Source organism: Arachis ipaensis, chromosome B10, assembly GCF_059453495.1.
Source record: "Arachis ipaensis isolate K30076 ecotype BB chromosome B10, ASM5945349v1, whole genome shotgun sequence".
Taxonomy (NCBI): Eukaryota; Viridiplantae; Streptophyta; class Magnoliopsida; order Fabales; family Fabaceae; genus Arachis; species Arachis ipaensis.
The window spans coordinates 5,276,345-5,339,302 of NC_142435.1; the positions used below are offsets into that span (position 1 = coordinate 5,276,345).

Below are 62,958 nucleotides of genomic sequence, written 5' to 3' on the forward strand. Positions count from 1 at the left end.
TCAGCTGTCGTGGTGTTGGCACCGTGTTGCCATCTTTTTTTTTTTTTTTGGTCATGAGGTGTTGCCATCCTTAGATATTAATGCATATACTCCACAGTGCAGGCCAAGGCTTACATGTTGGGCACTGTTAAAAACTTCTATAGTTGGGTTAAAGCCCAAAACCAATTTGCATATTCTATGAAAGCTTACAAAAAACTAGGTACAAAATGTTGTTTACATTGTTTTTAGGTTGGGTATTAGGCCATAGCAACCCGGTCCAAGCCGAATAATCTAAAGAAGGGTGCGTTAATTAACTAAGGGTGCATTTACTTTGTATTTTCATTTTTAATATTTTCCGTTCTCAAAATTTTATAAAAAAAAAAAAAAACAAGGTTATATTTTCTGTGTTCACTTCTTATTTTTTTTTCCTCACAAAATTCTAAAAAAAAAAACAAAACTAAAACTAAATATAAAAAATAATAAAAAACCTAACGCACCTTAATATTTTGAAGTGGCAACTACATTTTCGTCACCTGGATAAGTTTCGTTCATTGAATATGAAAAGCATTTAGAGCAGTGCCGAATATTATAAAGATTTTGTCCTTCTCGTGTTCTCTTATTATTGGCTTATTTTGTAATTAATGATAAGATTATAATGATGTTTTGTACCCTTATTTTTTGGATTGTATTCTACAACACTTTCTGTAGTGCCTTACATTAATAAATTCTGCTATTTGCTCTAAGATCGAAGTCATATCATAGTTAATTATAATTAATGGTCATAGCTATATATATCATCCGGTGAAGGCTCCTCCTCTTGATGAATATGTTTCACCTACTAACTATTTTGTTTTCATTAATATACTTGTCAATCACTTGAATTTAATCCAAAACGTTTTGCTAAAAAAGAACGTTGAATTCCACACTAAAATTATTAAAATTAAATTTATTTTTATTATATAATAACTTAAATATTGGTTGAAAAATGCATATATCTTTACTTACTTCTCTACCATATCCACTACACTTTTTAATTTTAGATGTGGGAGAAGAAATGGTATAGAATGTAGATATAGAATGTATAAATACTTTACACAACTGTGATGTCAGGAATAAAAATTGGATCGTCCGATTTTTTAAACACAAATCGGAGGGTCCGATATTTTCTCTTCCACACTAATCGAATTGTCCGATTAGCAAGCTTAATTTTTTTATAAAGAAATCGAATGGTCCGATTTCTTCATTCCCGTTTTAGAAAAAACTGTTTCTACATTTATGTCTAACACTCATATTTTCCACAATAATACACAATATACATACTTCTCATATCCAAAAAAATGAGCCTATCCACTGCTTAGTTTCTTATCAAGATTAATATTATAAAAGTATTGATCCCAATCTATAATTGAGGAGAAAGGCAAGTAAAAGGATTCTCATTCATGAGGGAAAAAAGTACTATTGCTTCTTTTTTTAGAGTTTTCCAAATCTCTGTGGCATGCATCATAATAAGCTCCATCACATGATGAGTGTGAGAGCCTTTTTCTCTGAATCATGTACATTAACTTAACTCCGTGTGAAATGTGACAAAGATTTTATATATATGGTATGAGGGGTCAATTTAATTTTCCCAAGATATTAATAATATCTCTGAAAAGTTCATTTAAAGTTTGAATTCTCTAACCACAGAGGCACAGATCTTGAATAAAAAAAGTAAAATATATGTATAAATAGAGAGAAAATTAAGAAAGAGAGGAAATTAGGTGAGGTTGGTTCTCTACCACAACTTCTTTTCAACAGAATTCTTAATTAGGATAAGCAGATCATTATTGATTCTACCAAATTTCTTATATATTACACAATGACATTGTCTTTTTATAGCATTATTATGATACTTAAAAAGTACTCCAAAAACACAGAAAATAATTTAAAAATGGAAGAAAAAATAGTGTTATCCACACATATTGTATAATGGTGTGTTATGCAAAATTATAGGTATATAAATTTATAGTCCTGCAAAACGCAACCTGTATTTTATTAGAAACAAAAAAAATAATAAAAAAATAAAAAACCAAAATGCAAAGAGTTGGCTAAGTATACTAGTATTATTAATATTATTATATTACTATTATTATTATTATTGTTATTAGCACTACAACAAATTATTATTATTATTATTATTATTAAGTTTATTGTTCTGTTAGTGTTTATATTTCACCAAATTTTTAATCAGGTCTTTATATTTTCTTTTCAATTAGATCCATATATTACTTTAATTTTGTAATTAAGTTCTTCGTAGTGTAGAAAATATTAGAGTTAATTGAATATTTTTTCGTAAATTGAAGGTATTTATAATTAAAAACTTAATTAAATTTTTGACCGCATGTATTTTGATAAAAATATTATGTTAATTTTAACATTTTTAATATGAAAATGACGTAATTACAAAATTAAAAGCAGTATAAAAATTCAATTAAAAAAAAATATAAAAACTTAATTAAAAATTTAATAAAATTATAAGAACCAACAGAATAATTAAACTTTATTATTATTATTAATTATAATTACTATTATTAAATACTACTATTGTTATTATATATTATTGTTGTGTGCATTATTATCATTATTATTATTATTATTATTATTATTATTATTATTTACACGAAACTGTATATTTATTATTGTTATGATTATTCACCGTTTTAGTTATATTATTGTTACTGTTAGTTAATATTAGGAATAATAGTACTATTAATATTATTATATTATTATTAGATTATTAGTATTAGCACTTCTGTTATTGTTATTATTATTACTAGAACCTAAATACTATATAAACATCCACTTTATGGTGTAATATTAATATTTTTTCTGTATATAAAAAAATGAGCCCCAAAAAACAGGCATTATCAACATGTTTTCAAAAAAAAAATTTATTTTTATGTGATAAATCATAGTAGTAACAAATCAAACTCTTAATTGAACTAACTTTGTCTTTACTCAATCTTAGAACTTAGAAGTTATAATGGTCCCTCCCTCCCGAGATTGAGCAAGAGGAAACAATGGTCGTTGAAATGTTGACTCCTGCTGTGTTTTTCTTGAGAAGGGTAAATAAAGTGTTTAGAGAGACATGAACCCTATTGCCATACCTTATACCTAGGTAGGTAGGGTTACAACGTGGCCACACATTACTTTACTTGAGCTTCTCCAATTGCATAGGTATGCACAATCACAATGCACGTGTCTTCATCTTACTCAATATGCCTAGCTTTTTATGTTTAAAAAAATTATATCAATTTAGGTTAACCACCAAAAACGTCCCCGAATTATTCAGACGCTGACAGAAATGCACCTAAATTCTACTATCGATAAAAATATCTTTAAATAATTTAACAATATAATAACAATATCCAACAGTAAATATATATTTTTAAAAAATGTCTTAAAAATTGAATTTTGATGTGATTTTTTATAAGAATAATTAAAAAAATAAGATATTATTATTCTTAAAATTTGATAATTTTTTTCTAAGTATATATATTTTTTGTGATTTTTTAAAAGTATTATTAGTTGTTAACAAAAAAATTACAAAAAAATATATACACAACGAAAAATCACCACATTTTAAGGATATTAATATCTCATTTTCTTAATCATGCTTGCAAAAAATTGTACCAAAATTCAATCTCTAATATATTTTTTGAGAAATATATATTTAATGTTAGATAATCTTGTAAAAAAACTAACATTAAATATGTATTTCTCAAAATATAAATTAGAGATTTAATTTTGATGCAATTTTTTGCAAGTATAATTAAAAAATGAGATATTATTATTCTTAAAAATTGGTGATTTTTTGTTAAGTATATATTATTTTGTAATTTTTTAAAAGTATTATTGATTGTTAACAAAAATAATTATAAAAAAATTATATACTTAACAAAAAATTACTAATTTTTATGTATAATAATATATTATTTTTATAATCATGCTTGCAAAAAATTGCATCAAAATTCAATTTCTAAGGTATTTTTTGAAAATATATATTTACTGTTGGGTATTGTTGTTGTTTTTTTAAATTATTTGAAGGTATTTTTGTCGATAGTAAATTTGGGTGTATTTTTGTCAGCGTTTAAATAATACGGAGGCATTTTTTGGTGGTTAACCCATCAATTTAACTAAAATGTATTTTTAGTGTATGTTAAAATTATAGAAATTATTTTTAATATGGAGGTAAAGATAGTATTTTGGTTAAAGATGGATATTTGAAGTGTACTATAGTATTATAGATGTATAAAAAAGATATTTAACATGCATCTTATGTATTGGCAGATGATGACATGTGTCTAACACGCACCCTATGTGTTGTCAGGATATGGGAGTGGATCTTTTTCAGTAAAAAAAAAACTGGATGGTATCCAGTGTTCAATCTAAGCATTCATTGCTCTCTCTTGTTTATTTCTAATCCCATTCATAAAATCAAAAGTGAGAGATCACACTGTATTTTATCAAGTGTTAAAAAAATTGGAAAGAATCCATTTCTTCATGATATTACAACACACACCCTGCGTATTGACTTTTTATCTGCAAAATCCACCAAACTGAAATTACATCAAATAATCTCATTTTTAACAAAAATACTAATATTTTTTTTATATAAAAAAAATTAACCTTAAAATTATTATTGTTATAATTTGTTCAGTTGATAATTTTAATATACATTTTTTTCAATAAAATCACTTAATTATGGTCCAAATCAAACATGATTTTTGGAAATAACAATAATCACTTGATTTATGGGATATTTATTCTTGTTCTAGTAGTAGCGTGAGAAAAACAAGGGTACTAGAATCCAGGGGAGGAGAGAGGGGAAAAAACAGAAGCAGAAAAAAGTGCGATAGAGTTTAGTTTTGAGTGAGACAGAAGGAGACGGCGACTTGTGTTGGTGTTGGTGTACCCAAATTACAAATCCATCAAAAATTTATTTTTTATTTTTTAATATTAATAGTTTCTGGAGCAGCTGGAACGAACTAACTCATACTTACTTTATTTCTTACTAAATATTTATTTATTTATTTAATAATTATATAAGACATCATCGTCAAGAATGGAACGGCAAATGTCAAACATGGTTTGGTTTTGGATGAAGATGAATTGACACGACTGGAACTACTTTCTGCACCTGTCATCACTTCCTTCTTCCTTCTTTCACCATTCACATGCATTCACCTCCAAAGGTTCCTTCTTTCTTTCTACTTCTCTCTCCGATCCTGGGGTTTCGTCGCTTCACCCCTTCCTATGTGATCTTCAAAGTTTGTTTCTTTTCACTGTTTCACGCTTCCCCTTTTCAATTTTCTCACCTTCTTCGCCTCCATCTCCTCTCCTTTCTAGCTCAGCTGAAGATCCAGGTTTTTCATAAAACGGCGGCGAAATTAAAAATAAATAATTTGATAGTAAATAAAAATAACAACTTTGTTATAGCTGTCAATTATTTTACCTTATTTATTTATTTGAGCTGATGGTGCTATGTTCACTGTTTTGAAGTGAAAGTGAAACTTTACTCTTGTTTAAGTTTGGAGGAGAAGGAACGTATCTGAAGAATGTTGATTTTAGATCTGATTGAAGCGGTCAATTAATTGTTGTTACACTCTTATTTTTTCGGTGCAAGTTATCTTTTTTCGAGTGCGTGTTTTAATTCGCCTCTTTTTTCTATTCCGGAGAAAAAAACAAAACTGGATTTTGATTTAAGGTTTTAGCTCAGTGTTCTTGCCAGCTGCCACCTCTTGAGTTTTCTCATCTTCACTTTTCGTTTTTTTTTTTCCTTCATGCAATCCTTGTTCATGATTGTGCTTCTGTTGTAAGCCATATGATTCCTCTTTCGGGAATTGCTCTCGTTTAGCATCTTTTACTTTATTTTTTAATTGTTATTGTTATTATTTGTTGGAAGCATGGTTGGTGTGAGTGTGATTAAGGGGCGTGTTTAGTAGATTCTGGTATCTGAGGTTTTCTTGCCATGATTGCCATTATTCTAAGCATGTGTTCTCTCATTTAGCTGATTCTTCTCTCTCCAATTCACAAATATTTTGCTTCTTGTCATTTTTCATATTGCACGTGCTTGAGTTTCTTGCATAAAATATATATCCCCTTTTTATTTTATCTGTACCTTAGACTTTGGATTACAAATGTTAGAGAATATTAGGATATTTGAATAAGATTGATATGGATATTAGGCATTTATTATTTGATTGTTTTCTGATTTGTTCATCACCTGTAAAAGCATATGATTATCAAGTTTATTATTCTTGAGTTATTCACATGAATTCTAAAAATAGACATGGTAGCTTGAAAGATATTGTCTTAAACATTGGCTTCAAAGTTCCAACACTTCCTTTTGTCTCTGCTAGCAGTTTCTTATGAAGGAGTGAAGACTGGATAAAAGACTGAATTTCCTATGAAGCCTCAATCATGGAAATGGCTGACGAGAAAAAAGAGTGGCTTGGCTGATGGGGTCTGTCCTCTTTTCTTTTACTATCATAAGGAGAATTTCTAGTCAGCAGTTTTTCATTCTGATTCATAGGCTAGCTCACTAATTTAACGAAACATATTGGTGCAGGGAAAGTCGAGTTTCAAGATGAAACCTTTGCCTTTTATGGCAGTTTTGTGTACAGTAATGCTATTCATTGTGTATAGAACTACAAAATATCAGTATCACCAAGAAGAGGTACGAGATTGAAACCATTCTTTTTAGATGTCATCATATGTTGTTACTAAGAATCAGAATGTTGATTTAATATTTGGCTGATAGATATTTAGCATTGCATAAGGGATCAATTCATGTTAGTACTTTGTATTGTAATCATGTCAGTGTACTCATTTGATCACAAAATGTCCATTGATTCGGGAAAAAAGAGATTTCTAGGTTTTTTCTCCTTCTCATTAGACACCATAAATTGGTATATGGTATTCTTACTGAGTGTGCTAACATAAGTTCTGTTCTGTGTTTATCACATGCCATTACCAGATAGACAAGAGATGGAATTTATGGGGAGAAGGAAAGGTACATACTTGTTCATCTGGTTGCCCAACCAGCCTTATTATTTTTCTTTTTTCCAGATTTGATCATTGATGCATTACGATACAAAGGCTCTGCTGGTTTTATGGCTTTTGTGCTGCTGAACTATGATTCTTTCACCTCAGATATATGTCTATTTGTTTTCCTTATCTATTGGTACTTTTGATGGCATTCCAGGGATATTCTACAACTTCAGGGAAGTTGAGAGCCTTGCCGCAAGGTATAATACATGCTAATTCAGATCTTGAGTTAAGGCCCTTGTGGTCAAGAAGTAGTTCGAGGTCAAAGGTTAGCATCTTTGTGCTGTTTTTCCAGAGTTTTAGTTCTATTGGTAAACCCTAATGGGCATTTTAAAAATTATTTTTCAAAATTTGAATTGCTTCAGTAACTAATTTTGAATATTAAATTTCAGGCTAGTGCTTACACCAACCGTAACTTGCTGGCAGTTCCAGTTGGTATTAAACAAAAGCATAATGTTGATGCCATGGTGCAAAAGGTACTTGCAAGTTACAATGGTTCACTAGAATTTCAACATTGTTTTGAGTCAGCAAAGCTTATCCAATTTCATTGATTGCAGTTTCTTCCCGAAAATTTTACTATTACTTTATTCCATTATGATGGCAATGTGAATGGATGGAGGGACCTTAATTGGAGTAGCAAGGCCATACACATTGTTGCTGTAAATCAAACAAAGTGGTAAGTATGAGACTGGCCACTGGTGGCTGCATTTTTTGGTCTGAAAACTTTATTGTGAGCCCTTTTTTCACTGCTTTTGTTTATTTTGAAGAGATAATAAATGGGGCATGTCATGAAATGGATTTCTTGAAAATTGAAACATCTGACACAGAGTGAGCCAGTTATGTAAAATACTGTGGTAGAAGGAAGATTGTTTTGGCTTCTGTCTTCATACTGAAATCAAAGTCTTAATTTATTACAAAGTATGGGAATCTTCTGGTTACAGTTTATAGATGATGATTGAGCAATGTACCATTGCCTTCTTTGTTGTGGTGGTTTCCTGAGATGTAAACTTGCATTTGTTGCATGGTTTATTTTCTAAACTTACAATATCAATTTGGTTTTTGTCAGGTGGTTTGCTAAAAGATTTCTGCATCCTGATATAGTGTCTATTTATGATTATGTCTTTCTTTGGGATGAGGATTTAGGAGTGGAGCATTTTTCTCCTTCAAGGTATGAGTAACACATTTGTGGCTCTTTCTCTACTGGTGCTATTTGATATTTGAGTGCTGTCTGGCCAGCTTTTCGCATGAAATATTTTGACCGTTTTATATAAGCAGGAATTTATGGTTTGGGGTAAATGTGATACTAAAACGTCCCTCTTTTAAAGAAAAAATGATCAGATAGTTTTATTCCCAAAATTTTTAAAATTTTTAAGTTGGAGGAGGTAGACACTTAATTACCCTCATTAGATTATTAAGCATGCTTGAGATTGCTATTTGGTATGGTGGAAATAGAGGTTATTTAACAGGCTTATACTCTTAATCTTGTTTTAATTTAAAGCATATTCATAACCTTTTTGATATGCTTTTATACTCATCAAATCAAAGAGATGGAATTGAATATGATCTTCTGTTTTTACAGATACCTTAAAATTATTAAGGAAGAAGGTTTAGAGATATCTCAACCTGCCCTTGACCCAAATTCAACAGAGATACATCATAGAATTACAATTAGATCTAGAACCAAGAAATTTCACAGGTGACCTTTTATGAGAGACTATTTAAAAGTTCTTGCTAATCTATGTGTCTTGATACTTACACTATGTTTTGATTGATGCAGAAGAGTTTATGAACGTAGAGGCAGTACGAGGTGTTCAGATGCAAGTGAAGGGCCACCATGCACCGGGTAACTTTTACGTTCCTGATTGATCTTGCTCATGCAAGTCCATTGATTGGAATCTTCTCCATATATTTAAAAAGAGAAATCACGCTATTGATTTTGTTCTGTTTTAGTTGACAGCCTTGTAGAAGGCTATGCCTTAATGATAAAAGCAATCAACTTAAATCTTTGAGTATGAATGACACTAAGCCTTAAACACAACTTTTGTAGGTTTGTCGAAGGTATGGCCCCAGTTTTCTCTCGATCTGCCTGGTATTGTACTTGGCATCTTATACAGGTAATGTTTCCAATGTCCATACAAATCTTTTTGTAGCATGTCCAAATATTGAATCTAAGTTGTGGTAGAAGACGAATCATGAATTTCTTTGAAGACTTTTTCTCCTCTGCAAGTTTTCCATCTTGTTACATATAGTGTGAATTACTGCAAATTTTATCTGAAAATCATCTTTGTCGTTTCAAAATTTCAGTTCTCCAGGATACCAAAAAATGATTGCTAGTTTGCTATAGTTTTAGAAAAGAGGCCATGTATGGGTTTTCTGCCTTCATATAGCCTTTTTTCTTTATGAAAAAATTTTGTAGTTCAATGTTTTCTCCTGGTTACCAATACTATATTTCATGTTTTCGGCTTTCAATATTTGCAACTCATAGTTATTGTTTGTGTTTTCTCCAGAATGATCTTGTCCATGGGTGGGGAATGGATATGAAACTAGGATATTGTGCACAGGTGAGCACTACACAACTTCTTACACATAAGTCAATTCCAAAATCACCATCATAAATCCATTCAATTCATTTGATATATCATCTACATTAGGCTGACATGGACTTAATTTGTATGTTCTTGTTTCATTCTTAATATTTTTTGCAAGACAAGTATAGCTAATGAAGTCAATGTGATTTTTCAGGGAGATCGAACAAAAAACGTTGGAGTAGTTGATAGCGAATACGTTGTTCATAAGGGAATACAAACTTTGGGTGGGAGTGGTCCTGATACACAAAAGGTATTTGCCCCTTAAATACTAGGACATACCTCTTGGAATATAACCTTATTTGTTTTGACCTCATTGTTTCTTGAACTAATATTTTTATTTCCCATTTTGCAGGGTTCAAGACTTAAAAAAACAACAACGGTAAGGTTTTAACTTTTAATTGACATTTGGATAGTTCTTCTCTACAATCTAATTTCATTAACAATCCTAGTGTTTTCTGAAATTCACTTTCTTGATGGCTTTCTTCCTTTGCTTAACAGAGACAAGGTGGAGCAGCAATAGATGTGAGAACTGAGGTGAGACTTCTGAACTACATTAAAAAACAAAGTCTTGTTTTCCATCTTACAAATGATTCTGTTTTTGTTTTATCGCGGACTAATTAGATACGAAGACAGTCGACGTGGGAACTTGAAACCTTTAAAGAGCGCTGGAACAAAGCTACGGCCGAAGACAAAAGCTGGGTCGATCCGTTTCCAAACAAGAGTAACCAACGGCGGGTAAGAAGACGGCGCAGTGGCTCGCAGTCTTAACTCTTTTAACGGTTCATTTAACTAATCCGGTTGGATACTTTAAGCTTCAATTCACAGGCATCAGCCATTTTTATAGGCATATAACTTAGTTTGTGTAGTTGAACACTTGATTCATTCAATTTAAAGGAAAAGAAATCACATCTTTAGTTATATTCTTTTTTGGTGTTGTGGTCCAGATTTTCTTGATACCCTCTTTCTATGTAATTATCATGTATTCAGCTTCATGTGTTATCAATATATAGATCAAAAGAAGGGAAGATAAATGTTTGCCATCTTCTTGTAGTGGTTTGACTTTGGTTCTGGCGATATAATGGTCATTCATTGCCTAATGAAATTAAATTGAAGCATTGAATTTGGTGTTTGCCTTGTTGAAAAGAGAAGGGACACATTTGCAATCGTCTAGAAGGACATGCAATGCATGAAGGGCGTAAAGGGCACGTTTGTGTGGCTGCCACGCAATAATGTTCATTCATTCATATTAAACTTCTGGTTCAACCATTAAACTTCTAAACCAAATCATTATCTAGCTTAATGTTAATGGATATTTAATTGTTTCATTATATAATGTTCAACCATATTTTGTATACTCTGAAGATTAATTATCAAATTAACTATTAGTATATTTTAAATTAACTATTAGTATAAAATATATGTCGAAATACGAAATATATAACGAAAGTATGTGAGACAACACATGTATATATTTCTATATATAATATGGTCATTTTTTGTGTAAACATAGCATTATTTAATACTATATACTAAAATCACTCACATAATACATAAAACTCGTATGTATGCTAATGAGTTATAACTTAAATGATATAGTCTCTTCATATATATTTAAAGGTTGCGGATTCTAGAAAATACATAAAACTCGTATACTTAGGTTGGACCGAAATATTCTGTTCATATTATACCTAACAATCTGCACCATAAAAAATAAAATAAATTATGCATGACAATGTTTTGAATTGAACAGTTGAAAAATTATGCAATTACAAATTAGCTTCCAATCAAATTGTATTTTGTGTATGTTTTAATTCTAACTTCATTGCGGAAAGTCAAATTTGGACTCTTGACCCTTTCTTTTTCTTCAATAAATTCTAGAACATTTGAAATGCTTAATGTCGCTGCCCAAAAATCCTCATATTCAGAAAAGATAAAATGTGCAAATCTCGATTTCAATTTTCTAATATACTAGAAAATTAGACAGTTCACTTTCTTTGTTCATGAATCTGTTATATAATTAATTAAAATCCTTAAAAATGCTGAAACTGAATGAATAACAGAAAAATGTAGTAGTAGTTGACCTGTAACATGGCACAAATGAAGCATGCCTAAGTGGTTCCGGTACCAGATTAAAATCATTTATATATGTATAAAAAATCAAATTAAAGGAATGAATGTGTACGTTTATTTAATTTAATATGACATGTTTATAACCAAAACAATTAAATCATAATAAAAAAAGACTAACCTAAAGTGAATTGATTATATATAAAAGATTTAAATGGTGCTTCAATAAAACCATGCTCTGTTTTTATTATTTACACAAGTCACACAAGATGCCAAATACATATGAACGATGAAATCAACAACTAATCCGTGTAATTAAATATTTTTTAAAAAACATATTTTTCTTTTTTATCTTTTTAATGACAACGAAGTTGAAAACAGAGTCTCTCTCTCTGTTTCTCTTGGAAGCTGCGTACTAAGCTGACCAAAGACCATTCCTTTGTCTAAGTTGCTGCCATTTACTTCTTAGGCCTTTTCAGCCATTCTCTTGCATAAGAAGTTTCAAATTTTCTAACACCACCCCCCCAAAAAAAAAAAAATCCATTTTTTATAGCCCTATTGACTTTCTTCTCTGTTTTAGATCTTTGCATTTCTGTAGTTCCAAATTCCAAAGCTAGTTTCTTGGTAGCACCCTCCTCAACCTCCTCTCACAATGGCTGGTCGCTATGACAGTAACCCTTTCGCCGAAGAAGAAACCGAAGTCAATCCCTTCTCAGTAAGTCCTTCCCACCACTGCTATTTCTGAAATTTAGTTTTTTTGTGAGCTGGGTATGCAATTTTTTTTATTCTATTTTATATTATTTTTGTGAATTTTACCTGTTTCAGTGATGTTTCACACTCAACAATTCATGTATAAACCTTCTGGGTTTTGGGGTTTTGGAAATTATTGTGCTTGGTTGATTTGTCCGTTGACTTGTTTCATACGATTGTTGATCCTGTGTATATGTGTTAGGAAGTTCTAGTTTTTATTTGGTTTCATAATTCATAATTCTGTGAAGGATCTCATGTTAATTGCATATGTTTTGACCTCATGTTAATCCCTTGAGCTCAAATTCTTGCGTGATAAATTCTAGGCAATCCTTAACATAAACAATAAGGTCAAACATTAATGGTATCTGTGAGACTATGGTAGTCAGATATTATCATTGATGATTTTCTAATTTAGCTGTTTGGTGCTTGGGATATCTTATTCCTAGCTGGAGTAGTTTCTTCTTAAGTTTGCTCTTTTTCATGGAAAATTTAAGGACTTATGGCATATATATTTGCTCCATATGCTCCTGCTTGATCCTTCAAATTTGGTATACACTAACAGGATCCGGCTGTAAGGGGTAAAGCATCAAGCCCGTCAAGTTATAGCGGTGGCGCATTTTACACTACAGTATGTTAAAATGCATGATTTTAAAAGTCGTGATTCGTGACCATAGGTGATTGATTATTCATCAGGGAATAATCTTGTTTGTTCAATTTTAGTTGCCTTTTGATGGTAATATTGTTCAAAGAGTAGGAGGATCATGGATTATTTTCTACTTTATTCTTTATGTTATCTGATCTTCAGAGCTGGGTCCATGACCAGCTTTCTTTTTAAGGAAGTATAGTAAATGTTGAATGTTTCCGGGCACACTTATAAGGGAAATTAGCTTAAAGAAAAATAGTTATCTTGACTATTTTTCGGGGTAAACTTCAACTTGTTTCCTATACCTTCATCCTAATGATTTGAAGTTGCAGAATCCTGGAAGTGTCGCCCCTGCCACCAATTCAAGGCTCAAACCACTTAATCCTGAACCTGCTGATTATAATTATTTTGGTGCGACCGTCGATATACCTCTTGATGCATCAACAGTAAGTAATAAAATTGAGATGTTTGAAATCTCCAATCATCTTTTTCCTCATTTATAATTATATCTCATGTATGTTGAAACAAATTTAATGTGGGTTTTCTAATTATGTCTGTTCAATATTAGGACTTGAAAAAGAAGGAAAAGGAACTTCAAGCCAAAGAGGCTGAATTGAGAAGACGAGAACAGGTTTATTTTGAGAATCTCATATCTTTCTGTACATGTTATCCCTGAGAATTCCCTTAATGATTATGTTGATATTCATTTTCAGTTAATTCTGACTATATGAAACATTGTCTATTAAATTAGTGATTTCTTACTAACTATGTGTGCCTTAAAGTTTGCCTGTAATTTAATTTATATTGTTCTGTCAAATGTAGGAAGTCAGACGGAAAGAGGAAGCTGCTGCACGAGGTATTTTGCATTTCTTATGAGGCTTTTTGCATTTTTTTTTTGGGGGGGAGATAAGTTTCCTTGTCCTTGTATCTGATTGTTGCAATGTTGCCACTTCAGAATTCTATGAAGCTTAAACTCATGTTTCTTGCTTGGGGAATAATCTTCCATTACATTTTGTTTTGCAGCTGGAATTGTAATTGAGGAGAAGAATTGGCCACCATTTTTCCCAATCATACATCATGATATTACAAACGAAATTCCAGTTCATCTTCAACGAATGCAATATGTTGCATTTAGCTCATTGTTAGGTATGTTTGCCAATCTTGTGACGGTATTGCTTTAATTTGCATTATCATGTTGTTTTCAGGCTAGCAACTCTTGAGGCTTTTTTCCTTTTCATTTCTTTTATGGCAGCATTGCTTTATTACATTTTGACCTTAAATAAAATGTATCTATAATGTGTATTCTGCATGTTATGTTTTTAGCAAATAATGATGAAAGAACGCGATATGATCTACAGTGAATGACAAATATTGATGCGATACAGGTCTAGTGGCATGCCTTTCTTGGAATATTATAGCTGTCACTGCAGCTTGGATCAAGGGAGAAGGTCAGTTTAGATGGGAGCAATAACCTTTCCAGGTTAACGAATAAGCTTGTGTTACATATCTGACTCTGCAAATTCCATGCGCATGGAACTTGTTCTTGTTTCTTGTAGGTGTAAAAATATGGTTTCTTTCTATTATCTACTTCATAGCAGGCGTTCCTGGAGCATATGTCCTATGGTACCGCCCACTATATCGTGCTTTCAGGTAATTATTTCCTATGCTTACATGCATTAGTTCCACGGTGTTCCCCATTCTGATAGATCCTTCTGTTTTGCTTATGCTCTTGATTTTGAATCTGCCCTGTTTCTACTTTTGCAGGAAAGATAGTGCTTTGAATTTCGGATGGTTCTTCATGTTTTACATAGTAAGTTCACTATTATGCTTAATGGTTAATGCATGTAAAGCTATGCTTCCAACATGGGATGGATTTCAATATTACTATCATCTTTTTTTTTTCTACAGATTCACATTGGATTCTGCATCTTAGCTGCAGTTGCTCCTCCTATAGTATTCAAAGGAAAATCCCTGACGTATGTTTATATGTGTATACACTTCATATAACATCACTATGCCTATATTGCATTTTTTCCATGTTTTCAAGAGCCTGGTGTTACTCTTATTGTTTTGGCCTAATGTTTCGTGCTGTTTACTTATCGATGCAGAGGCATTCTGTCTGCCATAGATGTGATTGGTGATCATACTTTGATTGGAGTAAGTAACCATTTCTTTTTCCTGCATGCTGCTTAATTAATTGTCATCTGTTAAACATTGCCAACATCATGTTTGACACAAACCATGTAACATTGTTAAAGCGCATGCTGCAAAATCCAACCGATCAAAATCGTGTCTGAATATTTGTTTTGATCCATTTGCTTGTAGATTTTCTACTTCATTGGATTCGGATTTTTCTGCCTTGAAACGTTGGTCAGCATCTGGGTTCTTCAGGTTTGTTTATGCTCTTCAAAATTTTGAATCTTTTTCTTTTTTTCTTTTAGGGTGACTATGTTCTTAGCACATGCTCACTATATATACTCCTTTGGTTTGAATACACAGCAAGTGTATATGTACTTCCGCGGCAGCGGCCAAGCCGCCGAGATGAAGCGGGAGGCTGCAAGAGGAGCAGTCAGATCTGCATTCTAAACACACACACACACACGGATGATATAGGCCTTGTTTGCATTTGGATTCATATTGTAAATTACTTAGCTGCAGAAAATGATTTGTGTGTTTTTTTTACACGTTGATGATGATTGTTAATTTGTTAGTGTTGTACTTATATAGTGGAATAGAGCAAACAAACATAAAGCCATGGCTATAATTTATTTCGAGTGAATCCTATATATGTAGTTTTGGTTTACCATCAATGGATTGGTCTGGGTCGTGCATTTTCTCCATTTCACACCAACATTTACTTCTCCAGCTCTGTATTTGAGGTGGAAATTTAGGTGCAAATTAACTTCATGTGAAATTAATAACTAAAAGTCGTTATAACTGCACTCTGTTATATTTGGATTTATATAGATTATGCTACATGTGTACTAAAATTAGTTATTAATATAAAATATATACTAGAATATAAACACATTTTTATTATGGATGAAGTTGTAGTTGTAGATATTTTCTGCCGGAAAAAATTTAAAAAGAAAAATAAAAAGAAACGCGGTCACTCATTTAAAGCCCTTCATGCCTTTGGTTGGAGTAGATATGTATATTCAATTATTCACATCGTTCAATTATTGAAGAAGATAGTACTAGCAGTACTTACCATTAAATTCGCATTATGATATCTCTATTCCCCCAAAATCCATTAACATTGAATTAAAAAAAAGAAGAAAATGAAAATGAACGTATTGATATTTCTATTTCTTAGTATTTAATAATAGTAATATGAGTTTTAATATATTTGACCGGTCGTTAACAAACATGGTCTAGAAAGTTTTATTCCATTAATGGAAAGAAAGAAAATATAAAACCTCAAACAAAACGTGCCGTTTGGGAATGAAGGTTCATATATCACATCTCCGACCCAAAACCTTAGTCTCTCCTCACATGCAATTTACAATTAATTATGTTTTAAACAACCAACAATAATATCAAATGAAAATTAAAAATGACCAAAGTATACATAAAAAGGAAGAGCAAATCTACCTCTAATATATCTGTCATATATATATATAGTAAGCAAAATTACAGTAGTGAACAACCATATATAAAAATAAAATCTCCTCATCCACAATATATTGTTTTTCCAAACCTATATAAAACTAGAAATATCCAAAAGGGCACTCCCAAAACAAATCCACCGGTACCATCATAATTCATACATATATGTTTATTTATCTAAAAAAGGAGTATGCATGCAAGAAACTGAAAAGTTCACAATAACCATATATATGTAATTAAGTTTCACACACATTCATACACGAGAATCATTTTAAGTGTTCTTAATGTTTAAGATATTTTAATAAAAATTACTAAAATACCCAAGACATTGAAACACTTGAAATGTTTCTAACAGTATTCATGTATGATATGACTCACTCAGCAATAAGCTATGCACTTCTTTTTGCAGTCAATGGTGCAACCGCCTCCGCCGCCGCCTCCGCCGTAGCCCTTGCCGGAGCGGCTGTAGGAGGTGAAGCACTTAGCAGGACAAGTGATCTTCTTCTGGAAGCAAGGGCCTTTGTCTTTGCAAACAACGGTGGGCCTGACAACACCACCTCTGGAGTAACCACCACTTGGTCCACCGTATCCACCACCATAACCTCCTCCTATTCCATTCCCAAACCCGTTTCCAAATCCGGGTATGCTGAACCCACCTCCTGGCCCAAAGAAGGGCCCAATACCACCTCCGTAGTTGGGGTCATCGCCACCACTCTTAGCGTGCTTCTTCTGTTGATCATCACCGGAAGGTTTGGATCCGGGTCGGGTTGCCAAAGAGGGTGAAGCTATGAGGAGTATAGAGAGCAAGACCAAGATGACTTTAAGGGTATTCATTTTTAATTTTTGTATTGTTGATTGTGTGAAGGGACTTAAGTATTTAAAGAGAGAAAAAATGATATATTAGTGGAAATGATAATACGTGTACATTAAAATCAGCTATTAAAATTAAGGGAAAAACTCAGGTGCAGTTGATTTTATGTGAAGTTGATAGTTGAGAGTCGTTAGATGAAAATTTAATCAAATCAATCAAATTATCTAACGGTTTTTAATTATCAACTTCACATAAAATTGACTGCACTTGAGTTTCTACTTAAAATTAATTATCACTATATAATACATATTAAAATATAAATAAATATTAAAAATAAATTAAATTATAAATATATTTATATATAAATATATTAATAATTAATTTTAGTAATTTTTTTTAATATTCAAGTAATATTTTTGTAAGTGGGAATGAGAAAACTATGCATTTATTGGGAGGGTGTGGTATGGGTGACAGGTGGGGATATTTATCATCTTTTGGTAGGTTGGTTGCAATTATTATTACTCTTTTTCTTTTCTCTCTCTCTTCCCTCTCTGCCGTTTTTGGTTTAAGGACAATTGAAATTTTAATGTTAATGAATGATGTATAACAAAACATGTGAAACCAATATTTAGTAGTGTGTCATCTTTCTACATATATACATACATCTCTTCATGGCGCTCAAACTAGTATACTAATAATTTACATTACTTGGAAATTAGGCAAATCCTTTTGCTCATTCCGGGTAAAACTTCCTTTATAACACTAACGTGCAAGTTTAATTTGTTGGCTTAACTTTGAAAATTTAGTGCTAATTTATTATCCAAATAACTTATCTCATAGATGTGAATTCAAATTTTGTGAGTAAGATGGGAGAAGCGAAGTCATGGATGAAGCGTTAATTACTTCCCCACCAAGTTGTACTAGTACAGGTTGATGTACAGAATAGTACTAAATGGCCTTGCTAAAAGACATTGTAGATATTAAGGTATTTAATGGGAAAAAATATAATATAATATAGATGTATATGTTGGAAGTTTTAGAAGTCTTTGATGTTAAGAAAATGGTCCAATTAAGTACAAGGTTGCCATAACGTTAGGCATCTGAATTGTGAAGAGGGATGGATAGATATTTGCATGGACCAAGGCCTTGAAGAATTTAATGGAATTAGGTAACAACCCATTATTGATTCATCTTAATTACATTACTAGATCGTGGTCATGATGATGATGATGTGATAGTCATGAGATGCGTTGGATAATTAAGTGCAACCCCACCTTTAGTGGTTGCTAGCTCGCCCAGCTGTGTAGCTGCTTCAATTCCTCATGAACCGCTTAACCGTACATACTTATATATCTATTTGATTATTAATTAATTATAAGAGCATAAAATCTTTGACGAAACACCATATAAAAATCCAAATTTTCTGCCTCATATCTCAAAAGTAATTTGTCCTTAACTATTAAACATGATCTCATCACCTCTTCCATGTTAATCATCGGCTTTCCATGATGTCAACCTTTGAGGCATCCGAAATCTCACCTGCCACCCAACATTTATATATTTTTTATGAAGATTCAGGTAAAGTCGACTTCACGTGAAGTTATACTTGAAAGCTGTTAGATAAAAATTTAGTTAAATCAATCAAATCATTTAATAACTCTCATATATAATTTCAAGTGAAATCCACTGCACTTGAATTTCCACCGTATATTTTACATATAAGAATACATGTTTTATTTCTCGTCCACTGTTCCTGTAGATATAATTTAATGACGCACATGGCTCTGGGAGAAATAATACATGTCTCACATACTTATTTCATGCACAAATTAACGCGTTCCCCAATATACGGTATATATTAAAATATAAAATAATATATTAAAAATATTAAAAAATTATTAAAATTTATTTTTATTATTAGTAATTAATTATTAATATTTAAAAATATAAATTAAAAATAATTATTAAATTAAAAAATTAAATTAATAATTAAAAATAATACATTTTAATAATTTTTGAATATTTTTCATATTATAAATATATTTATATAAATATATAATAATTAATTTTAATGTATAGATAGTAATTTTTGTAGTGATAATATTATAATAGTTTAAACAATGAAGATAGGGATGGTTGGGTTGTAATAATCCTAATCCTAATAGAAAAAGCCGACTTTGATATTCATCCTTAGCTTATTCATTCACACAACACGTATACAATTTTACGATACATACGTAGTTCAATTTGATGGTTTTGACATTGGTGCATCATCATGATTCACAAGTCATGAGTCAGAAAGTCATAAACCATATGTACTATATATTCCATGCATGAATAATATATGTTATCAATTGAGAAAAAGTTATTTTGGATTCAGCCTTAACTAAATACGTACCCTAGCTAACATAATTAGGTTTACAACCTAATGAAGAAAATGACTTTGGTTTGATTTAAGAGTACGATTACAAGCTAGGGTACTTTGACGTAAATGACTTCAAATCAATCAACTAATAACATCTTGTATCTTGTTAACAGCAAATTAAAGGCATTAATGACATAAATGGATCTTGAGGAATTAATAATTGCCTCCCATACTGTGGACAGATACTTACTTTCCATCAACTTCTTATTTTATTGTAACAATTAATTTTCTAAACTTAAAAAATTATAAATTTAATTAAATGATTTTTCTAAAGAGTAAAGTATCGTTTTTATCTCAAACGTATGGGGTAAATCTTATTTGTGTCCCTAACGTTTAAATCGTCCTATTTGTATCCCTAACGTTTGTAAAAGTGATTCAATGTTATCCTACCGTCAATTACACATCATGTGCGCTTTAGTTTGAGTTTTAAACTTTTCTTCTTAAAGTTAGAATACAAATGTCTGAGATAGAATCGATGATCCACTCCGAAAAATAACTCATCAAAAGTTGAAACTAATTCCTACAACATTTATAAAATTCACTTTTCTATGGATATAATTGAATCTAAACACAAATATTGGGTATAATATTAAAATCGAACACATTCAAGTGAGACCTAATTGAGAATGAATACATCCAAGTGAGAATAATTGAAAAATATAATCTGATTTGTTAGTATAATTGATAGTATGATAACATTGAATCACTTTTATAAACGTTAGGATACAAATAGAACGATTTAAACGTTAGGGACACAAATAGGACTTACCTCAAACATTAGGGACAAAAGCAAAAGCGATACTTTACTCTTTTTCTAAACGAATACATATAACTTGAGGATGAAAAAGCAAATTGTTTGTGTTCTTTAATTTTCACATAGGCAGAATCTATAGAGGTGGTTGTCCATGGAGTGCGGTAGTGTGTTCAAAAAGTCAAGAAATTCTCATGTGAGTGAGCTTTCCACCACTTAAAGTTGAAAGCTGTGAATCATTCTTGGTCGATCCTGTGCCAGACACTCCATCATGGGATGGGAATGGCATCCATATAAATATACCTTAAAAAATTGCAAAAATATTTCTAAACTTAAAAGCTAAAATGAATTATTACAATAAAAGTTTTTAGTAGCTAAACCGTTAATTTATTTATTTAATACAACTGGAAAGTGAATAATTAATATCACAGCTTTGCAAAAGCCAGAGTCATGAATGAAGAAGCACATAGTATATATAAGATAAGTTTCATGTGAAATGAGGCTTTGTTTTTGTCAATTAGGCTCTCAAAGTCAAAAGAAGATAGAGTACGTGGTGTAGCAAAATCAACGGGATATTGAATGCATTGAATTGACTTGTGATGATGAAGAAAACAACCAATCTTCAAACACTGTGATGCACTTGCACCCTCTCATTAATACTCTTTAACTCTTCATATCCTTATCTTGCAACAAACATCTCATTTTCAATACTACCTCTTCTCTTTGCTCTGTACCCTATTTTTCTATCAATTATCAATATCACTTTTTTCTGTCTTTTTGGTTGTCTGCGATATCTTCCAACTCGATATGTCAAGGACTAATTTTTCATGGATCTGAGTCTGTCGCTGGTTAATGGGTTGTTGCATGCATAAGGCGAGATTCTAACCCCGACACTTATTTAAACGAACGAGTGAGCTGACCATTTAACCAATCCAAGTTGGTTAGTTATCAATATCACTTTATTGTTATTGGGCCTCCAATCCTGTGACCTTTTCTGGCATAACATGGACCCAATTTTTAGTCTCCATATAAATGGCATCAACATCAGTACACAAAGAAATTATGACAACTTAGCATAATTAAAGGGTGTGGCATCAACACCACACAAGAAGAAGAATAAAGGTGAAGAAAAAGCAGGGAGGGATTCTAAGAGAACAAATGATAAAAGTATTATTCACATTATTATTTGATCTGTATGTATAGTAACAGTGTATGGTGATTGACTGATTGCTCACGTGAAAACTGTTAAATGATTTGACATATAACGAAGTTAGCTCAAAGGCTAGAAGATCCCCAGCTAGCATCAACAGCTTCAATGATCTTTCCATGGAGTGTGGTTCCAGCACAAGCAACTATACCGCGATCAAGCCCTTCTAGATATATACCTTTTGAGAAATCTAGCGGCCGTCCGCCGGCATCAGTCACCATGCCACCCGCCTCCTGTATGATGATAACACCTGCAGCATGGTCCCATATCTTCTCCTTGTAACCACTCCTTGCAAACTTCATGAATACTTCAGCATCTCCACGCGCTATTGCTGCATATTTCACCATGCTGTACACTCTCAATGGCTGTTTCCTGCATATATTTATATGTATGACACTTGAGAGGAATGTATCAATCATGATATTGGAATGAAAAACAGAAAAAGTTAAGAAATGCACCTTAGACCAACACTATGAGCTAGTCCTGCAGTAAAAGAGTGGCTTGAATTGGCCTTCTCAACCGGTTCACAAAATGTAGCCAGTGCTGGATTGTCAATGGAAGACACACAAACTTGTTTTGCATTGTTTGGCCACAAGAACTTATTATTGCCATGAAGCAGAGGTTGCATCCATGCCTTGCCACTTCCTTTTTTTGCATACAGCACACAACCTTTGTTCCAAGTTTCAGAATTTGGAGGAGTCAACTTAGATATGATCCTATGATAACGGTGCTGATAGCTTAACCACTCCTTTCTCATTGGATAGTTTGGACAACCAAGAACTCCAAGAACAACCTCTCCATCTTCTATCAGTGCTAGAGCTACAGCATACTGATCTCCTCTTACAAACCCCAATGTTCCATCAACAGGATCAAGCACCCAAAATCTTCCATTAGCACCGCCTCTCGAGTTGCAGCGACTAATTATTTCCAGAACTTCTGAAGTGCCAAGAGCTGACTTTGGCTTTTGAACTCCAAATTGGGATGCTTTGCTTAGACATTCATTCACAGTTTCAACCACAGCTTCTAACAGCTCTGATGCATTAGCCTTGGACAGAGTTTGAACGTCCTCTTCGGCTACAATTGAGATATTTTCGCTCCCCAAACACTTCGACAATATCCAGCTGACAATTGCTTGCACACTCCAATCTACATAACCAAGACTACAATTTAAATGTCATAGTAAGAATGAATGAGAACTCTTCATCTGCTAGGGATAAACTTATCAGTTATCACCCATTTCCAAAGTGCTGAATTCACAAACCTCAGAAAAATATGCTTCAATCATCATGTGGCTAAAGTTGTAAAGAAGCATAATGAAGTACACAACATAAGTTGATCATGGCTTTTTAGTATAAGTCAGTGTAATACGTTGAAACTTTTACATAGAAATAAGAGGATATGATATATAACCAAAATTTACCACAAAGATTGTAGTTAACTGGTTCTGATTACAGATTTACACCCAATTCAATTCAATGTGTAAATTGGGTATTTATCCCCCCTCAAATTAGCAATCATTCTTTTGTTCTAATAGAATTTCTAGTTTTGTAAAAATTTATTTAGAAGAATAAGTTTTATATATCTTTTTTCCTTCTCTTGGAGGACAAATTAGGAGCAGAGAGTAACATATGAAAAGTCATATTTGTGAACATGAACTGATGCAACCAAAATTATGGCTGTGGTTAAACAATCCAGCTCAGTCAAAGATGGCTAGTCATTGAACAAGTTGAAGTCACCATTAGATATTTGGGAATATAAACCTAAAGTGAATGAGATGCCTTACAACCTAAAATGGAAACAAGTTAACAAGGTCCTATATAGGGAAATTTGTGATTGTAATGGGGAATACCACAGTAGAAAACCTTTAAGTCAACCAGCTGAAGTGAGCAATATATGGACACCAGCAAAATCTCCTCATACTTATTCTAGATCCGTTATCTCTTTAATGGAAAATGGAAAATATGGCATAAAAATTTGTTATGCAAAGGTTTTATCCAGTTTTACACCCTTTTGATAGCAGTAAAGAATAGAAACGTGTACCAAAAGAGTATGAAAGCAGCTTGTTTATTTCCCCTCCATTAGAAACGTGTACTCTTGGAATTCCATGAAGCCTCCAAAATTTAATTGTCACCTTCCATGCTAAGTATGTTATCATTGACTTAATTAAAATGTATTGATTACATTGTGTCCTTGTGTATCAGACAAGGTTTTGCAATTGCATTGCTATCATTTTACTTTTATAATAAAGAAGGAACAAGCCACTTGTCATAATTTGACAGGATATAATGCATCTTAGGGTGAATTTTTGTAATTTCACCAAACCTATTAAAGAGAGTTTTTGTATGTTGGCAAGGTCACAACATTCTCATGCACAAATTGCACAAATCCAAATAAACCCACTAATCTTGAAAAAGATACAGCAGAGAATTCAAACAATTATAAAAAAAACAGAAGCTTTACTGCTAAACAAAACTACCCAATTGAGGAAAAACAATGATTCACTGACCTGCAACAGTAACAGGAGAATTATCATCTTTGGAGTGGACCTGATGGTTGGTTCTAGAAATCAAAGTGTCTTGAACTGTCTGACAGAGTGAACATGCCATCTGCACTGCTCTCACAGCAACATCAAGTTCCTTGGAATATTCCTTCGGTTGTTCTTCTTGTTCATACAACAATCCCAAGTTGTTACTGTGATTCTCCTCCTCCATGACAGGAAAAGAACAAGTATGGTCGAATTTTGAGACACAGGCAATGTAATTATGGGGTTGTGCTTTAGAACTAGAAGCTACTCCTCCAACAACATAGGTGAGTGTGAAGGCAGAAAGAACATCATGGTATCTCTTCCTTGCTTGTCCCAAGATACGTGGGATAATGGTACCCAAGCTTGAACAATATAAAGACATGGCTGGTAGTGCTTATTTATGTTGACATTGAAAGGGGAAGAAGAAAATTCAGAATTGGATTATGGTAACACATAATAATGATAAAGAGTTCATTCATTCAGAGTATCATGTATGATTCATTCATAGAAGAAACAGAAGTAGAGACTTGAGAATCAATTCAATTTGTAGGTCCATTGGGGCTGCTGCTTTTTTAATCTACTATTGTCGTTTTTATCTTCCCGTATCAAATTAAAGTGGATTTGTTTCTATTAATGTGGAACGTAAACTTAAAATATTATTCATAGATTCCTTACTTTATCGATAGATAGAATTGTATGCATATGCTGAATACTTTGTTATTATAATTTAATTAGATATCTTTTAAAAATGGTATAATATTCAGTTTTTTATTATAATAATTAAAAATAAATAAATATATTTAAAAATTATAAATAAATTTAGTATTTTTTTAAAATTGAATACACGTTTAAAATATAAATTAAATAAAATTGAAATTGAAATTTTAAATTTTAAATTTTTGTTTCAGATTTAATATATTTAATTATTAATATATTATAATTTAAATATACATCCAAAAATCAAATTAATTAAAATTTAAAATTTTGATTTTAAAATTCTAAAATAAACCTTAAACCATCTAATTATTAACTAATACCATACAAAACTCTGAAGCAAAGCCATCACATTCACTACATCTTTCTCTTTCTCAGAGCTCATTTTCGTCATCGCCTTCCTCCACCTCGTCGCCGTTCGTTCGCGCCGAAGATGTACCTAAGGTTTAGATATGTCTCTATTCATAGAGTTTTTTTTGCGCATTTTTTAACATCATTGCTTTTCTTATTATTCTCTATAATATTTTTTTTAATTAAAAATAGAATAAAATGACCTGAAGAAATTCTCATATATATTGTAATGTTAAATTATTTTTGTGTGTGCAATTTTTGTATTTGGAAGTATTTATGTGAATTTTAGTTGTCTACAAGAAAAATATTACGTGAGTTTTACTGCTACCTAGTTGTTCTATTCTCATAATTATGTTAGAGAATTAATTTGTTTTTATTCGTGATGTTTGTTGACTATCAATTATTTAGTGTGCAAACTTGTGATTTGGATTGTGTAAACGTATAATTTTGTATGTGTAATATTATAAATTTTGGATATGTAATAGGAATGAACTTGAAGCGTCATTTTCAAGTTCTTAAGGTCGAGTTACTACTACGACTCCTAATAAAAGAAAACCGTGTTACAAAGAGAAAAGAAAGGTAAAATCGTAAAAGAAAGAAACAATAACTAATTATGGAGTAAGTAGAAAGTTAGAGAAATTTTAGTTTTTAAAATTTAAATTAATCTTAATTACCAATGTGTATTTAAAAAATAAGAATATATTTTAATTAAAAAATAATTAAATAATATTAAAGACGAATCAAAAACTAAATTTTGTTATACAAATAGCATTTTTTTTATTATTAATGGGATAAAAAGAAAAATTTGACCAAAGTCCACATAAAATTTCAATTAATATAAAGATAAGTAAGTTTAATAATAATAAAAAAATCTCTATAAGTTCTAAGTCAGTTTTTCAAGAATCTTTCAGAGTATAGGTTTCGGAAAAAAATTACCAACAAATCTTAAAATAAATAAAATTATGTTAACTGGGTCAAATATTAATGCATTTTGAAAATATATATTTATATTTGTATAGAGTGTAATGTTTTTTTGAAAAGAAAAATATTAGATGCATAAATTCTAACACTTATTTAAAAAGTCTAATAAGCTAATTATTAGACAAACTCAATTTGATTAATGAAAAATTAAAAGAAAAAATATAATAAACTTTGAAGTGGGAAGCCCACTAGATGAAGGATTATGGTTACATCATATGGTCCAACTCTAATTCAATTATTCTCAACTGTATTTGAATAATTAATTTATTATGCTTAGGCTAAATATATAGTATATATAGGCGTATTATGTACGTATCATATAGTTTTTATCCTTAAAACTCATCTTGAAGGCGCATAATGAACCATAAAAAAACAGTGCATTGCAAGTAGTGACTATATTACTGGTAAAATAAATGCTTTGGTTTGGATTCAACTTGCTCCAGAAAGGTTCTTGTTTAAGTGTATTGTGCAGGGTAACATCTAATCTAAGACATACACCGTATAAACTACTGCAACTTCTACACTTCACACTTTCTTATCATAAGAATAAAGTTGCTTATGGACCACAACATGTGCCTTCTTGTGGTTGTCAACTCAAAAGAAAGAAAAGAGTATGAAACTTGCAAGAATAGGTATCAAATTAAACTTGGATAAGAAATAAAGTGATATTAATAATAATGATTTATCAGTTTGGTTTTCGTATTCCTAGTTTGTGGATGTTAATTCCTTGAACTATAATATTATAGATAACTAGTGAAGTGTCCGTGCGATACACGGGTATGATAATTTTAATAAAAAATAAAGTTATAATTAAATTGTAGATATCTTATGATAAAAGTGCTTCTATTAAATAATAAGCAAAATATATTGTAATTGTAATAATATAATGAACATGTTAACAAAAAGGTTTACGAAGGCTAACTTTATAATCATGTATAAAATAATAACTTGATAGACGACTGAAAAGTTGTGATTATTATACATTGACAACAAAATTTTGGAATTATATACGGTCATTGAGGTTTTTAAGTATTTTTCTATAAACAATATTGATGGTATTACCTTTTGTCTTGGATGAATTATTCTTAATTAATACCTTTAAATCAGATTTTGATTTTATCCTTGATAGAGCAACATATAGTTGACCGTCGGTAAAAACAAATTTCGGCAAGTACAATCCCACAGTTGTTAAAGTTTGACCCTGAGACTTGTTAATAGTCATAGAAAATGAAACAACTAATGGAAATTGCTTCCTTTGAAACCTAAAAGGAATAGTAGCATTGTTGGGTATCATGTTCATCTGTGGTATTAAAACCACTTGACCTGCTTTATCTCCTGTTAATGTGATACATTCAATAACATGATTACCTAACCTGCATACCTATAATTTTGTGCCATTGCATAGCCCATTTGATTGATCAATGTTTTGTAGTAACATTACTGGTACACCTCTTTTAAGAGTCAACACGTGAGGAGGCAAGCCTGAACAATTTATAGAATTGAGAACATTTGAAGTGATTGTATCTAATTCAGATTTCATGTTACCTTCCTCTATGCACAATGAATCAGAGCTAAGGTAGGTCTTCTCCTCTCTAATTAAAGATTTCATTATGTGCTTGTTAACATCGTTGACAATATCAAGTGTAGGGGCAAGTATTATTCTGTCTTTAAAGTACGACCCATTGTTTAAATTTAGCAACAAATTTAGATACACAAAATTAACCAAAGAATTGAAACCATCTTCATTGTTATGAATAAGGATGTCTTCAGGTATGTTAACTTCGCTTTCTCCATCAGTAGAATCACCTGCCAAACCATCACCAATAGTCAATAGCCACTCAGCAAATTGTGAAATCTGTCTTAATTGAGTATGGTTAGCTCCAACAGTAAGCCGCATGTTGGTTGTTAGCTTTAAAACTATGCAGAATTTCCAGAGATATGATGAATTTATTGAAGACTGCACAATGTCTTGATGTGAGTCCATCGGTATGACTGAAAGAATCTGTCTAAAATCACCGCCTAACAAAACAACCTTGCCACCAAAAGGCATATCTGGATTATAACATTTCTCATACCTCAGAATATCCCGCAAGCATTTGTCCAATGCTTCATAACATAGTTTATTTAACATTGGTGCTTCATCTCATATAATAAGCTTCACTTTACATACCAACTTGGCTAACGAAGTACGTTTCTTGATACAACACACAGAGTCTTCATTTAGATCAAGTGATATCTTAAATTTTGAATGAGTTGTACGACCATTGGAGAGTAATAAGGATGCAATCCCACAAGATGCCACATTTAGAACAATTTCACCTCTACTCCGTATAGCAGCTGATAGTGTCTTGTAGAGGTACGTCTTTCCAGTACCACCATATCTATATACCAAAAAAAAAAAAACCTCCAACATCATCATTTACAGCACTAAGGACCTTATCAAATGCTTCACCCTACTCCAAACTCATGGTGGGTAAATTATTCTCCAACTCCTCCTTAAGCAAGGATAAATCGAAGTTCATCTCATCCATTATTAGAGGATCATCTATGCCATCTAGAGCATCGATAGTTGGGAGAGGCATCTGATCATACTCCTTAAGCGATCTACCATTAGCTTGTAAGTTTCCCTCAATCTTGAAAAGAGTTAGATTAAGAATTTGCTCTTCAGAAAGTTGTAACTCTGCAGTACATACAACAACTATTGTTAGTGTGGTGTTATGTATATACATAATAATAGAATATAATTAAATATACAACCTTTGCAATGCATAGCCTTTCTATGAGAATAAAGGATGTCTTCAGATAATACATGATAAAACTGTTCCCAAACCTTTATAGGACTCGAGATGTTGTTTGATAGTAAAAGAACAACAAATAGATCTTGAATGTATCTTGCAGAAGCCCACGTGCTTGCTTCCAACATAGCGTCAATAAATTCTTTATCATCTTTCAACAAACCTAAAGCATAACATGCTTCCTTGAATGTTGAATACACAACAACATCTACCGTTCGAAGATGGATGAAACTCATGCACCCTTTCTGAATGTTCAAAAGAAGTCTGAGGTATAATAGTCTTCTCTATTTCCACGCGGCACATGAGTCAACCTACCAATTGAAAACCCTTGCTTCCTTGGCATCCACATTGATATGTCCTCTTTCCATACAAATTTCTTAGGGAATTGGCTGTATGTAAGAGATCGGCCAAAAGGAAACAACTGATTAGCGAGTATCCATGCTAACAACTTAGTGAGCTTGCCATCCACCCATTTCTATGACATCAATGATATTTTCATGATCTCTAAAAACAACTGGATGTTCATTGGGTAAATGAAAAGGTAGTCTAATTACCGAAGACTCTTTTTGTTGTATGTCATACCCAAATGCCCTCCAAGCAGCCTCACAGGCAGATATGTACCTACAGTCATAATAATTACGTATCTCATCAACAACTTGTTTGCATTCACCATCACCTGTTGATTGATAAAAAGCAGTTGTGACCCTATCGTTGCCTTTGTGAACATACTTGAATAGATATTTTATTGCAGATGTCTGACATGTATGCTCGACATTAATGTGACAACCATACTTTAACAGCAGTGATGGATTGTAGGGTACAATGAAAGAATTGTCAAGAACTGTGTTCTTTTTTAAAATTGTGTGCCCATTGTCAAGCCTTTTATACTTTGGGAACCCAGCTTCATCAATGATAGTCGTTCTTCGAAATTGTTTTGGGTAGAATTTAGAGCAACGACCATTGATCATGCAAGGACTGTTCTTATTATGACGACCACATGGTCCATGAACGATGAACTTCTCCACGGCTGCATAGAGCTTAGGTCTACGTAACTTATCTGGTATCGCAGCACAGATCATGTTGTCAATGTCATTTGGAGATTTAGGTGTGTGTTTGGGATCCATGAACAGCAGAATATGAGCATGTGGTAAGCCGCGTTTCTGAAATTCTACAGTACATACATCTGCAAAAAATTAGACAATGCGTTAAAGATATTAGATGAAATCTAGTTAAATAAAGAATAATGTATTACTCACATGCAGATATCTTGCCAAAGAATCTCCCATGCTTAAAGTCCATAATAAACTCATTCAACTTTATGTGAAAGATCCTAGACACTATGTCAGGTCGATCTTCAACTTTAAGACCTGTGTCCTTTAATAGACGTTTAATCTCATCTCATTCAGGATTGCATGTTATTGTGATAAAATAACTTGGGTATTCTGCATATTTGCAAATTTCAAAAGCATCTTTACAATTATTAAACATATATCTTGGACCATCGGTGAAACTACTTGGATTATACGTTGACCAGTAGCCACAGCATTTGCTTCGCCTCTAACCAATGATTCATGTAGAGAGCTGTACTTATCAACTCTCAATTTAGGCTGGTTGTTTCGTATGAAGCTAAGATGTTCAGACTCTGTCATAGTGTAAGCATCCACTAAGAATTGCTAAAATAATCTTCTAGAATAAAATAAAATGGGAGAATCTTCAAATCTCATCTGAATTCGATATGAGAAGAACTCTCTCATGCTTATATTCTTTCTCTTATGTGAAGTACTTGCATGGCGTACAGAAGTTTCAATTCCTGGTCTAAAACCGTCTTCTTCATACGGGAATAATAAGGGATACTGAAGGGGCAAGTACAATGGGTGAAGAACGTCAATCCTTTGTAATTTCTTGGAAGTGATTTCGATGATTATATCTCTGTCTAAAATAGATTCATCAATATCTCCAACAATTAGAATAGAAACCTCTGAAGCAGTTGGTAAATTGTATAGTCTTCCATCCTTAACCCTATTACGAATAAGCTTCATCTTAATATCCGGACTATTCTCATTCTTGAACCTTTCTCTAGCATAATGAAAACTCATCGCCAGTTCATTGTGGTTATCCAACATTTTCTTTAGGTCATGGACAATTTGTCTTTCAATAGCGTTTGATGAATCAACGGAACTGGTATAAAGTTAATGAAAATAAATTAAATCTTATTTTTAAAAGAATTGAGAAATAATATTTCATCAACGTAAAAAAAATGCAGAGTATTATATACCTCGCAAAAGATATTCGATTTTCGATTTCATTCTCTGTATCATAAATATAAAGCTAGGCAAATTTGGGCCTATTACTTTCAACTGAAAGTAAACTACCGATTGAATGGTAATTTTGACCGCTGATTCAAAATGTAGGTGAGCTGAGCCATTATTGATGTTGCGATTAATTTTTCCAGCCATCGACGTGAAAGCAAACATTGAATTAAACTTACGTATGTGTCTCCGAAAATATTTTCCTTTTTCATTATCATTACAATGCAACTCTTTGAGACAAATAGGAACTTCTTTAAGATTTGGGAGCTCAACCTTTCCGTCCATGCAACATAATCTAAACTTTTCAATTTTGTTTCTCACACTTTTTGAGAGTCTCTCACCTTCTCACATTACTGCTTTACAATAAACACAATTATAAACCGGATCACCAGTATCCCAAGTATCTGCATATGTATCAATTTTAAGATTGTGTAATAATAAAATATTAATAATGTAATTTCATAAATTAAATGAAAAAAAATTACATGAGTTACCTTCTTCAACTGAAGGAGTAAATGATGTACCACATACATTGTGCTCTACGTTTGAAAATTATTTTTTATATAAATTAAACAAAACCATACAGATAAATTTTATGTATAAAATTTTTGTTGTTGTAATAAGTGATATAATAATACCTTCATTGTTATATGAATTATCACGATCAATGATGTCATTGTCTAATACAATGTCGTCAAATCCATCTATAACTGGAAGGCATTTATGCAGAATTGGATTTAATATTAAATAAATACCGCATATTAATATTTATTACACATAAATAAAATCATACCTTCGTGATCTTGATTATCTTCTAGAATTTCTGAATCACATTGATGATTAACTGAATTGGTAATAAAAGAAATTCTTAAACTAATAATTTGACGTCTTCATAAAAAAATTTTAACTAAACATTATAATAATTAAGTATCTAAACTAATATTTCCATTAAAAAATAGCTTAATAATAATTAGATACAAAGACTGCCGTATAACGTTAAAACTCAAAAAAATTAATCTTAAACGTCTAATTTGAGTTGTTTATAAAAAAAATTTGAGCTAAACATCATAATAATTAAGTATATAAAATAATAATTTTATTATAGATTAATTTAATAATAATAACATACTTACCATTAAGATGAATCCAATCTGCCACTATTTGTGATATTTGGAGAAAACTTCGTTATATAACAACTCGAGGAAGGTTGATCACCATACAATTCATTTGATGATATGAGTTTTCTTTCCCAATTGTTTTGATTCTAGACTGAATGGAGAAATGCGAAGAACAATTCGTTGATAACATAAATATTAGTTAATGGCCAATTGATTCTTGTGGACATAAAAATTAACACAGTGTTTTGTTCCAAAACAATTATATTTATTATTAAGAAGATAGAAAATTAACAGTACTTTAATTAAATATTTACATACCAATCGAATTATTTGATAGTGGCTGACATAAATCATTGCTGCTATGCAATATTTTTTTGGATATACTCGTTGATTTGTTTTTCTCACGTGGCCCATCATATACTTTATCAATAAAGACATGAGACTCGGTAGTAGAAGAATCCATAACATTTTCTTCGGTTGAGTTTGAAGAATATTTCCTTAGAGATGTTGCTGGTCTTTTGAGAGGGAGAAATGGATATTGGACGATGGCTGAATTATTTTTTTAACAATATTCAATAACACATGAATACATAGCAAATTTTAAAATCAATATATTGAAATACTTTGTAGTTGTCAAACTAACCAGTACTTAGTCCAGTCTCGAAACTTCTTTGATTCCTCTCTCTAATTTTCTGCTTCATGATTAATCTTCTTCTTAGCCTAGCTAACTTTGGGCTAATTTGGTAATCGATGGAGTCCATTCAAGATTGAATTGCTTAAAAAAAAAATTGTTACAACTAATTTAAAACTACGAATGAATAGTAAGAAAATAAGGTAAGTATATATTTCTCTAAGATTGATAAATTATAATTGATAATTGGTAATATATAAATATATGTGCAAGTGATTAACAGTGTGGTTGAAGAAATTTTTATAACAATAAATTGAAATGAAAATAGGAAAATATTACATTTTATGACGGAGGAAGGAAAAAGTAGTAAAGAAACGAAAATTTAATAATGTAAAGTGTAAAAAAAATTTAGCAAGTCAATTAATCAATTAAAAGGCATGAATTTGAGGGTGGAAACTCAAGTACAGTCGACTTCATGTGAAGTTGATAACTAAAAGCCATTAGATAAAAATTTAGTCAAATCGGTCAAATCATCTTTATCAACTTGACGTGAAGTCGACTTGAGTTTTTATCACCATAATAGAAATGTAAAATGTAAAAAAAAGTTTAGCACGTCAATTAATCAGCGACGAAGACAACATCCCTTGCACTGGCTGCGACCACTGCGACCACCACCAACACCATACCATCATCCACCACCAAAATAGCAACTACCGCAACCACGGCCGTAAATCAACCACCCCGGATTAGGTTGCCTCAACAGCGACAAATCCCCGGAAACTTGGAGCCATCACGAACAGCGTCAAATCCTCCACATCCGCTATCTCACAAATTCTATAATATCCACTTTCAACTTAGATTAGAACAATAAGAAGAATAAGAAGAGGAACTGAAGTGAACGGAGAAGATGAAGTAAAAAAAGAGGAGGAACTAAAGATGAAGAAGAAGAAAAAAGATCAAAGAAGAGTACGAAGAGAAAAAAGAGGAGACAGCTAATAGAGAGAAAACGTAAACAATGAGAATGATTTTTTTCTCCATATTTATTTTGAATTCAAAATTTAAAATATCACTGAATTGTTGCGGCGGACAAAGCCAGAGTAATATGAGAAACGCCACGTAGGAATTTCACTATGAGTATAACCTTGTTTTCATGGAATGTTATAGGATAGGATGAGGATCATGAATAATTGAATATATCCAAACATTTTTGAGGGAGTTAGTCAGAGAATCATGCATGCATTTTTTGAGTATTTGTAGCCACACAGAATAATATTTAATCAAAACTGCTTTGATTAACGAAATTGAAAAACCATCAGCACAAACAGTTTTCACCTTCAACAGTGACCAGTGGTTCAGTTCTCTACAAATATGAACACAAGCACAACATAACATATCCTGAATAGAACAAGAGGAATAGTGAACTCCTAGGTATTTTGTGTTGGTAACTTCTTCAGCAATCAGCAAAGTTTAGCTTTTGTCTCAACTTTAGGCACACAAGGATCTACTACCCTTTATTAAAGACATTTCCTTTTCCACATAGTTCTACTTCATCTCTCAGAATACAACAAGATCTTCCACTATAGTCTATAGATACTTAGTGGCAGGAAGCACTGATTACTTCTACCACTTAGGAAAGGAGAAATGATCATGTTTTTTTATACTCACTCTAGACTTATTAATGATTCAACTGGGCTTGAAGAATTTCAACTTGAGACCATCATTGACCATGCTCCAAATACCTCCAATGGAAAAGGCCAAGCTGAAACCAACACCTAACCAACCAAGAATCCAGTTGAAGTACCAGTTGAAGCTGTACTTTGTTGGCTGCTTTATGAGAACCCACATGAAGCAAGGATATGCAAAAGTCACCGGAAGAGTTAGTCCTCCTAACAAACCGGCAAGGCTTGAGAGGAAGGGAAGTGCCACTCCTATGAAGAATGACACAAATCCATAGAATACTCGAAAACCTGACCTCACCCATATCGAGCATGGCCGGTTAGTCCTGCTTGTGTAACCAGCTTCAAAACTGTCAAAAGCAGGCATTGAGTATATCTGGAAACTGCTTAAACAGTTGAACACAACAAGGAGGAATGTCAATGCTAGAAGTCCTCTTGATATGTCATGACTGTGAAATCCATATAAAGCAGTGAGAATCCCTCCAGAAGGCATCTGTAATATGAAAACAGCAGAAAAGTTTTAAGGATGCTGCATGATAGCAATCATGAATTTCCTCATGGAAATGGATATGTCTTCTATGGACATTTTTACATCTCAGTTCACTTACTTGGTTTCCATAGGCCCAGAATCCTCCAATAGCAATAGGAAAGAGGCACAATGCAATGAAGAAATAAGCAACCTTGGCACCTTTCCACATTGGCACACGAGCCGGGTGCTTAAAAGTCGAAGGCATTGTAGCCTGAAAGAGAAGATAAGCTCATATTTTCATTAACTAAAGAGAGAAAAATCAAAAGTTTAATTAGACAAAGTTTATGGCAAGGCATTATTAGTACCTGAATCTCTAGTGCCAAATTGTGGCCTCTGAAAGAAAATGCTACGATTCCAAGAGCATTCAAGGCAAGAAACAAAGATGCAGAAGATGATGGCGATGACAAAGGTTCATAAGAGATGGAGGGTGGCCTTTGTTGGCTCACAGATAGAACCCAAACCATGGTGGAGTAAGTGATTGCTGTCACAGCACCTATGAGTGAGAGCCCTGCAATTGAATTGAGGTTTGGAAGCTGAGACAGGACAATGGATAGAGAAGTGAAAACCAGGTACCACTCCACTGTGGTTAAAGGATTTGAGGTACACGTTGGACCACAAACTATTTGGAAGAAGAGTTTCATGGTTTCCCCTCCTATAAGGATCAATGCAGTTGCAGTTCCTGCTGATAAATAAACAGTTGGGAAGAGAGCAAGCCACACCCCTAATCTTTCCCCTGAAAAAGCAAGGTTGAAACCTTTTCAAATCATGCAATGCTAGTTTTAGGACTGTTACATGTGTATGAATCTTCAATTAAATTGGTTTGAGTACCCAACATGGTTTTTGAGGATCAATTATATGTAAAGCATTCTTGCATTGTTAATTATGCAACTTTACATAACAATGTGATATAATAAATTAAACTCACCAAATGCTGCTTGAGCAAGCTCCACATATCTGTTGTACCTTTTCCCAGGAACAGCTTCATGCAGCTGAACCAAAAGCCATAAAGTGTACAGTTGCCAACAATATGCTATGGTTAAAGAAAGGATTCCCCAACTCCTGAAAAAAAAAATCAATGTTTTTGGATCAAACTATTCTAAGATATCTTTCATAATGACATTTTATATTCTAATCAGCTTAATTCGGACTAAATCTGCATTATTCTATGTTATACTCCCTCCCTTTCTTTTTATCTATCATTTTTTACAGGTATAGATGTAGAAAGTGCTTCTGGAACAGTATTAGAAATTAATCAAATTATGAGGAAAGGATGTAAGCATGATGGTCTGTTTTGTTTTTATTGTTTCTTTACCTTTCTATGTAGCAAGTACCAAAAGGAAATGCTAAAATGACCAACACAAGGCCCCCCCACTAAATCACCCAAGAGTGAATGAATATGGACATTTTGCAAGTGGTCCCTAGAACCTAGTAAGGGACACTACAAGCTGACAAGTTTTTTATTTCTAAAAGTGAAAGTAAAGTTTGAAAATATAGAGACTTCACATGCTTGTGCAATTACAAAGAAATGCATGAGATAACAATTCACATTGAAAATAATTGAATGAACTTCAGCTACAGATGAGTGCTGCAATTTTGCATTTAGCTGATTTTGGACACACTTAACAAGAAGGGGTCAGATATTATGATCAGGAATATAATGTTACACAAAAATGTAAGGTAACAACACATACCAGCCAAGATAAGCAAAAGCAACAGGCAAAACAAGGGCCTGGAAACCAACACCAGCATTGAGGTTGTGGAATGCAGCATAGTGAGCATTTCCATTGCGAGATTCAGTGATGGGAAGCCAAGCATCTTGAGGATTGAGCTTAGTGAGATGGCCAACCTCCTCCAAGTAGCCCTTCATGTTTATGAGCACTCTCTTCATTGGGGTCCCTATTGGACTCAGAAACCTTGGTGATATGAAGGAGGTTGGTGTCCATGCATTTGATGATTTTGCTTCCTTTGAAGCTGGTCTTGGTGACCTCTGCCCGGACGGCGTCAGTATCTCCGGCGTTGACACCCTTGGTGTCGCCGGTATGGATATCAGTTCTGTCTCCGGTCTCTCGTCCATTGAATGAGTCAAACTAAATTATCTAACCATAGAAAAACAAATTTTAGGAACAGCATCATAAGTGACAGTATAGAACTCCATTAGGCATTTTTGTTTCTTACATGCATGAATTATGAATTTGATGTCTTACAATTGTACTACTAACTTCCTAGTTAAACCTCATAGACAAAAATGTAAATACTTGGTTACAGTCATGTGTTGATTAAACTTTTGTAACGGTTGTGATTGCAATAAATGAAGTTGACAGTGACACAGACATTAACACAATATACAGAACTACAGTATCAGTGTTAAGTGTTCAATTGACTCAGGCATGAAACAGAAATGGCATCTTGAAATTGATGATTGATGACAGTGATATAAAACTAGTCTTTGATAAACAGTTGGTTTGGTATTCCATAGTTATAACAATCTGGAAAATGCTTAAACCAGATTAATCAATGATGATATTCAAAATTTATTTAAAAATGTTTTGTCTAAGTTTAAAATAAAAGTTGGAGACAGCATTACAATCAGCTTAATCATTCTTTTTTAACAGGTCAAAAAGGAATAGTGAAGCGTGCTACTTTTTGCTAATTAGAAGATTTCAAATACAGACAACATCTACTCCAAAAGGTGCACCAATCATATCTATCATCTTCTAGTAGATTGTAAATTAATCCACATAAACAACAACATTCAAACTTCACTTAGTTAACCACATAAACTTCACTTCAAAAGGGAATGCATACTTACAAGATCAATACAAACTAGCTGGAAATATTGGCAATGAGATTTTTCAACAACAGCTTCCCCAAAAAAATTAGTCAAAGGGAAAAGCTCAAATGTCCTGAAACAGAACAAGTAAACATAAAAAAACAAATCATCACCATATCACATAACAGCTGAGATAACTTAAGTTTCATAGTTTGGAGCACACAAGTCAGAAATTTAAGCATTTGAAGATTAACAAGCCTACAAACTTGGAATATACTTTGTGAAAGATTTGAGAATACTGGAGACAGATCAAATTGGACTCATCTGAAGTGAACTGTCAAGTTCTCTAAGTAGATATCCAAAATCTAAAATAGACCCTTTGAGATACACAAAAAGCCATTCCAAAAAATACTTAATTATACAGCCTCTTTCTCATATACACTCGCATAATTTATGATGACTATTATGTAGACTAGCTAGGTTGGAAGATGAGACAACTCTTGTTTCATTAAATCTTGCTTGAACAAGGACAAGCTTGGATTTTTGCAGTGATTTATCAATCAAAAAATCACATGAGGGTACAAAATGCACTAGGGGCATAAACACTGTTTACAAATGTTAACAAACAACAGCAAAACCTTACTACATAGACTAAAAGACTTAAAATAAAACATATAATTATATAAAATAATGCTAACCACTTAACCAGAGTCTATAGTCTGCGAGTGTATGGCTCCAAAATCAGAAAGAAGAACATTTGAGTGAGAGCAAAAGCAAGGTAGTGAATGTAATAATGCAGGAGGAAGCTTAAAGAAAGAAGCAATGTAATCAATATTATGAAAGTTAGTACCTTGATATATGGGCAGGCCACCAAGTATAAGGGTATGAGTAGTGCTACAAGTTCAGTCTTCAAAGAGAATCGAATCTCATGAATGCAGCCTTCTTCTTCTTCTTATGCTGCTGCTGCTTCATTCACTGCACTGAGCAGACCAAAGTAGTAACAGTTATTGGAGTAGCTACTAGCTAGCTACTAATTTTAAAGCTCTTATTTATTTATTTATTTATATATATTTTATTTGGGAACTTGGTATTGTGAGTCTCCAAGTGTGGTTATTTAAAATGATGTTGGTACGAGAAACCATGATGCTTTGCTTTGTTACTTATTTATCACTTTTTCTTTCTTTGATGAGAATAATAAGAATAATGAAAAGGAAGAAAATGTGTTTGAAGAGTTGAATGAATGAATGTGTTGCAGAGACAGAGGTGACTTTGTTAATCAATCGCCGTTCATCAATCAACGCCATTCATGTCTGACTTTGACATTTGAGGTGACTTTGTTAATCAATCGAGTGCAAGTGCCCCACTCCTAATCATTTTGATTTTCACCATGCTTAATTAATACTTGCTTCATCCAACTAAACAAAGTATTAAATAAAATAAAACAACATGCTTATAAATCTAAGAAAAGCTCTGCAAGTGTAAGTTTTTTAAAAAAACTTTCCTAGAGAATTATAATTTTTTTTTAAAAAATAATAAGTAAATTTTAAAAATTTATAGAATTGTATTTATAAATCTATAAGGTAGCGTTTGGTAGAGAGACAGAGACAAAAAGATTGAAACTAAGAGACAGGGATTGAAATAAATCTCAGTATTCTATTTGGTACAAAAAATACATGAATTAGAACAAGAATGAAACTCTAATTTAATTTGCACAAAGGGTAAAATTGAAATTAATTAATTAAAATAAGAGTATTTTAGGTATAAAATGTTATTAAAGTTTCAGTCTTGATCTCTAAAAATTTTAGTCCCCTGTGTCCCTATTTTTTAGAGGTATTGAAATATTGAAATTTTGAAAACAGAGATAGAAATTTTAGTAACAGACCAACAAATATGATACTGAGTCTCAGTCAGTCTCTATCTCAATATCTCAAAATAAACTCTACCTTAATGATCGTATGAAAACTGACAACAAGCTGGTTTGTTTACGGAGATGAGAGACAAGAACACAGACACATAAAATTGTGTTTGGCAGATGAGACATGAAAAAAAACTTTGTGTTTAGAGACACTGAATTAATGTTTTTTGTGTCTATATGATAAGAAAGACACAAAGACATTAACAAGTGACACAACTTATTTTTTATTTTTTTTATTATTCTTGTTAATTTTTTATAATTATATTTTTTATTATTATATTTTTCTTCTCAAATTTTTTAATAAAAAAAAAAATAAATTATATTTTTATAATTTGTTCTACTTTATTACTAAATAGAATATAAGAACACTAAATTTTATATTTTGTTTTTAGTGTCTTATCTTATCCTGTTCTCAAAAATAAATACAACCAAAAGAGAACGTGTATACAAAATGATGTAACTTTTAAAAGTTTATAAATTTTAAATTATAATTTTTTAGGGACTAATTTGTATTTTTTTTCTTGCATAATCTATAAATCTATCATAATTCTTTAAATTTATAGTATTACTCTAAAATTGGTGTATAGAGGAAGAAAAGATGCTTTAGTGTGGAATGTGTAATGATTACTCTTGAATGATGAATGATGAACAAGAATGATTTCAGGTGAAGTGGAGCGTAGCAATAAGTAGAGTGTATAGTACCTTTCAAGTCTCAATTCCACTCTTCACTCTCACTCAAATACTTTCATACAGTAATAATACAAAGCACATACATACATAGAAAAAATAAGAAGAGTTTAATTGTAAATTTCGATAAAGTGATATACTCCTACTTAGGAGTATTAAAAATCATTGTATCTGATACAAGTCGCAGTAATTAATAAAGTGAAGTTGAAACTTGAGACTAAACATTGGAAAAGTGACAGTAAATTAAAGGTGGGAAGATTAAGAATTTTGTCGGAAATTACCAACCACGTGCTTGCCTGCTACTCTCTGCTGTTGACCCAACCATCATACACCACAAAAACAAATTGTCTTACTAGTTACTGCTAAATCATTTCAGTTCTTTTCCTTTTTAAGCATGAAACTCACAACATCATTGTGTTCTTGTTTTCATAATTCTCATTTAAGCCATTCACCATTTGCTACTACTAGTCTGGTAAGAAAAGGAAGCTATGGGAAAGGGAGGAAACATTATTAATTAATTATTATTCCGTTCGTTTTAAATTAATTATTTAGTTTTAATTATATATAGTTACTAAAATTATTATTAAAAGTATACATAATTGAATAGAAATATAAAAATATTTTAAATATTTTTTTATCTTTTTATTACTTTTTTAGTCTTTTGAATTTTTTTCTTTCTATTTAATAGTAAATGATATAATAAATAAAATTTAATTAATTACTTCTTAAAATTAAAACTAAAACAGACAATTAATTTAGAACAAAAGGAGTAGTACTAACGTTGAAAGGTTACTAAGACAACTAGGGGCTATTAAAATGAAATTTGTAGGGGTTTGTGGTTTTTTAGCTTGGACATGGCTATAATTCTCTTTTTTCTATTCGAGGCAAAACAACAAACAAAAACGTACAACTTCTATTGAATATTTTCTATATTAAAAAATTAATGGAAATATGCTTTAAAAATAACAAAAAATTTTATGTGTAACTAAGGACATTTTAGAAAATTAAAATTTTTACATCAAACTTATTCAAATGTTCATTATATATAATAAATAATAGGAATTTAATTTTAATACACTATGAATGTAAAATAATTTTATATGTGCATTTAATTATATAATATTATATCATAAAAATAATTACTATTTTTATTAATCGCATGCCAAAAAAGATATTTGTGATTGTATAACCTGGTAAAATAATTTAAGTTTTTTTTTTACTTCAAAAATTAAGAAACTTTTTGTTTTTGGTTTGCAATGATAAGAAACGTGAATGGGCCGATAGAACAACGAATTGGGCCTATATAGCATATCAAGTTAACATGTTACGAAGTCCAAAGACAATAGGTTGTAAGATGACAATGTGGGCTTTCTTAGTCATGGGCTTATATCAAGGCCCATTTAGATCGATAGAATAGATTGGAAGCCCAAAGTGAAGAACCGTGAGCGCCACGCCCACTACAACAAATATGGAAACCCTAACAACAGGTGAATAAATTGGAGAAAGAGAGAGAAAAGAAACCCTAGAATTTGAGAGAGAGACAGAGAGAGAGAGAAGAACAGCGAAGATGAAGTTCAACCCAAGAGTATCGAGCAGCCGCCGCAAGAGCCGCAAGGCTCACTTCACGGCCCCGTCGAGCGTGCGGCGCGTGCTCATGAGCGCACCCCTCTCCACCGACCTCCGCGCCAAGTACAACGTGCGCTCCATGCCGGTCCGCAAGGAAGACGAGGTTCAGGTTGTTCGTGGCACCTACAAGGGCCGTGAGGGCAAGGTCACTCAGGTTTACCGCCGCAAATGGGTGATCCACATTGAGCGCATCACTCGAGAGAAGGTTAACGGCTCCACCGTCAACGTCGGAATCCACCCTTCCAAGGTTGTTATCACCAAGCTTCGCCTCGACAAGGACCGCAAGTCTCTCCTTGACCGTAAGGCTAAGGGACGTGCCGCCGCCGATAAGGAGAAGGGCACCAAGTTCGCTCCAGAAGATATCATGCAGACCGTCGATTAATTTAGTCTCTTTCTCACTATCTCTCTCTTTTTGTTTGAAGTTATATTACTGATAGAAGGAAACAAAATTAGGTTTTGTAATTTTTGGATCTGAATTGTTCAATCGGGTTAATTTTGTTATGCATTTAATTTTAAATCAAAATCTTATCACAATGCTGCTGAGCTTATAGTTATTACTACCCTAGTTTCTGCTTTGCTGTGTTCTGATTATGGCATATATAATGTGGAAATAAGTATGGTGCTCTCGTTTTGTTTGCTTGATTAGTTTTTGGGAACGACATTGTTGCTGTTGTATTTGCAACGTGGGTTCGCCATAATCGTAGATTTGATAGTGTAACAAGTCCTGCATGCTATTTCTGATTAAACAGTGCTATGAGTGATGAGATTACCCATTTTACAGTTATCCCTGGCTGATATAATATAGGGTGCTGAAATTTTGTATTCTGACATGCATTGTTTACTTCCAAATTTGTTTGTTAATGATGGTTCCCTTTGTCAGACTATGGTTAGGAAGTTTATCAATGGTCCTCTTTGGTCTTTCTAAGGATATGATTAGATGCTTATTGAGAAGCGAGAGTTTGTTCTTAACTCTTCATTTGGATAGGAGTTCTACTCTAATCCGTTTTCCATCCTATACCATGTGTTATATATCACCATGCATTGTTTACGCCAAATTAGGATATCGAAATCAGTCAATCTTGTAGAATACAGATACAAAATATACATTAAAAATAAATTAAATTATACATATATTTGTATAAATATATAGTAATTGATTTTGAGAACTGGTTTTAATATAGAAATAAAATTTTGTTATTTTTAGTTATATATATAGTGAATGATTGGTGAATTGGCATATTAATTTTAGGCATTGATTAATGGTTACATTATGCATTTTTACTCGAAAATTCTGTCCTTGAGCGAGATATATGTTCCGAAATTGTAGGGGGTATTTGATGATTTGCATTCAAAGGTTATGCAATATAAACTTGACGAGACATCGTCCTTCGGCCAGGAGGTTATTCATGGTTCATGGGTAGGAAGAAATAAAAATTGAAGGGTTGTTCATTGTTGATGGTTATGAAGAAATAAAAACTAGCTCGATCGCCTGACTATTGTTATTAAAAATTTGTTTTGAAAAACAAAAGCTGGCAATTTGTCCATAAAATTAAAGAAATGAAAATTATTGCTTTGCATGTCATATATACCAAGGCTTAGGCTTTTAACTATTGTTGAACTTAATTTGCTTTAGCCAATGATATAGCCCTTTTTTTAGTTAGTACCTAAGTTATATGGAGTAAACAAACAAGAACAGAAAGCCAAGTAGCTACTTGAAAGTGGAGTTGTTATTTTATTTCTTATTTGATCAGTGTTAACTCAGCCGACAACAGTTCAGCATTTTCTTTAACGATTATTACGGTAATAGAAGTAAGAAGTGATCGAATCGAGATAAGTCTCAATGTAGTCCCTGAAGTTGCACTCGAGCATCATAGTAGTCCCTGAACTTAAAAGTCTCTGAACTTAAAAGTTCCCCATATTCACTCCCTGAAGTTGCACTCCGGGACTCAGACTTGTCTTTCCGGCACATTCTGTCCACTTGGCGCTATCGAAAAGCTGAGTTGGCATCCTTCGTGACACATGGGCATTACAACGGCTAGCTGATGTGGCAGAGTAAACTGTCCCGAATCAATTTGGTCCCTCAATTCAAGTTAAAACCCTAATTCCCAATTTCGAAGCCCACAGTGCTCACTCTCTTCTCTTCTCTTCTGTTCTCTGTTCTTGTCTTCTCCATCTTACTCAGCTCCTTCTTACTCATCAAATTAGCCTCTCTAGCATCATGTTCGCTCTGGACATTCTCAAGACCTTTAATGTGTAGTCTTCCACCAAGCTGTAAATCATGTAACTCTGCTAAGCCATGTTTGGCTTTTGAATCCACAATAAAAATATTCGGTGTTTTTAGTTGTTTCAACTCCCCCATTTTTGGAGGCATTTCTACTAATGCCCAACATCCTTCAATTAAGAGATGCCTGAGATCCTTCAACTTCAACATGTGTTTGGACAGAGAAGTAAGAAAAATGCATTGTTCCAGCTTTAGAATTAGCAATTTCTGCAGCCTAGAAACACATTTTGGCAACTTTGTAATGTAACTATTGTAAATATTCAAGTACCTCAAATGTGTTAAACTTTTCAGTACTGAGAGTTCAGAAGATCTTGTACGCAGTGCTCGGAGAGAATTACATAACTGCACTTTACGCAAAACCAATGCTGGATATCTAATGAGGGGATTGCTAATTGCTGGATCAAGATCAATAAAAGTCCTCAAGGACTCAATATTCTTCAAGGTATTCTGATTTAACTCGGGCAAGCCAGAGTAACTTACATGGTGGACCCTTCTTGACAAATTGGTCAAGCTTGCAGACTCACCATAACTTTGAAGGTGGTGTTTCCATACTTGTCAATCGATACTTCTTGAAAAAATGATCTTTGGAGCAGCTCCTCTCATTGCTGGTTACCAACATCTTCAACCTCCAAATGCCCTTTGGATTTAAATAGTCCATTGGCCATCCAAAGATGAATTAGCTGTTCCTTTGAGATTCGAAAATCTTCAGGATAGAGAGCACAAAAACAAAAGCATTGCCGTGATGATGGCTTCAAATGAAAATCTTCCATACATCTGGTGAGAACCAGTTAGCCTCAGATCATCATCTTCTTGTTGCCTCTGTCTGACTCCCAAAGGCAGCTGAAACCTTCTCCTATCATCATCAATACGCTGGAACCTCTTGACCATGTCTTTCATCCTCTTGCTGATAGCATGACGAAACAAAATAGTCTTGGGTTGGAAGCGGGCTAACCACCCTTCACTTTGAAGTCGGTTGGATTTCATTGAACAATCTTCCAAGATATCTTCCAACACGTGCATGGCATCGGAAAGCTTTTTCAGCCAGTCCTTTATGGCATGGCTTTTGAATTGCTCCTCTGTAGAATCTTGGAACAATGCATGGATTGCTTCGAGATTATCAGGCAGCTCTTGGATCTGTGAGTCAACACCAGAAAGTGCTGCAATCTCATTCTTGACAAAAGTGTTCAAGTTTCCAATGAGAATTCCAAGCAAAGCATCAGTTACCATTTTCAGAGATGAAAGCAAGGATATGTGAAAGTTTAGTGAGGGATAGTTTGGATTTGCACAATGTCAACACCACTCTCAATGTAATCCATCATTGCTTCTCAGACAATCAACCATTAGAAAAGATTAAAATTATGGGGTGGGTTCCATTACAGAGGGATTTCTACTTGCTCTTTGAAGAAAACACTTCTTTGGCAGGTAAATTTTTCTTTATGGGAATATTATGACCATGGAAGTTTAATGGTGTCGTTTCATAATTATTTACCCTTTCCTCTTTGGTTTAATATGTGATTCATTTTTGTCATTCAGTTTACACTTGCATGCATCAAAATGGGGAGAACTGAACTTGCTGAGGATGCAGTTGCTTTGGCTGAGAAAAGGCTTCCAGTTGATTCATGGCCGGAATACTATGACACTCGCACTAAGTTCATCGGGAAACAGGCCCGGCTTTATCAGACATGGACATTAGCCGGCTTCCTTGCATCTAAGATGTTCTTAAAGAATCCTGTGACAGCAGCCATGTTGTGCTGGGAAGAGGACCTTGAGATTCTTGAGACATGTGCTTGTGCACTGAGCAAGAGTGGCAGGGCTAAATGCTCTTGCGATGCCGCCAAGTCTCAGATTCTTGTTTAGGATTCTGTCAACATTGTAAATAGTACATTCTTGTTCCACATTGTTGTGACTGTGAATAATGCTCCTTCTTTTCACTTTTGTACATTTGTAAATATCTTGATATTCATTTTTCTGTTCATATAGAATGTTCCTTCAGAGCATTCATTTTGCTTCCCCAAGATTCTACCAAGTATAAACAATGCCAGAAACAATTATAGCATGATTATTGTGTTTTCTTTCAAGAACTAGTGGATGTCTCAACGACCAGAACACAGATGAACAAACACATTAAATACTAAGTGCTCAAAAAATATCTGGTGACAACATTTTCTACTTGTCAAAAGAATATGACTGAAGTCAAAAAATTGAAACTGAATACTCCCATATGCGTTGCTCGTGTTTGCCATAACCGTCGGACTTTAAAGATGGAGAAGACAAGAACAGAGAACAAAAGAGAAGAGAAGAAAGTGAGCACCGTGGGCTTTAAAATTGGGAATTAGGGTTTTAACTTGAATTGAAGGACCAAATTGATTCGTAACAGTTTACTCTGCCACATCAGCTTGCCATTGTAATGCCCACGTGTCACGAAAGATGCCAACTCAGCTTTTCGGTAGCGCCAGGTGGACAGAATGTGCCGGAAGGACAAGTTTGAGTCCCAGAGTGCAACTTCAGGGATAAGTATGGGGAACTTTTAAGTTCAGGACTACTATGAGACTGAGTGCAACTTCAGGGACTACATTGAGGCTTATCTCGATCGAATCTAGAGTTAACAATCAAATTGTTATGACTTATGAGTTGCAACTTGCAAGTTCCAACAGTTATGACTCATACTCGTGTACACTCAATACCGTGCCACGCAGCTATTTATCTGCACTCACATTTTCATAGCAAAGTCTCCATTTTGACCACTCCCCATCATCGTAGTCTTGGTTGTGTTGCGGTGGAAGCCATGAAGGCCGTGGTGATAACCACCCCCGGCGACCCAGAAGTGCTTCAGCTGCACGATGTTGACGATCCTCTCATCAACGACGGCGAGGTGCTCATAAAGGTCGCCGCCTCAGCTTTGAACCGTGCTGACACTTTTCAAAGGAAAGGCTTGTATGAGCTTCCAAGTGGTAAAACCCCTTATCTAGGTCACGAATGCTCTGGCACCATTTTAGCGGTTGGGAATAACGTCACCCGCTGGAAAATTGGTGACAAGGTACCCACTATTTTCGTCAACTTCAAAATGTTGTCTATAGAGAATTTATGGGTTTGTCTTCAATTTGATGTATATCAAATTTTTATGTTTTTGGCGAATTCATTGTCTGAAGGTGTGTGCTCTTCTCGACGGTGGAGGCTATGCTGAGAAGGTTGCTGTTACAGCTTCACAAGTTCTACCTATTCCACCTGGTGTCTCTCTTGAGGATGCTGCTAGTCTTCCTGAGGTGGCATGCACTGTTTGGTCAACTGTTTTTATGACAAGTAAACTCTCTGCTGCTGAAACTTTCTTGGTAAATAACTCACTCTGCTTGATTATTTATGCATAACTTTTTAAATGCTTCGTGAATAACTAACTAGATCATATTTTGTTCAAAGTTTGACATCGTTGTATAATGTTACTCTTAGATGATAGTCATTGCCTAATGAACAGGTTCATGGGGGTGCTAGTGGAATTGGCACATTTGCAATTCAAATTGCAAAATGCCAAGGAGCAAGAGTCTTCGCTACAGCAGGTCATAGTCCCATACTTTGATTCTTGACTAGATTTATGGTAGGTATATTCAGTTTCCATGCATTTGTTCATTTTTAGTATTGAATTTCAGGAAGTGATGAAAAGCTAGCTGCCTGTAAGGATCTGGGAGCTGATGTTGTCATCAATTATAAGACAGAAGACTTTGTTGCTAGAGTGAAAGAAGAAACAGGAGGGAAAGGTATATCATTTTCCACCTTCTGAAATTGACTTGTGCAATAACTGAAGCTTCTATATCAGTTGCCTCTACCTATATTACTGCAGGTGTTGATGTCATTCTGGATCATATTGGAGGATCGTACCTTCAGCGAAACTTGGACAGCTTAAACATTGATGGAAGGCTTTTCCTCATTAGCATAATGGGTGGAGCTATAGGAGAAGTAAATCTGAATGGTATGCTCACAAGGCGCCTCACAATTCATGGTATGACAAATTTTTCATTCATTATTGACATTATCTTAGCGAAGAGAATTTTTCACTATAGTGCGTGCTATACTGATCAACATTCTATTGATTCTTTTGTAACTTTCCATATGATTTATCATTGATTATTAGCATTATATTAGAGAAGAGATCATCAACTTGATTTTTGTAGTGACTCCATTATCTATGTACTAAAGAGTTCCATCCCATCTTTTGTTGTATGGAATGTTGAATGTGTTTCTTTGTAAGCCCTTGATATGATGAATTTGGATGTAGCTGCTCGGTTGAGATTTAGAAGTGCAGAGAAGAAGGCAGAGATAATAAGAGAGGTGGAGAAGAATGTGTGGCCTGCAGTTGCTGCTGGGAAGGTGAAGCCTGTTGTCTATAAATATTTTCCATTATCAGAAGCCGCAGCAGCTCATAAACTCATGGAGAGTAGCATCCATATTGGCAAGATATTGCTTCGCCCACAATGTTGAAAAGTCCTTAAATCCATGACTTTGTTGAATATTTCATTGTAACATAATGATATGCAGTGCTTGATGGAGTTGGCTTTTAATCGTGTTGGACAAAACTTCTTGTAAATTGTAATCTTGTTTTCATGCTGGTTATGGATTTATTAGTAGCCATTTATTTTTCTGAATAATTAATCACTATTCATTATTTATATGATAAGGCTTTTTTTTTTCTCTCTTTTTTATTAGAGATAAAGAACATATATCAATGTCACCAGTCCACAAAGATACTCTAACACTCAAGTCAGTAAGAATGTGAGTAATAAAAATGATATTCAGAGTGAATAACGTACTTTTTTCATGTGAGGAGTGGATACAGGTAGTTACTTAGTGGGTCTAATCATGTGATAATTGAATGTGAGTAATAAAAATGATATTCAGAGTGAATAACGTACCTCTTTCATGTCAGGAGTGAGTACAGGCAGTTATTTGAATTGGCACGTAATTATTTGATTTTATTGGATAAGTCCGTTAGGAGAGCAAAACACGTACTCCCACATACTCCTGATATAGAACCTAGATTCCGATAGGACAATTAATTTATTTAATTTTTTTTTTACCAAAGATAGGAGATTCGAACCTGCAATCTCTTAATTGAGTATGGGGAGATTATGCCATTTGAGCTTTGGCAATTAATTTATTTAATTATTTGCCTGCTTTTAATGATATATATTAATCTTAAATAAGTTGTTATGTATTTATACGTATATTTTGTATTTAAACGTTAATGATTAATCGAGTGTTGGAGTAGTGTGATTACTGATTACACTAGGAAAGAGGAGAGCCGTGTCCTCAAGAAATTTCTACTGACTTTGATTGCTGTGAGTGGAACAAAGAAATGAAGGCTGTAGTGATAACCACTCCCGGTGGCCCTGAAGTGCTGCAGCTCCAAGAAGTGGAGGACCCTCATATCGGAGACGATGAAGTTCTAATTAGAGTTGAAGCCACTGCACTTAACAGAGCTGATACCCTACAGAGGAAGGGTTCCTACCCTCCACCCAAAGGTGCCAGCCCTTACCCTGGACTTGAGTGTTCCGGAACCATCGAATCCATCGGCAAAAACGTTTCCAGGTGGAAAGTCGGCGACCAGGTGATCAAATTTTATTCTTTTTGGTGGTTTGAGAAATGGGTTTGTGATAAAAGGCCCATCTTTAATTTTGGGTGTCTTCAAATTTTTAAGCTTTGTGTGTATGTGCCTAGAAGATCGAGGCTCATTATTGATTGGATTTTTGCTTCTTTATCTTTGTTTTCTTTTTGGGAAGAAACTTTGAATTGAATTCGGTTGAAGAACATTACTTGTGTTTTTGCTCTCTCATGGATGATGCATTTGTGGAAATTATAATCACTGGATGAGGTTCTCTTTTAGCATCTGCCAGTGTGCTGTACAATGATTTATGAAGGAAAATTACCTCAACATGTGAGATGTGGTTCATAGGTTTGTGCTCTTCTTGCCGGAGGAGGATATGCTGAGAAAGTTGCCGTACCAGCTGGACAAGTTCTTCCGGTTCCTCCTGGGATTTCTCTAAAGGATGCTGCTAGTTTTCCTGAAGTGTCATGCACTGTGTGGTCAACTGTTTTTATGATGAGTCGATTGTCGAAAGGAGAAACTTTCTTGGTAAGAGACAACTGATAATTCATGGAGGATAATCCATGTTCTGAAAGTATGAGTATTGTGTCAGTTTTTAAATGTCTCTTGTATTGATTCTCAGATTCATGGAGGTTCCAGTGGAATTGGCACATTTGCAATTCAGATAGCTAAATACCGAGGAGCAAGAGTATTTGTCACTGCAGGTTGATTAAGTAGTGCTTTCATGTGACTGAACCATAGTCAAGTTGCATAAATTTAGATGCCGAAATAAGTTGTCTTTTATATTTTCCAGTTGCATTGATTTCTTTTCAAGCTCTATTACCCCATCTTATTGATTGGAATTCCTAGCAATGTTCTCCAAATCTTATTCTAGATTTTGCTTAGCAGGTAGTGAGGAGAAACTAGCTTTTTGCAAGGATATTGGAGCTGATGTATGCATCAATTACAAAACGGAGGACTTTGTTGCAAGGGTAAAGGAAGAAACTGGTGGTCAAGGTATTAATTATCAATAGGAAGCATGATGTATTTCCCAGCATTTCTGAGTGTTAAATAATCTGTGTAGTGTGTGCGTTGATGTAATGAAGTTTTGGTGGCAGGTGTGGATGTTATTCTTGATTGTATGGGAGCATCCTACTATCAAAGAAATCTCGATAGCTTAAATTTTGATGGAAGGCTTTTCATCATTGGCTTTCAAGGAGGCACTTCAACACAAACAGATCTGCGCACTTTATTTGCTAAGCGTCTTACTGTACAAGGTGTTGCAAATTTCGGACTATACCCTTTCCTTGTGGATGCTTTTGCTTGCATGTTGGAAGATGTTGAAAATAGAAAATAGCTTAACACATCTTTCACACACTCTCTGTTATCTGTTTTTGTTATCATGCTTCCTCTGCGTTTCCAAATTATTGTGCTTTCTTCCAAAGTCCAGATTGAATTTTCGAAAATTTGAGATGTTTTTGTACAAGTAAACAACCAATAACCAGAGTTTTGTTGAATTGAATGCAGGGGCCGGCTTGCGAAATAGAAGCATTGAAAATAAAGCTGTGATTGTTAGTGAAGTGGAGAAGAATGTTTGGCCTGCAATTGCAGAAGGAAAGGTAAAGCCTGTGGTCTACAAACACTTCCCTCTCTCTGAGGCAGCGGAGGCACACCGCCTCATGGAAAGCAGCCAGCACATTGGAAAGATATTGCTTGTTCCATGAACTTCTTTGTACTGTACTACTGAATCAATGTGCATGACAACATGGCATGGATCATTTGACTTTGGTTGATCTTTATGTTATATGTATGATTATGAACTCAAGAACCTATAAAGCTGTGAATAAAGGGAAACCATGTTCTTAGTTGTGTATTAGGGGTTGGCAAAAGGCACCAAGAAAATGAATGTTTCATTGTAAGACTCAAGCCAATATCCAAGTTGAAGTCTTTGAGACACGGAGCTACTCTTTCTAATGTGGTTATATGTACAAGGTTATGCTATTTGATCTTTGGATTTGAATTCTCTAAAGTTTGAATTTTACTTTAAAGAGTAAAGTGTGATCTCTCATTATTTATTTTATAGGTGAAACCAAGAATAAATATGAAAGAGAAATTATTCAAGGGTAGAAGATCACACTTTACTCTCTAAAGTAAAATTCAAACTTTAGAAGATCCAAATCTTTGATCTTTATACTTTAAGGTAGCGTTTAGAAGAGAAGAGATTGAGAGACAGAGACGGAGACTAGACTGAGAGACAAAAACTGAAATATGTCTCAGTATTATGTTTAGTATAAAATGGGAGATAGAGACTGAAATAAGAATGAAGCGCTAATTTAATTTGCACAAAGGGTAAAGTTGGAATTAATTAATTGAAATGGAAATATTTTAGGTATAAAATGTTATTAAAGTTTCAGTTTTAATCCCAAAAAATTTTCGTCTCCTGTGTTCCCACTTTTTAGAGGTACTGAAATATTGAAATTTTGGAGACAGAGACTAAAATTCTAATATCAATTTTTGGGTCAACAAAAATGATGCTGAGTTCTAATTTTTCAGGTTCCATCCCAATATCTCAAAACAAACACTACCTAAACCCTAAACTGAATCGGTGTTAATGTATATTCATAATTATTCTCTTGATTTTAAATTCAACAAATTTATTTGTTTAATATTTTAAGCCCTAAACCCTGCTAATAAGACTGTTAATGGAGTAGTTCGGACTTTTCAGTTTTCCCTGCCCATTACCTATTTATTTTTTATATAGTATCCTTAATCAGGTGGTTGGAGTTGAATTTAGTTTTGAAATTGAAAATTCCATATATCTTATGTATAAATTCTGCTAAGTCATCAAAATTGTTATTTGTGTTACTAAAATTAGTTACTAATATATTTATGTATAAATATATGTGTGATTGAATTTTTAATGTATATAATATATTTATATTCTAATATATATTTTACACTAATAACTAATTTTAATAATTGATTTTAGTCGACATATGGGATGCTTACTAAGTCTTTTAAGTAATTCGGAGTGGGATGTTTTGCATAGAAAAATAAATGTGGGTTTTTTTGAAGATTTTCTACTACTGGGTTAGTAGGTTTTTAAGAACTAGTAAAACTATTCAAAATGTTGGTTAGACTTGTGGGTTTAATTGAAAGAGAGGAAAGTGTAACATTGAGTAACAGGGAACAAATGAGAAAAAAAAAAATTTGTCTATTCATAAAATAATGTGGTGTTTTCCTTTAATATTTATCGAGATAATATTTAATTTGGTCTCTGAACTTGCATGCAAGCTACAATTTAGTCTCTAAAGTTTCAATTGTCTTTATTTAGTCCTCAAATTTTGTGAACATAACTCATATTAGTCCTTGAAACAATTTTCAACGTATAAATGTTAACGGAATACTGTCGTAAACAGCTGGATGCCACACTAAACCTTGTAAAATGATGTCGTGTTAGTTTTGGCACTCAAATAACCCAAAAACAACATCGTAAATGGTGTTTATTAAAATTTTGGGGCCTGCTACACATACAAGCAAAAAAAGCCTACAAGTGTTACAAGTTGGCTCAGCCCATAAACACTACACGCGCACTCACTCCCTTTGAATGGAGCGTCAATGCCACGCGCGTTACTCAACGGTTACGCTTCGCAAAAAGCGCTCGTTTATGGCGCACTCTTCCTCTTCTGCTTCGAAGAAAACACAAACCGTGAAGTTTCGAGCAACATTGCAAACTGAAGAGATAGAACTCGTCGCGAAAATTAGCAGAAACCATCAACAAAAAATAGAACTCTCCATCAACAATCTCCAAAAAAACGAAGAAATATTACTCAAGGTACATTACTATTTTACTCATCTTGTAGATTTTCCACATTTCGAAATCGAAGTACTAGGTTTTACTGTTCTTCTACGTTCTTCTAGGTTTTAGTGTTCTTTTTGTTCTAACTCTCATTTTACTGTTCTTAATGTTCTTCTTGTTCTAGGTTTTACTCTTCTTCTTGGTTCTAGGTTTTACTGTTCTTTTTAGTTGTTCTAGGTTTTACTGTTCTTGTTATTCTAGTTCTTCTCGTAACTGATTTTTGGGAGTATATTGCGTAATTTGGTGGGTGTATATGGAGTAATTTGTTGGGTGTATATGGCATAATTTGTTGGGTGTATATTTCTGAACTGATATACTGTAATATAATCAACAGTTGCAACTGTTCTAATATTTGCTTGTCCATGGGTGTATATTGCTTGACCTTGTAATGTTGCTTGACCTTGTATATTTATGCATGTTTGAGTGAATTGAACATCATTTTGAACTGATCTAATTAAATACTTATGAGAAACTGTATAGGTGTATGTGGCTGATCTATGGGTGTATCTGACTGATATTTATGGGTGTATTTTTTATTTCAGAAAAAATGACAGGTAAAAACCAAGCTGAAAAAAATGTAAGAACAAATATATGTCTAGGATCAAATCAGTTTTTCATAATAGAAATATATCTAACTCTAATTTTGCTTTGTTTACAGCAAACCAAAGACTTTAAGTGTGCAACCCATTTGTTGAGTGAGAAATTCAGAAATATGAGCGAGGAGAAGAAAGCAATTGTAAGGGATTTGGGATTTGGTGGCCTGATGCACATCCCGCCGCTAAGGGTGCATCACCAAATATTAAAGGAGTTGGCTAACTCCTTTAAATTAGGGGAAAACAGACTCGAAACCGGCTACGGTTTGTGTAAATTAAAACCAAAAACAATAGGGGCTGCGCTTGGCATTAACGCGTCAGGTAAATCATTAGAAACATGGGTGTATATGAGCCATATTGAGGTGTATTTCAAGTGATGCTTGAGTGTATTTCAAGTGATTTTCATACAATGTTATTTTCCTTTTTGTAGGAGATCTACTGCCTCAGAAATTCAATTATAAGGATCTTTCTGAAGACAACAAACAAATTTTTAGAAGATTTCAGGGGAAGACCCTCAAAAATCTGACAGATGAGATGATGGCTATTGGTGTTGATAATGAACAGGATCGCCTCATGTTCAAGAGGATTTTCATCCTCTATATACAGATGGCGTTCCTGTTACCAACCACAATAAATAAAATCTCCCCTGTGCACCTGGCACCAATTTTCAAGATGGACACAATAACAGAGGGGAAATGGAGAGCACATGTTCTGAATTTTATCATCAAGGGCATAACGGATTATAATCTGAAAAAGAAAAAAGCAATTGACGACTGCCTGTTTGCCCTGATGATAGTTTACTTTCATCTATCAAAAAATAAAGACAAGAAGCGGGGAGAAAGACCTCCAGAACCCTGGATTGTGAATTGAACTAGAGAGCAGTTGGTCGAAAGAATGAGGGCAGAAATGGAGGAACATATGGTAAGTGAACAAAATATGTTGGATGTATTTTATTTACCTGAATGCTGTTAACCAACATTTCTAATATTTTAGGGGATTGTAAAGATGGCGGAAACAAAGGAGAAAATGAAAGAAATAAAGAAGAAAAAAAACAAAAAAACAAAAAAACAAAAAAACAAAAAAAGGAAGGCAAGTTTATCATCATCATCTGAGACTGAAACAACTGACAGTGAGGTCCATTCTACCTCTGAGTCTGAGACTGAAGAAGACTTAGAGGATTCAACAAGAAAACAACCCACCCGAAAAGCCAAAAAGTAAGTAAAATACTTGGATATATTTTGTTTATCCAGTTGGGTGTATTTTGTGCATTCATTTGGGTGTATTTTGTGCATTAATTTGAGTGTATTTTGTGAATTCATTTGGGTGTATTTTGTCCCTTTTAGTATGTTTTTAAATAATGATTGTTTGTCTTCCAGAATAGAGTCCAAAAAAAGAAAGAAGATTCAGGAGGATTCTGATTCAGAATCTGAATCAAATGATGAGTAATATTCTGAAATTATTACTGCTTTTATTTGGGTTTATTATCAAGATTTCATGTATTAACAGAGTGTATCTTATTAACTTTTAGAAGCAAAGAATCATCACCAGTAGAGAAGCAAAAAAAAAAAAAAAAAAGACTCAGAGAACACCACAAAAGTAAGCACTTCTTTGGATAGTATTTTCTTATTAATTTAATTTTGTATTTCTGATTCATACTTGTTTTTTTCCCCCAGGACACAATCCAAAAAGAAAAAGATCATTGTTGATGATTCATCTCCTGAGCAAGCTCAATCCTATCATGGGTACAGTACTTTGTAAGCTATATTACCATCTATCATCAAAATTATATTTGTTAACATGTTCTTTTATGCATGTACTGTCATATCTAAAATTGGAACTGAAGAATTAGATGAATTATTAAGGGAAAAGAATGAAAAATCTGCTACACAGGATTATGTCTTGTTGGGGTGTATATTTCAGATTTTAAGGTATTTTCTTTGCTAATAATTGTTTCTTATTTGGCAGGGAGAAGGAAGCTGACCTGCGACCGACGGAAGGTCACTATGTCTCATCTGAAACGTAAAAAGCTTTATTTGATAAAATCTTGTTATCCTGATTCAACAGTATAGTATTTTTTGTGAATAACATGTACTCTATTATGTTTAGAATACCGGACATAAACTTAGGAAGTGATGATCCTTCATCTCAAGGACACAGAGACCAAGGTAGCGTAAACAAACCGGCAGAGAGCATGTAATTTCTCTTTCAAATAACCGTTGCTTTTATTCTTTTATTATCTTCTACTTCTAATTCTGTATATATATTTTTTTTTAGAAAAAAGCCCTTTAATGTTTTATTCGAGAAAAAAAAGGCAGGAAAAAAAGCAAAAACTGCAAGTATGTAAGTTCTCAAAAAACAAAGCCTGTCTTTCTTTTGAATGCTTCGGGTGTATTTTTTGACTTTCTTAGGGTGTATTTTAGGTTGAGTCTAGTTGTAGAGTCAGTTAGTGAGCCAGCTGAAGAGAACATGATGGTTGTGAGGGAAGAGACACAGTCTGAAGCGCTTGCAATGTGAGTTTTTCCAGAAAATTTCAACCTTATAACCTTTTTATTTTCGGACGCTTTGTTAACCTTTTTATTTTTCTTCTTGTTTAGAGTTTCGATTCAAGTTTGTCTACCATTGTCCCAAACAACTAATGTGCCAGAAATTGAACAAACACCTGTGACAGAAAATGAACCAACCCCTGTGCTACAAATTGAAGAAACTACAAAAAGGTAAGAAATAGTCTTGGGGTGTATTTGGTTACAGTTTGGGTGTATATTATCACAATTGATCCCTGACTAATTTTTTTTATAACATGATTAATTTTATGTAACCCTGCAGCACTCCAAAACCACCCCAAAAACCTAAAGAAAACACACCCGCACTTCCACATGCTCCATCTAAAATGTAAGTTCATCAGAGTAAAATCAATGTTTCGTTATCATTCGTATATTCCTATTCTTAATATACGTTATACATGATCATGCAGTAATCCAGCCCCAGAAGACGCTGCTGCGCTGATGATGATGGTACGGACAGTATCGTATATTCCTAAAACAGATCCAATGCCATCATTCAGCCTTGGCTTAACTGATTCAAGCCAAGAAGAAGCAGCAACGCAGGAGGGGGCATCAACACAAGATGGAGAGAGGGCAAAAACTCCTGAAATCCCAAAACTGCTAGAACAATTAGGGGATTTGGTAGAAAAAATTGCAAGTGGTGGGGTGACAACAAAAGAAAAAAGACCATAGATTCGAAAGGAGAGTTGCGGAGAGAGTTTTGAGAAGTTTAAAACTCCTGCGAGGACAAATGAAGATACTTTTGACATGAAAGAAAAATGCTACCTCTAGGCCATACAAGTGAAGACATACGCAAATGAACTAACTAATGAGTTTGACACCGTGTGCACACTCCAAGCCCAAGATAGATACATTTTGTCAAAAGTTCACCTTGCATCACTCGCAGCTGAAACGCATATAGAAGCTGAGGTAATATTACAATAACATTAATGTTTTTTATCACCAAAATTAACTGCAATGCTGATTGATGTAAATTAATTTCGGCATCTTTTTCTAGATTGTCTCTGCCATGTGCCTCATCCTAAACCAGCAAAAGATTAAAAGGTTTCAAGAAGAAGTATACTGTCTCCCCCCTGATATTGTGGTAAGGGTTGCTTCAACAAATTTTGGGTGTATTTTCTGCATTCCTTCGAGTGCATTTTTTGTCTTAAAGTGGGTGTATTTTATGTGTTCATTTTGGTGTATTTTCTGTGTTCAATTTGGTGTAAGTTGTGTATTCATTTGGGTGTATTTTCTGCATTCGTTTGGGTGTATTTTCTGTATTCATTTTGTGGTTCACAATTTTTGCAGAACATGGCCATTGGAAATCATCCACAAGGGGTATTCTTACAACCTAAAACTAATAAGCCATTCAGGGTGGAAGACTACCCAATGTTTATACCCTTCTTGGACCTTAAAAAAATTAGCATCGCATCGTTATGTAAGTTTTCATTTCTAAAACTTCTTATTACCATTTTTTACTTATGAGCCAAATAAACTAAACAGTGTTCAATCTGAACATATTTTAGATTTTTGCACCTGTTTGCCATTCACAACATTGGTGGTTATGGTTGGCTGATACAAGAAGGCGGAAATTTTATATAGTCGACCCATATCACACGAAATCTTCGTCCGATGAGAGAACAGCCCTAAATACATTCATTGTAAGTTGATTCTGTGTTCTGTATTTTAATAGTTGGGTGTATTCCTGTTCAATATAAGTTGTAAGTTTGTGCTCCTTTGAGTGTATTCCTTTATTAAATTTATTCATGTATTACTGATTTGTTTTATTTTTTAAGGGATATGTAATTTCACGAATTAAAGTATATGTTGGGGGCACCTCTGAAGACAAAGGACAAGGACAAGGAAATTGAACCACCATACCTTAACATCTCAGGCCAAAAGACAAGGTATAAATCTTTCACTCTGAAAATTAAACTTTTCTATATGTAATTTGTAATTTATTTTCTTGGTTTTCAGCTATGACCGTGCTATTTACGTAATGAAGTGGCTTGAGATAATTCAGCCCGAAAATATTAAAAGGTTGAAGTATGAGTGGGACAATTGGACCCAGGTAAATGTGTTTAAAACTAAATAACTCTGTATTACTTTACTCAATTAACATGGTTGATTAAATAGAATATTCTTTTTAACTGTAGGACGAGGTGGACCACTTTAGAGTAGAATATGCTTTCCGAATTCTATTCCATGAAATGAATCAAGACAAAGCTGAAGCCATTAGAGGAAGTAATGCAATAAGACTGTCCAAGCCATCATCATTGTTATTGAGTCCATATTGTCAAATAGATTCTAATGATATTGACACTGATTAATGTAACTGTTATATAGTCTTGTAACAAATTGAACACATGCTGTAAAAATTTGCCAATTATGAGTAAAACTCTCTCTGCTATATTCAAAATGTCTGAATTACAGGTACTATAATATGAAGAAAAACATCAAACCAAATATACACCCATAACCTGACATTTTTTACACCCAAAGAAAGTTGAATATACACCCAAACATCTATCCCCCTGATGCTTTGGATGAAAAAACCCTGAATTCTAAACCCTAAAACCCTTAAACCATAGTAAAAAAAACAAACAACATTTTATAACATAAACAGCAGATTGTGAAATATATATATATATATATATGTAAAATGTGAAACACAAGAAAATTCAGAAATACACTCAAAAGAACAGTGCTTTTATACCCATATTATGTAACTATACACCCAGAGAGTTATCCGCTGTTGCTGGTTTTCTGAACTGATAATTCATAACACGTCCTTGATATTGGCTAGAATTTGAACGCACAATTGATGCAGCATCAAAGAAGTTTAACTGGATATAATAAACTCACATATTAGCTAAACTATTAACGAGAAAATTAAACTCAATAACCACATATTTAAAGAACATCACTTTTACCTCGTTTAAAGCTTTCGTTTTCTTCTTCTTTGAGGCATTTGCAATCTGTTGTCCAACTTTGAACCTAGTCTATTTTTTGGACGTCCTCTTGTTCGAATCCTTGGAGGGCTTTGAAGCTCGTTAACGGATTTCAAGTTGGCGTCTTCGTGAGATAAAGAAGATGTCCCCTTCCTTTTGGCTTTCAATGATTCCATCTCAACCATGACGTTATCGTATGCACAGTGCAGAATTGCAGTCAGCTCCTCCGATTCTGATGCAAATTTGCAAATATTTTGCGAACGAAAAACCAATTCGTCAAACCTCTTGCTTCTTGGCTCCAACAATGGCTCGTCGTGGCTGCTCTTGATGTGTGTGTGTCGCCTCTTTACCTTCTTGCTCCATCGTTCCATTATATATCTAGGTGACACTTGACTTACTCGTTCAAAGCTTAACACGCTTAGTGCGTGATGGCACAATATCCCTCTTGACTCAAATAATAAGCATTGACATTTTACCTCGGCTGCTATTGAGTCGTAAGTAATCACAAACTTGTTGAATATTGAGCTTGAAACTTATTCTCCAATTTTGTATAATGAATAGCCTATAGCAGAATTCGTTAATCTAGTGATGCAATTCGCCTTTCCTCTAAATTGTGCTTGGACTTCCCTAAACTTTTGATGAGTGTACACATCTTGAAACTGAGCTTCAATGGAGGATTTGGTTGCACATGGTATGACCATATGAAAATCTGCAGCATCTGATTCTCTCTCTGCTTGCTCCCTACTTCCGAGGCAATTATTGTATTGTTTGACAAATTGAATAAGCGAGCTGTTCCGGGTAATAAACTTGTTAAAAAACGAATGCATGCTCTCGCTCTTTTGTGTGCTTTTCATCCCTGCCTAGAAGTGGTGATCCAGATAGATTGGAACCCATATATGACGGTCTTCATAGAGATTTGCAGAATACACCCAAAAACAGAATATAAATACACCTGAAGAAACATGCAATTTACACCTCTGCTGCAGATTTTAAACAACATTACCTAAGAGCCATTTGTTGTCCCCAAGACCAAAATTCAGCAGAAAATCATTCCAATTCCTATCAAATGAATCTTTACTATGAGAGTTCCAAACAACTTGGCTCAATTCTTGTTCGATTTCAGCATGTCCCTTGTACCCATTTAATTTGCTTGGGATCTTCTTCGTGATGTGCCAAATACACCAACGGTGAATTGTTGTTGGCATACAAGCCTCTATAGCCCTTTTCATTGACGCGCGGTGAGAAACTATTTCGGAGCATTTCCCCCATGCAACGAAGCCAACATTGAAATAACCATTTGAACGACTCAATTTCTTCTTTTTTTCATCAAAGCGCATCCAAAAAGTATTGACTGACCGTGGTGATTCACCTCGACGAAAGAACCACAAACCAAATTATACCTGAAACAAATTACGACATTGCAGAATGAAAATCATTACGTACACGCATATAATGAATTTATACACCCAAGGAAGATCCAATATACACCTCTGATGCAGATTCATAGAACAAAATTAATTTAGCAGCATAAACAAGAACAACATATTACCTGTTTGTATTGTACGTGGTGTCAAATAAAATAACATCTCCGAAATACTCAAAGGCAGCTCTACTCCTTGCATCGGCCCAAAAAGCAAGCTCAATCGATTGATCGTCCTCGAATTCGAGCTCGAAAAAGAAATTCTGATTCTTTTCTTTCATTCTCAATAAACATTTCCCGAATTCCTTTGCATCTTCTTGTTCCGAAACATTCCGCACTTCTCTCGTGATGTAATTCCTCACATCCTTTTCAATAAAATTTAACTCGCGGTGACCCCCGACTGCCACAACGAATGATTGGAATATTTTGCTTGGTCTGATACCGACTTCCTCGTTATTCTCTATTGTACGACGAACGGACATGCTTAGTTCCCTATGCTGTTTGAGCATCTCTGCTTGAGTTGGACAGCAAGGGTGTGAATGATGCAGCACGACCTTTGAAATGATCCAAGCACCAACATCCTTCAATGTGTGTATATAAATTCTTGCAGGACAATTTAAACTAGCTGTGGGATTTGTCTTCTCGGTCGGAGATATTTTAGATTTTTATTTTTCCTCTCTGCTACATGTGATCAATTGATTCTTAATTTCGTTTCCCTTTTTATTTGTGTTCCGAACTCTAGTAGAAAAACCTGCAGCCTTGGCATAGTCCTTGTAAAATTTTACAGCATCTTCAAGGGTTTTAAAGGTCATTCCAACCTTGGGAACAAGCTGCTCATCAACAACAGAGAGGGGCTGCAAAAATACTATAGAATTTCTTTACCTCATAAAAAAATAACAATCAATCAAAGTAAAATACACCCAAAGACTCCCTCATCTACACCCGTTATGACAACAAGTCAACTAAAATAACAAAAAAATTATAAACTGTGAATACACCCAAACTCCTCCCTAAAATACACCCAAACTTCCCTAAAAATACACCCAAAAAGTTCTAATCTACACCCGAGCGTTTGCTATAAATTGTAGATAATTAATCAAAACGAATACATTAGATTCAATCCACAGATTATGTTCACGCATTAATTTCATAGTCTACGTTCGCGAATTATTCAGCTAGACAATCATAGACGAA

The 62,958-nt window shown here is 33.5% G+C and overlaps 9 protein-coding genes, 1 long non-coding RNA gene, 1 other non-coding gene and 1 pseudogene across 15 annotated transcripts; 6 read left to right on the forward strand and 6 right to left on the reverse strand.

Annotated features, from left to right (window-relative positions):
* The first annotated feature begins 4,747 nt into the window (after window positions 1-4,747).
* On the forward strand, window positions 4,748-10,696 carry LOC107623153 (uncharacterized). 5 transcript variants are annotated; one of them, XM_016325315.3, is made up of 16 exons: window positions 4,748-5,213; window positions 6,384-6,484; window positions 6,590-6,697; window positions 6,998-7,033; window positions 7,226-7,336; window positions 7,461-7,544; window positions 7,626-7,744; window positions 8,135-8,236; window positions 8,648-8,764; window positions 8,846-8,911; window positions 9,116-9,182; window positions 9,576-9,629; window positions 9,811-9,906; window positions 10,009-10,035; window positions 10,155-10,190; window positions 10,278-10,696. In XM_016325315.3, the coding sequence occupies exons 2-16, from the start codon at window positions 6,428-6,430 to the stop codon at window positions 10,422-10,424; spliced, it is 1,227 nt and encodes a 408-aa protein (XP_016180801.1). In that variant the 5' UTR covers window positions 4,748-5,213; window positions 6,384-6,427; the 3' UTR covers window positions 10,425-10,696. The 5 variants fall into 5 exon arrangements, with proteins under 5 accessions (XP_016180801.1, XP_016180802.1, XP_088360203.1 ...); XM_016325316.3 differs by having other exon boundaries at window positions 5,187-5,384; XM_088504077.1 differs by having other exon boundaries at window positions 5,190-5,658.
* Window positions 10,697-12,216: 1,520 nt separating this feature from the next.
* On the forward strand, window positions 12,217-15,926 carry LOC107623841 (secretory carrier-associated membrane protein). Its single transcript, XM_016326228.3, has 13 exons — window positions 12,217-12,438; window positions 13,036-13,101; window positions 13,449-13,562; window positions 13,685-13,747; window positions 13,939-13,972; window positions 14,140-14,262; window positions 14,502-14,564; window positions 14,673-14,766; window positions 14,881-14,926; window positions 15,025-15,092; window positions 15,225-15,273; window positions 15,442-15,507; window positions 15,616-15,926. The coding sequence occupies exons 1-13, from the start codon at window positions 12,376-12,378 to the stop codon at window positions 15,700-15,702; spliced, it is 936 nt and encodes a 311-aa protein (XP_016181714.1). The 5' UTR covers window positions 12,217-12,375; the 3' UTR covers window positions 15,703-15,926.
* A 781-nt stretch (window positions 15,927-16,707) lies between these two features.
* On the reverse strand, window positions 16,708-17,587 carry LOC107624018 (uncharacterized). The gene has a single exon (XM_016326452.3). The coding sequence runs from the start codon at window positions 17,557-17,559 to the stop codon at window positions 17,104-17,106; it is 456 nt and encodes a 151-aa protein (XP_016181938.1). The 5' UTR covers window positions 17,560-17,587; the 3' UTR covers window positions 16,708-17,103.
* A 4,272-nt stretch (window positions 17,588-21,859) lies between these two features.
* LOC107623634 (3',5'-bisphosphate nucleotidase AHL) lies at window positions 21,860-25,093 on the reverse strand. Its single transcript, XM_016325973.3, has 3 exons — window positions 24,426-25,093; window positions 22,378-23,065; window positions 21,860-22,291 (listed from the first exon to the last, which is right to left on the reverse strand). Exons 1-3 carry the CDS (start codon window positions 24,823-24,825, stop codon window positions 21,988-21,990), a joined length of 1,392 nt encoding a protein of 463 aa, XP_016181459.1. The 5' UTR covers window positions 24,826-25,093; the 3' UTR covers window positions 21,860-21,987.
* Window positions 25,094-27,870: 2,777 nt separating this feature from the next.
* Window positions 27,871-31,380, reverse strand: LOC148579004 (uncharacterized). The gene is made up of 8 exons (XM_088488018.1): window positions 31,068-31,380; window positions 30,799-30,926; window positions 30,541-30,658; window positions 29,839-30,467; window positions 29,247-29,529; window positions 28,980-29,169; window positions 28,680-28,870; window positions 27,871-28,595 (listed from the first exon to the last, which is right to left on the reverse strand). Exons 1-8 carry the CDS (start codon window positions 31,378-31,380, stop codon window positions 27,871-27,873), a joined length of 2,577 nt encoding a protein of 858 aa, XP_088344144.1.
* Window positions 31,381-31,741: 361 nt separating this feature from the next.
* Window positions 31,742-34,356, reverse strand: LOC148579005 (uncharacterized). Its single transcript, XR_015904983.1, has 7 exons — window positions 33,355-34,356; window positions 33,030-33,260; window positions 32,727-32,862; window positions 32,387-32,437; window positions 32,232-32,303; window positions 32,088-32,132; window positions 31,742-31,997 (listed from the first exon to the last, which is right to left on the reverse strand). It is a non-coding gene; the product is annotated as an uncharacterized LOC148579005 (long non-coding RNA).
* A 258-nt stretch (window positions 34,357-34,614) lies between these two features.
* Window positions 34,615-39,581, reverse strand: LOC107622607 (Transmembrane amino acid transporter family protein). The gene is made up of 7 exons (XM_016324569.3): window positions 39,168-39,581; window positions 38,357-38,450; window positions 37,239-37,643; window positions 36,473-36,606; window positions 35,853-36,280; window positions 35,627-35,758; window positions 34,615-35,511 (listed from the first exon to the last, which is right to left on the reverse strand). The coding sequence occupies exons 3-7, from the start codon at window positions 37,619-37,621 to the stop codon at window positions 35,026-35,028; spliced, it is 1,563 nt and encodes a 520-aa protein (XP_016180055.2). The 5' UTR covers window positions 37,622-37,643; window positions 38,357-38,450; window positions 39,168-39,581; the 3' UTR covers window positions 34,615-35,025.
* A 2,829-nt stretch (window positions 39,582-42,410) lies between these two features.
* LOC107622608 (large ribosomal subunit protein uL24z) lies at window positions 42,411-43,079 on the forward strand. The gene has a single exon (XM_016324571.3). The coding sequence runs from the start codon at window positions 42,487-42,489 to the stop codon at window positions 42,925-42,927; it is 441 nt and encodes a 146-aa protein (XP_016180057.1). The 5' UTR covers window positions 42,411-42,486; the 3' UTR covers window positions 42,928-43,079.
* A 215-nt stretch (window positions 43,080-43,294) lies between these two features.
* On the forward strand, window positions 43,295-43,380 carry LOC148579006 (small nucleolar RNA R38). The gene has a single exon (XR_015899260.1). It is a non-coding gene; the product is annotated as a small nucleolar RNA R38 (small nucleolar RNA).
* Window positions 43,381-44,643: 1,263 nt separating this feature from the next.
* Window positions 44,644-46,053, reverse strand: LOC148579007 (disease resistance protein RGA2-like; annotated as a pseudogene).
* Window positions 46,054-47,467: 1,414 nt separating this feature from the next.
* Window positions 47,468-49,446, forward strand: LOC107622280 (uncharacterized). The gene is made up of 6 exons (XM_016324146.3): window positions 47,468-47,863; window positions 47,976-48,155; window positions 48,296-48,377; window positions 48,468-48,575; window positions 48,659-48,817; window positions 49,094-49,446. The coding sequence occupies exons 1-6, from the start codon at window positions 47,483-47,485 to the stop codon at window positions 49,294-49,296; spliced, it is 1,113 nt and encodes a 370-aa protein (XP_016179632.1). The 5' UTR covers window positions 47,468-47,482; the 3' UTR covers window positions 49,297-49,446.
* Window positions 49,447-50,058: 612 nt separating this feature from the next.
* Window positions 50,059-52,271, forward strand: LOC107622281 (uncharacterized). The gene is made up of 6 exons (XM_016324147.3): window positions 50,059-50,422; window positions 50,768-50,947; window positions 51,042-51,123; window positions 51,308-51,415; window positions 51,517-51,675; window positions 51,926-52,271. Exons 1-6 carry the CDS (start codon window positions 50,171-50,173, stop codon window positions 52,120-52,122), a joined length of 978 nt encoding a protein of 325 aa, XP_016179633.1. The 5' UTR covers window positions 50,059-50,170; the 3' UTR covers window positions 52,123-52,271.
* The last annotated feature ends 10,687 nt before the right edge of the window (window positions 52,272-62,958 follow it).

Coding starts and splice junctions, on each gene's coding strand:
- LOC107623153 (XM_016325315.3), top strand. CDS start 6,428: ATGAAGCCTCAATCATGGAAATGGCTGACGAGAAAAAAGAGTGGCTTG. Junction 7,034..7,225: donor ATTTATGGGGAGAAGGAAAG/GTACATACTTGT, acceptor ATGGCATTCCAG/GGATATTCTACAACTTCAGG. Junction 7,545..7,625: donor TTGATGCCATGGTGCAAAAG/GTACTTGCAAGT, acceptor CATTGATTGCAG/TTTCTTCCCGAAAATTTTAC.
- LOC107623841 (XM_016326228.3), top strand. CDS start 12,376: ATGGCTGGTCGCTATGACAGTAACCCTTTCGCCGAAGAAGAAACCGAA. Junction 13,748..13,938: donor AATTGAGAAGACGAGAACAG/GTTTATTTTGAG, acceptor TGTCAAATGTAG/GAAGTCAGACGGAAAGAGGA. Junction 14,263..14,501: donor TGCATTTAGCTCATTGTTAG/GTATGTTTGCCA, acceptor GATGCGATACAG/GTCTAGTGGCATGCCTTTCT.
- LOC107624018 (XM_016326452.3), bottom strand. CDS start 17,559: ATGAATACCCTTAAAGTCATCTTGGTCTTGCTCTCTATACTCCTCATA.
- LOC107623634 (XM_016325973.3), bottom strand. CDS start 24,825: ATGTCTTTATATTGTTCAAGCTTGGGTACCATTATCCCACGTATCTTG. Junction 23,066..24,425: donor TTCTCCTGTTACTGTTGCAG/GTCAGTGAATCA, acceptor TTGGTTATGTAG/ATTGGAGTGTGCAAGCAATT. Junction 22,292..22,377: donor GCTCATAGTGTTGGTCTAAG/GTGCATTTCTTA, acceptor AAATATATGCAG/GAAACAGCCATTGAGAGTGT.
- LOC148579004 (XM_088488018.1), bottom strand. CDS start 31,380: ATGAGTTTTCATTATGCTAGAGAAAGGTTCAAGAATGAGAATAGTCCG. Junction 30,659..30,798: donor CTGGTCAACGTATAATCCAA/GTAGTTTCACCG, acceptor CGTCTATTAAAG/GACACAGGTCTTAAAGTTGA. Junction 28,871..28,979: donor TTATCCTTGCTTAAGGAGGA/GTTGGAGAATAA, acceptor TTTGGTATATAG/ATATGGTGGTACTGGAAAGA.
- LOC107622607 (XM_016324569.3), bottom strand. CDS start 37,621: ATGGACGAGAGACCGGAGACAGAACTGATATCCATACCGGCGACACCA. Junction 36,607..37,238: donor GCTTTTGCTTATCTTGGCTG/GTATGTGTTGTT, acceptor TTTTTTTTTCAG/GAGTTGGGGAATCCTTTCTT. Junction 35,759..35,852: donor ATTTGGCACTAGAGATTCAG/GTACTAATAATG, acceptor CTTCTCTTTCAG/GCTACAATGCCTTCGACTTT.
- LOC107622608 (XM_016324571.3), top strand. CDS start 42,487: ATGAAGTTCAACCCAAGAGTATCGAGCAGCCGCCGCAAGAGCCGCAAG.
- LOC107622280 (XM_016324146.3), top strand. CDS start 47,483: ATGACTCATACTCGTGTACACTCAATACCGTGCCACGCAGCTATTTAT. Junction 47,864..47,975: donor GCTGGAAAATTGGTGACAAG/GTACCCACTATT, acceptor CATTGTCTGAAG/GTGTGTGCTCTTCTCGACGG. Junction 48,818..49,093: donor AAGGCGCCTCACAATTCATG/GTATGACAAATT, acceptor ATTTGGATGTAG/CTGCTCGGTTGAGATTTAGA.
- LOC107622281 (XM_016324147.3), top strand. CDS start 50,171: ATGAAGGCTGTAGTGATAACCACTCCCGGTGGCCCTGAAGTGCTGCAG. Junction 50,423..50,767: donor GGTGGAAAGTCGGCGACCAG/GTGATCAAATTT, acceptor TGTGGTTCATAG/GTTTGTGCTCTTCTTGCCGG. Junction 51,416..51,516: donor GGAAGAAACTGGTGGTCAAG/GTATTAATTATC, acceptor TTTTGGTGGCAG/GTGTGGATGTTATTCTTGAT.